Below are 69,958 nucleotides of genomic sequence, written 5' to 3' on the forward strand. Positions count from 1 at the left end.
TGTTCTGTATTTCTAAATAATTGAGTTTGAAGTGCTTTATTAAGTATAATTTTATCTAAATCTTACATGTGAAAACAAATCATTTTTCTTATATAAAATTAGGTCATATTTCTTGGCTCGGCCTGGGCCTCAAAATTCCCAAGATCGGCCCTGTCCAAACTTTCCCTCAACCTCCCTCTTGAATCCTAATTTCGCAGACCATCAAAAACCATGCCCACTCTTTACAACAGATCCATTAATTGCTCGCGCCGTTGCTAGTTGCCCAGCCATGAAACGGGCAGTTTCAGATTTGGTAGAGGAATCCTCTGGCGGGCAGCTACCTAATCCTTCATAAACCCTACGGTTTTGTTAGCTTCTACATTTCTAGTCCTTCCATGAACTTAACAGTTTTATGGAACAAGTAACCATTATTTACTCTCAAAGATGTAATATGTGTTTTAAGACACTTTCAACGACATCATAACATGCGAATATTTCACCCAAAAAAGATCATCTCTCTTAACCAAGTAGCAACGACAAACACTACAACACTTGCTACCTCGCTCGCTGGTCGTGAGGTGGACAGCTACAATGGTCGTAGGGTGTATTGAAGCAGCAACTGCGGCAGCAAGTGTTGCAGCGTTTATTGCTACAATTTGTTCCTTAACAAGTGTTCCACATTTAACAACCTCCCTAGAAGCTAACCTTGATAAGGGAAATCAAGGACAGACCATATACTCCAATACAGAAGTTGAAGAAATTCAACAAGAACTTCAGAAAACAAACTGCAAGGAAAGGAAATTCATAACTCCGTCCCCGTTTTCCTCCTCTCTTTGACCTAGAAACTTTCATGCACAGCAATACAGGAATATTGATCGAAACAGAAAAATGTATACAGATACCATCTCTATCTGTTGCTTGAGCAATAGACAGTTTGTTTCAAGTGAAATTTGTCCATGACAAAGTTGCATGATGCAAACAAGCAGAGAACACACACCGATAAGGCAATATTAACAGATCCGAATATTGTATGAATCCAATATCAAGCTACGACAAGCTAACCATAGATCAAGCAACACAAAGTCAACGTAATAGTTTTCTATAACAATGCTTCTTGGAGTTTTATTTGAGAATCCAAAATTTTCATCACATGAGTTAATCAGATACGAATATGCGAGATTGGCACCCTCAACTGAACCATTGAATAAAACTGTTCTGCAGACAAGCTCTCCAAATATTTGAACATACAAGAGAGCGACATAAACAAGGTTAGGAAAAAGAAAAACTGCAAAAACAGGTATATGCAACCTATTTCAACTCGAAAACGCTTTTTTAAGCAAGAATCTGCACTTGGGAGTTCTATTACAAAGACAAATACCTAAAAACACTACGGAGAGGGCACAAGAACAATAAAAAGCCGAAACAGAAGCTAATTATGAGTCAACTAGGTCACCCATATCTGTAACCAAGCGAAAATGAAGCCTTCGAAACTGGTCCAAACAAACCAACACTGCTTGCTCGCATAAATTAAAGATTTTTGAACACCTTAACCAACTATTACTAACAAGATAACAGCGATTAACGCAGGCAATGTGGATACAATCCACAAACAAAATACATGTATTGTGCAAGTACTTTGAAGTATCGAAACGAAACACCAATCTATCAACACCATCATATAACTCACAATCAGTAACTTAATCTTTGTCTTCCTTTCCATTCATCGAATAAATATCAACCATAAGTAATTCATAACTGCAAAATTCGAGCAAGCAAAAGATTTCGCATACGAAAGAAACTATATTCGGAACATAGCAACTCTGAAAACAAAAACAAAGGATCAAAATTGAATCCAACCCTAAACATAAAACCGAAAAGCAAACGAACTGACTAGCCTATTCGTGGTCGTTGTTGTTCTTCTTCCTCCTGTTCTTGCTGATCAAATGCTCCGGAACCGGCTGGAGGAGCTTCCGATCCTTCGTCTTTGCAATCTTCTTGATTGTCTTCGGGTTCGAAATCACCTGCAGCTTAGTCCCAGACCTCAAGATATTCTCCTTCTTCTTCTTCTCCCTCTCCTCCCTCTTCCTCCTCTTCTCCTCCTTGTTCTTCTTGATCTCGTCCTTCAGCTCCGTCATTCTCTCTCTGTAAGCCCTCTTTATCTCCTTCGCCTTCGCCCTTTCCTCGAACGTCGTTCCCTTTCGGCTAACATGCGCCGCCGACGCTCTCTGCTTCCTCGGCTGCTTCCACTTCCGGCCGGAGACTTTTCCCGCGATGACGCCGTCGTAGCTCGGCTTCCCGAAGCTGGGCTTGTCAGGATTGTCAGACGAGGGTACCGCCGACCGCTTCGCTGGAGGTGGATACGAGTCATCGATTTCCATTGCAGCGCCGCCAAAGACAGAGGCATCTTCGTCAGAGGCTTGGGGGTTTCTCTTGCGCTTGTTGGTTTTGCCACCGAAGCCTTCGTCTAGGCGGCGGAAATCGATTGTGCAGGCCATGGATGAAGGGACTTGTTTGCTTTACAGACCTAGGTCTTTTACTCGCCCACCACCACAAACACAGGATTGTGCTATTTATATGCAAATAGTAAGAATTAAAACATTTTATTTTATTACGGAATACTGCAATTACAAAAAGGTTTGTACTATCCACACAAACATTTTTTTACTTCTCACATATTTTTTATAAGTCCATGACCATATAAGAGCACAATAACATTTTAAACCTCTACGAATGGTGCCTTACCGTAATAACAGAAAGTAATTATGCATTTTAGTACAAGTTCAATTTTTATTAATTTTCTTTTTTCTTAACAATTTGCTGTCTAACCCATTAATGTTAACAATCCTCTAAAAGTATAAATTTTGAACCACTGGTATGACATTAATAGTTTGGTTCTTATCTTTAATCTCTAATATTAAAAAGTGACAAGTAAATTTTGATGTCTCAAAACTTTACGAAAAACAATTTGACTAAAAAGCCCCTCAAACAAAAAAACTTATAACTGACAGAAAGAATAGGATTATAATTGCTAAGGGTATTTTAGTAAATTTATATTAAAACTAACTATTTTAATTAACCAAAAAGATGATAATTATCCATTGTGTAGTTCTACAGTTGTAGATCTCCCTCACTCGTACCCCACGTCCCACTTTTTTTCTTCCTTTTTTTTTTTTTTTTTTTTCACCTTTTTCATGCCAAACCCCTTCCATAATATATAGTTTCTTGCAGGGTCTGGGAGGCAAAACAAAATGAAAAAAAAATTCAGATCACTGTAAAAGCCCTTGGCATTGGAGATTTCTTCCTTGGAAGTGAACGAAAAAAAATTCAAAACTGCCAAAGAAAAATCAAATATAATATCCAGTAACATTTTCGTGCATAAAAAACTGAAGGTATTTTTTTTATTTATTTTTTTATCACAAATAGTTTCTGAAATTGACCAAATTCATCATTTTAGTCTCTCACTTTCAAAATCAATCAATGTCTTTCCTAACATTCATTACCCCACATCAATTTGATCATTCTGTTAAGATTTTGTTAACTATTTTGTTAGTTTGTACGTGAGACTCACAAATCTAATGAAATTGTGACACGTGGATATAAAAAAGAAAGGTTTTATCACAAATGGTCCCAGATATTGATCCAACTCTTCATTTTGGTCCCTAAGTTTCAAAAATTGATAAATTTGGTCACTAACCTTCAATACTGTACGTCAATTTAATCTTTTCGTTAAAGTTTCGTCAATATTTTTTGTCCCACTAATCTAATCATATGGTACCTCATGGATTAACTATAAGAAACTATTTTCTTATGATTTAAAATTAAAAGTAATATAAGAAACTAAAAACCAAAACTAAAAGAAAAAAAGAAAGTCATTGTTGTCTTCACCACGGTATGCTCAAAAAGAAAAGGAAGGCACCATGATACCACTAAAGTACTTGACCTCCTGAACTCACCACTCGTTCTCTCTAATTGTTATAATCCTATCTTAAAAAAAAGTTTCTAATAGTTAATCCACATAGAGCCATATGATTGGATTAGTGGGACCATATCAGCACACAAACGAAAAATATTGATGATATTTTAACGGAATGACTAAATTGATGTGTGGTAGTGAAAGTCAGGGACCAAATTTATCGGTTTTTGAAACTCAATGACCAAAATGAGGAATTTGATCAATGTCAGGGACCATTTGCCATAAAAATTCTTATTTTGTGTAATCCATATGTTACCATTTCATTGGATTTGTGAGTCTCACATACAAATTAACAGAATAGTTTACGGAATCTTAACGGAATGACTAAATTGATGTGTGGCAGTGAATGTTAGGGACGACACTGATTGATTTTAAAAGTAAATGACCAAAATAATGAGTTTGATCAATCTCAATGACCATTTGTGATAAAAACCCAAAATTGAATAGTCAATCTCTCAGTATTTGCTTCCACTTTTTCCTTCTCTTTTGTCTTCTTTCACTTTTGATTCCTATCTCAATTTTTATTCTGTATTTTGATTTTAGATTTTGGGTTTGTTTCTAGCATTGCAAGGTATAGTTTAATCACTTCAAATATATACTGCTCTCTCATTATATTGCTTTTTGATTATATCTTCATCTTCTCCATAAACATTGTCTCGCCTCCAATATCTTCATCTTCTCCATAGACATCATTGGTTCCTCCTGTGTTATCTGGTATTCAGACAAGATTGAGAACTAACACCATAACCAGACAAGATTATATTGCAGTCATTGCAACTTTTCCAAAAGTTCAATCTTTAAATTTAATTGACGATAGTCATTTTTTAGGATTGTCAAAGAAGAATTTGATGCACTGCAAACTTATTCATCTGAGCCTTCTACATTCAAACAATCTTCTTATATTCCTTATTGGAAAATGGCCATGCGAGAAGAATTTGATGCACTACAAACTCAAGGTACTTGGGTTCTTATTCCTTCTCTTCTGATAAAAAAATGTTATTGATAGTAAATGGGTTTACAAAATCAAAAGAAATTATGATGATTCCATATCTAGATACAAAGCAAGGTTGGTTACTCAAGGATTTAGTCAAGAGAAAAGATTGGACTATATTGAAACCTTTAGTCCAGTAGTAAGACATACCATAATTAGGTTGGTTCTAGCTGTTACTGCCATCCATCATTGGGATTTACGACAGTTAGATGTTAAAAACCATTTCCTTCATAGAGAATTACAGGCAGAGGTTTACATGAAGCAGCATCATGGGTTTGTCAATTCTAGTTGTCCTTCTCATGTTTGCAAACTAGTTAAATCTATCTATGGCTTAAAACAAGCTTCCAGAGCTTAGAATGATAAGTTCACAACCTACTTGATAGCTTTTCTCTTTGATCCTAGTTTGTTTGTTAAAAATGAAGGTGTTCATGTGGTTATCTTACTATTGTATGTGGATGATATCATCGTCACTGGTTCAAACCCTACGATTATTCAATATGCCATTAATACTCTTAGTGCAGTGTTTGATCTCAAGGATATAGGCAAATTATCCTATTTTCTTGGTCTTCAAGTTTCTTATAAATCAAATGGTGACATATATGTGAATCTGTCCAAATATGTCAAAGATCTTATTCATAAGGCTGTCATGGATGACTGCAAACCTTGTTCAACTCCTTGCAAGCCTCATATCAAGTTCTTACAAACAGAGGTTATATTATTAAATGATCCCTATTTATTAGTAGTCTTGTAGGAGATTTACAATACCTCACTTTCACAAGACCAGATATGGCTTTTGCAATTAACATAGTATGCCAGTATATGAGTGCTCCAACTGATGTACATTTTGGAATAGTTAAAAGGATCTTGAGATTTTTACAAGGAACAATGTGGTTTGAATTTTATTGCAGCATCTCTATCTCTTACTGCATAGAGTGACTCAGATTGGTTAGCTGACTTGAACACCCAGAGATCTATTACTAGTTATGTGGTATTTTTTGGAGATAATCCAATTTGAGGGCAATCCAAGAAACAAGCATCTGTTTCTAGGAGCTCTACAGAAGCAAAATATAGGGCCTTAGCTCATGCCACAGCTGACATTTCTTAGATTCAATTGTTACTCGAAGATCTTCATGAAGTTTTGGTGTCCCCTCCACTTATTCATTGTGATAACCAATCTGTTATTGCTTTGAGCTTGAATCCTATTCAACATTCTCATATTAAGCATTTGGAAATTGATGTACATTTTGTTCGAGAACAAGTTCAAAAGGGTGATTTGGTGGTGCAGTATATATCAACGCAGGATCAGGTGGCAGATGTTCTTACTAAGAGCCTTCATGGTCCAGATTTTCTCAAGCATTGTTTCAATCTTAGACTCAGTTATCCTAGCTAAGATCCAGGGGGTATTGGCTATGTATATCATATCAGTATTTTCCACATCAGCTTAATAATAGCTATACCACATAAATAGTAATAACACATTAGTTGTGGCTTATGTCCTAAGCTACCTAGGTTGAATATTAGTGCACAAATACATTTTCCTTCTCATGTCTAAAGGATAAGTTTGATTGTAATAATTGTTTTCTCTAGTGAAATACATTTCAGCTTTCTGTGTGTTCTTGATTTCTTGGCTTTCTGCTTTGAGTGTTAATAGTATTAAACCAACTCTCTCTCTCTCTCTCTCTATCTCTCTCTCTCTCTCTCTCTCCCTCTATCGTAATAGTAAGATTTGAAAAAGTAATGGAAAAATATTTTACAAAAACACTCTCTCTTCTATACCTTGATCATCGGTCATCGCTAACTTGTAGCAAGGTCAAGGTTGTACTAGTAAGGAATTGGTATCTAACATAACAAGAGAGAGGGAGAGAGTTTAAAGAGCTTTGAGTCTTCAGACATTTAAGAGGGAGAAAGGGAGGGAAATAGGGATGAAGATAAAATTTGCAGGAAACGGCCTAAAATAGATCTTATTATTTGCATATAAATAGAAAAATCCTGAAAAGCCCAACTTCTGGAAACTAAGCGATGACGGCACTTTAGGGCCTAAAATAGAATGTTTTAATTCTTGTTATTTGCATATAAATAGAAAAATCCAATGTTCGTGGTGGCACATGAGTAAAGACCTAGGTCTGTAAAGTAAACAAGCCCTTTTATCCATGGCCTGCACAATCGATTTCCACCGCCTAGACTAAGTCTTCAACAGCAAACCTAAAGTGCAAGAGAAACCCCTAAGCCATTGATGAAGATGCCTCTGTCTTTGGCGGCGTTGCAATGGAAATCGACGACTTATATCCATATTCAGCAAAACGGTCAGCGGTACCTTTCTCTGACAATCCTGAGAAGCCCAGCTTTTGGAAACTAAGTAATGACTACATGATCGCGGGACAAGTCTCCAGCTAGAGATGGAAGTAACCAAGGAAGTAGAGGGCATCAGTTACACAAGTTAGCCGAAAGGGAACAACTTTCGAGGAGAGGGCAAAGGCGAAAGAGATAAAGAGGGCTTACAAAGCAAGAATGACGGAGCTGAAGGATGAAATAAAAAAGAACAACGAGAAGAAAAGGAGGAAGAAGGAGGAGAGGGAGAAGAAGAAGAAGGAGGAGAATATCTAGTAGTTATATAGTCACTATAAGAATAAGACAACTAATAAAGTCACTTCAAGAATTTTTGCTTGTAGTAAGGAGGGTTTTCGCCCTAAAACATAAGCAGGATCACAAGATAAAGAAGACATGGGTAGAGACAAGGATTGTCTCCCCTCCCATTTTTCATCATCTCCTACTTTCTCAGCCATTGATTGCATGCCAAGTTAGCGTAATGCTCCAGATTCTATCACGTCACCAACAACACTAAAGTATCTTTAAAGTAGTGTTATTCATACAGTAATTTTTACTTCTAACACACCCTTGTTAATTTCTATCCATTGATCTTCTTCAATTCATTCGATCCGAAGATCAAAAATAGACAGGAGTGTGCGAAAGGTAAAAGTGGGTGCATTACAAATACTTGGGCTTTCCAACTTTTGTAGGGAAGAATAAGAAATATACTTTTTCCTTTATTAAGGAGAATGTCACTCAAAGGTTACACAGTTGGAAGACCAAGTTGTTGAGTAGTGCTGGTGATAAGCTACTTATAAAGGTGGTTACCCAAGCATTCCCCGCGTATGCTATCTAGAGTTTTTTTGCTTCCCAAAATATTTTGTGAGGAACTTCAACAATTGATAACATGATTTTTGTGGAGCAGCAATGTTGAGGCACAGAAGATCCATTAGATGTATTGGGAGAAGATGAGTTAGCCAAAGTGTGAGGGGGCTTAGATTTTCGTGATTTATATGCATTTAATTTAGCGCTTCTTGCAAAACAGGGTTAGTGAATTCTACATAATCCAGACTCTTTGTTGGTAAAGTATTGAAAGCCAAATATTTTTCGGATGGTAATTTTTCAAATGCAATGGCCCTTCCTCATGCGTCATATGCATGGAAGAGTATTGTGCATGCAAGGAAGTGTTGGAACAAGGGTCAAGATTGGCCATTGGCAATGGGGAGAAAGTGCGAGTATAGAGGGATAAGTGGCTGCTAAAGCCTTCAACGTTTAAGGTTCTAACATCAGCCCCTCTAACCTTGGGAACTTGTTGGTAAGGGATTTGATAGATGTTGATTCTATGTGCTGGAAAGTTGAGGTGCTATAACACCTCCTTGCCGAAGTGGCTATACGGGGCTGTGGCAAGCCATCTGGAAGGCGTAAGTGCCACCTAAGGTGAAGAATTTGGGTTGGAGAGTGTGCATTGATAGTCTTCCAACAAGGGTGAATCTTCAAAAAAAAAAAAAAAAAAAAAAAAAAGGAATTCAACCAAAGGCGATTTTTCTTAGGTGTGATGCTCTCCATGAACTGCACAACACGTTCAACATGACTACAATTTCTTGGGCAGTGTGGTTTGCTGCTTCAGTAAGTTTGGGAACAGTGGTGCACTCGTTTAACCTTCTAAATGATTGGTTGTACTAGGTTTAGGAGAATAAAGGGGTGAATTTTAATGCCATTTTGATGTTGATCTAACTTGTTGTATGTGGTGCAAAGAACCTTGAGCTGCCTGCAAGAGTTTCAATTGGTTAATCAACAGCCTCGGCCTACATAGGAACCCAAACTGACACAGTGCGAAATGCTTATGCAAGATGGGTTAAACTAAACGTGGATGGGGCTGTTAAACTCAATGAGAGATGTGGTGATGCTGGGATTGATCCATGAGGAATGAGGGTTGTTCAGGGTAGCAGAGGTATGGAAGTTTCAGCGTGTGTTGTCTGTTAAGCAAGTGGAGTTGTTTGCCGTACGTGAAAGGGTGCTGCATGCGAGGTCATTAGGGATCACAAAAGTTACGATGGAAACAAATTCTATGGAGACAGTGGAAGCATGCAAAGTTGATAGTGCGGACCTCTTTAATCCTGAGTTTATTGCCAAGGATATTAAAGATGTGGTGTTTGAGTTTGTGGGATGGACGACATCGTATGTCCTGAAAGTTTGTAATGGTGTTGCTCATTTCCTTGCTAAGTCGAGTTTATATAGTAATGAGTCAATGGTGTGGTTTGAGGAACCCCTGATTTTGTTCAAAATGTTCTCAGCCAAGATTTGAATTCGTAAATGAGTTATTATCAATAAAATAATCGTTTCATTACAAACAAAAAAAAAAAAGCCCAATTTTCCGGCCTTTTTATGCCGCCCTTTGATGCGATATTTATACGCACACAAATTAAACCCTCTTTTTGTCGATTTGTAGTATAAGTATAAGTAGGGATCGTTCTGGACCGGGGATTAGGAGGGATTGCAAATCTCTTGGAAACTGACTCAAAAACGTAAAATAAAGTTTAAAACACTAAACTAGACTCAAAGAATGCAAAATTAAACTTTAAAACACTAAAACAAACCAAAAGACTCAAACAGTACCCAAAGCACTCGAAACTAAAAAAAACACTTTCTGGGCAGTTTTGAGCACCTTGAGTACTTTGGACGAATTTGGGAAACAAAATGAATCAAAATACTTATAAGCACAAGCTAAATGTATTTCTAACTAATCTAACACTTTAAAATAAATGGGGGATTGGTTTTGGATGAATTTAAACTAAATGCACAGATTCTAATTAAAACAGATTATAAAAACGAAATTGATAAAATAGAATGATGAAAAACTAGTTAGAGGGTTCCTTATCCACACATGAACATAAGCATATAATTTGACTCCCAGTTATGACTTCAACAAACGATGAATGACAATGCTCCAAGTTAATTAGGTCCGCTTAAATTAACCTTCAGATTTCCCTAGATTCATTGGATTGAATGGGATACGCATTACAACCAAATTATTCCTAATCAAAGTCTCTCACATGGAATACGCATGATAGAGACATTCAACAAAGATCACTAAGTTCAACGGAAATCATAAACATCGACTAGGCATTCATAACTATGGGATACGCATGTTAATCCAGCCTAGGGTTTACTAAACACAATCGTGACTAGCGATTTTTACTACTCATGAATATAAGTTCATAACGATTAGGTGAAATTCCCTTATATCCTAGCATCAAGTTTTAGGCATGCAAATTAAGTGTCGACCCTCAACCCACATACATAAACAAGTTCTTAATCAAAACAGGAAAGTAACCCACATCTAAAGTTCATGAATTCATAACTGGAGTAAATCAAATCATAACCAACATATGTCCATGGCTTCAAATTCGCTTCTAACTAAAAAGAAATTAGTTTCACATGTTTAACATAATTGAATAACAAGTTAAATTAAACATGAAAACAGAAACAAGAAAAGAAAGAACAAATGGATGGAATTGAATGGATGGAAAGTTAGCTACGGGGTTCATCTCCACATATGTTATACTTGCATAATAAAACGATTTCCAATTGCATTTCAACAAATCATTAATTCTCAACGCCCCGGGTCAATTAGGTCCGCTTAAATTAACCGTCAAGTTTTCCTTAAGTTAATGAATTGGATGGGTTAGCGCAACGCAATTCACAACATTCTCCAAAAGTCCTTTACGTGAAAAGCACAATAAAGATACAATCAAAAATCATTAAGCATCATGAAAACTTTAAGTGTTGACGAGGCATTCGTTACTATGGAATACGCATGAAACTTATGCCAAGAATTCATTTAACGCGATTGTTTATAAGCAACCTCCACTACTTGTGAATATAAGTTCGTAACTATTAGGTGAAACTCACTTATATTCTAGCGTCATATTCATGCATGAAAATTGAGTGTACACTCTCAATAAACATACATAAATAAGTTATCAATCAAACGGTTAAACAAATTGAACCACAACTTATGAAACGCAATTAGAAGTAATCAAATCAAAATGCAAGCATAAACATATATTTCGAATCACCCCCTAGCTAAAGGGGGTTTAGTTTATTATAACTTTGAAATCAAAGAAACACCTAAACATTCCAACAACTCAAACTTGAATTGTATGAACGTTTAGGCACTCTTCTCTTCCATTCCTCATACGTACAAACAAAGAGAATTGAATTTAAACATTGAAATCAAAGAAACACCTAAACATTCCAACAACTCAAACTTGAATTGTATGAACGTTTAGGCCCTCTTCTCTTCCTCTTTATTGTAGCATAAGGTCTAAGGATAGTTGGTTTGGGGGAATGGAAGTGTGGAATGGAGTGAGGAGTGATGGAAATGGAAAGATGGTTTTGGATTCTAAGGGGACTCACGGCAAAGAGAAGGAATGGAAGTGTTTGTGGTGTGTTGTGTATGAAATGAGATGATGCTTGAATGAATGAATGCAAGGGTATTTATAGGGGGAATGGGAGAATATGTGGGTGATTGTTTAAGAGTGAATGTGGTTGTTATGATTGAGAGTGCATGTGGATGAAATAATGATGGAAAAAGAGCTAGGTTGTTGGTGTGTGAATGCATGTGTTGAATTGGTGGTGCAATGATGAAAGAGTAAGTGCATGTGTGTGTGAATGGTGGTGCAATGATGAAAGAGTAAGTGCATGTGTGTGTGAATGGTGGTGTAATGATGAAAGAATAAGTGCATGTGTGTGTGAATGGTGTTTCTTGATGGTTTTGGGGTTGTGATGCATGTGAATGCATGTGGCTAAGGGTTGTTGATTGGGCTAGAGGTTTTGCATGGCTCAAAGGATTGTTTGATTAGGCTAGGCCCTTTGTTTTATGTCCAAAGTGCATACAAGGCTTTCAAATTCGTCCAACACTTTGGCTCCAAGCATATGCTATCCATTCCAAGCCCAATTTTGCTCCAAAATGCTCCAAAATGCATCTTTTTGCTTCCTTAGCCATATGAACCTAAAAACACACGAAAATGGCTTAAACTACTAAAACAACTATGAATTAACAACATAGATGCACGAAAACAAGCTAAGTAAGTCGCCTAAATATGCTCCTATCACCCTTCCTAATCCTATTTGCCTTTTAAGCTGCCTACCTTTGTTTCTGAAATGCTTTTTACACTTGCTCTGTGATATATTAGGTTATCTGGCTAAGATAAAAGTAAGAGTGCTTTTGCTGGGATATGAAATTTCATAAGCCTGGACTAGAGTACCAAGACGAACAAAGTGTACAACCGGTGTATAATTGAATTTGTTTGAGTCATCATTGTTGATATTGTTTGCTTATTAAGAATCAATCATTTTCAATCCTACTGCAATATTAAAATAATATGGTAGAGAAAAAAAAAACAACATTTCAAATTTTGTTTCTTTACAGAGGGTGTGGGTTTTAATCAACTAGTACTAAAACTTTTGTTATTCAAAATTGCTCTCAATTACTCTATAAGAACAAATAATGAGACACATTCAGCTAAAAAAGAGGACCTAACATGCATGTTATAAAAAGGAAAATACAAATCCAGTAGCAAAAACAAGCAAAAAAAAAAAAAAATACAAGAACTCAGACTTGGGAGGACCCAATGAAGATGCAGTGGTATAAAATGGCATAAGGATAGAGTTGCAAAAGTTTAGACAATCAAACTTCTTGTGATTGTGACCTAGAAATCAAATCGGCAAGAGGTGAAGTTTAGGAAAATAAGAGGGGACGGGAAAGGCAAGAAAATGGGCTTTAAAGGTATTTTAGTGTTGTTGGTGATGTAGTAGAATCTAGAGCATTAAATTAAAATGGCATGAAATCAATCATTGAGAAAGTAGGAGGGGATGGAAAATGGGGGAGGAAACCATCCTAGTCCACTTTCAAAACCTCTTCCCTTTTTTTCCTCTTTTTCTCGATCGTGCCCCTTTTTTTTTATTATTATTATGGTTCATACTTTGTCTCTCCTCTGATCCCAAATCCTTCCTTTCTACAACAGCTATCTCACCTAAACACAACTCGCGGCCGAAATCAGCACACACTAAACAATAATCATCCTTGTCCTCAACAACTCCACCATTCCTCCCTCGCCGCCAAACACCCCCTTTCCGTCATAAAAAACACATTAAGCATCCACGTCCTCCTTGACTACTATGACCCCCTAAAATTCCACAAAATCTCTGAAAGCTTCATCCTCACCACCATCTCTACCAGACCATCGGCCACGCCCCCAATAATCTCGGCATCGTCAACATCACCAATTTGTTCGACGTCGCGATTGGAGCCATTGGCGACAAAAACAAGGTTGGCCACACAACTAAACTCATGCTGACGTGAAATAAATTTCGAGCGCACACAAAAGTAGGAATAGGGCTGGAAATTTTTCCCGAAAATCCCAAACCAAACCAAAAAAATCTCGATCCCATACCAAAAAATTCTCAAATTGATAATACCGAAAATTTTGGGATCCTTTCTGATCCGATCTCAAACTTTTTGGCACGAAAATCAGGATTACATATTCAATGATTTAGGAATCCTGAACTGAACCGAAAAATATATATATTTATTTTGGTTGCAAGCATGTTGAATGTTGAATTTAAGTAGTTTGATAGTAGACTATATTAGAAAATTGAGAAAGGGCGCCTAGACTTTCTTAGGTGCCCACCTAAACCACCTAGGCACCCACCTAACTAGCCTAGACCCGCTTAGGTCAGATTCACTTAGACAGAAAATAAATAATTTTCATTTCACATTTTAATTTTTTCAGTAAATCATAACAGACTTGTTGAATACTTAGATGAACACACATTATATACTTGTTCCCCATATTTTCATTATGTTTCAATACTTTATAATATATATATTTATATATCATTTTTATTTTGCAGTTTATGATGAAATTATATATGTTTTAAGTATAAACAAATACTTATTTGTATGATATATGGTGGATTTATTTAAATCCGCCTAGGCCCCAGCTTGCTGCCCGATTAGCATCTAACGTCTTTTAGAACCTTGCCACCAACTGTGATACTCCTTTTATTCAGTTGAATAAATTGGAGATTAAATTAAATATCAAACCTTTGGTTCAACAGTATCTTTGAATCTCTATGTAATTTTCTTAATTTGGCCAAGAAGTTGGAAACTCATGAGTAGTTGTATATATAGGATCTTTCGGCCTGTGAGCCATCTGGTAAAACTATAAATAGCACTATATATTTTGGTATTGCTTCTTGTTGTTTTCTTCTTTCCATTTTGCTGAAAGTTCTTTATTATGTCATTATATTCATTCTATTTGCCAAAACAGAGTTACAAATTGTTTAACATACGTACATTTGTCTAACTTGTTTTCCAGCAGAATTGGAATGTCAGAGAAGGTTCTAATGATTCTACGTACTGCATGTATGTGTCTTCCTATTTCATCAAACCCAGTAGAGTCAATTTTTGGTCATTTATACATTTCATATTACAACATATGTATGTGTACGATCTCTTAAAAATGAGAGTAATTATACATACTAATGTAACCATTGGGATGAGGGTCTTAGTAATTATAAACTTCGTTTGTACAAGAGTGTACATAAGGTAGTACAATTGATGCATGTTTTGCGTTCTCATAGGCATTGCCTCTTATATATGTTGCAAAAGTACAGTAGCTTAATGATAGTTTACCGCAGTTCTTGTTATGTTTTTTCCCTTCTACCATACCATAACTCCCCAAGTACTGTTAACTATGTTTTATGTTCGTTTTGGGATGTTGTTAGAGTTTTGTATTCAAACTAATAAGATTAGATATGAAAAAAGTCTGTTTTATTTTTCTGCTTCTTAACGTAAACACATGGGTTCTAATTTCCATTTTTATTTAGTAAGCAGTAGATAAAAGACAACACAAATAATTAACTTGTATAGTGTGTCTCTATCTTCAATTATATAAAAAAGAAAGACGCGGTTTCACTACTTGACGAAAACAACCAATTTGTTTAAGGTATAATTTACTGAACAATTATGGAGACCAGAGAGAGAGAGAGAGAGAGAGAGAGAGAGAGAGAGGTGTGGCAATAGTAGAGAGAAAAGAGATGTGTAATTGTGAGGTGTGTTCTATTCCACCCCATTGTGCCTTTATTTATAGTAGTAGGGCAGGTTAATTCTTTACCCTTTAGGATTACAACATTTAATAGGAAATCTACTCCTAATAGGAATATAAGATACATTCTCATATCTACTAGGATTTACACAATCACATTCCTAATCTAATAGGACTGCAACACTCATCCTTGAGTGTGTAAATACTCAAGTAAATGGCGCATTAAGTCTTCAACGATGAAGTAAGTACAATTGATGAAGTCGTCAGCATACTAAGCGAATGCAAGTCTCGTATCAACGGAAGAATGCATAAAAAGTAAAACTCACAAAACCTCACTATGGTAAACCCTAAGGTGGGAGAAAAACCCATAGACTAAGTAGAAAAGTGAGAAGTTACATTAAGTCAAAACTATACGTCTTTTGGACGCAAGTAAAAGAGCTCACAAGGGTATGATCAGCCCAAGATGGGTGCCTCGTTAAAAACCTAGTTAGGTAGCAAAAACCCAGTGGGAAAAATGCTCCTAATCGTAGGGAAAAAGAGTACATTAAGATCAAGTGAGTATCCTTCTGGATACTCCCCCTGAGTTTGACATAACTTCCAAATGAGAACTACAAGCATTGCATATGATAGTTAGGCATACCAATTCCTCAGACAAGCTTTTGGAAGGCTGACTTAGGCAGTGATGTCGTGTAGAGGTCAGCAAGGTTGTCTGGGATCGGCTTGCATGACTTCAATCTCCTGATGTTTTACTGATGTAGATGTAGACGCAATATGTCTTGGCATTGACTTTGTTGATGTATCATGTATTGGTCGAGTGGATACATGCGGTATAGTCTTCATGGATCGTCATTGGGACTCAATGATAGATGAAAAACATAGCAAGTACTTCAAATATGCTCAACAAGAACTCCTAACCATGTCTCACTTGTGGCATAGTGAAATAAAGTGAGTCTTGGAACAATTAGAAGATTTCGCAACTAAGGTCATATTCTGGACTTTAAGATATTGCGATATCCCTAATGGTAAAGACATAACCATTTGGGGATTTTTCCTTGAATGGGTTTGATAAGTAATCTGCGTCAGCATAACAAACAAGGCAAGCATCATTTCAAAAATTAAACAAGCTAAATAGACTCAAAACACCCAAACTAAGTTAAATTGACTCAAAACAGGTCCTAGAAAATGATTTGGACGAAAATTAAACTAAAAAGACTCAAAATACTAAATTGGAGAGATTCTGATGAATTTAAACTAAACTAACACAAATAAGAACTAAGTGATGTATTTGGACAAATTTTAACTTAACTTGACTCAAAGCACTAATAGAAATAGACTTAAACAGGTTCTAACTAAATTCAAACACAAAATATTAAAGGGGGATTGGTTTTGACGAATTTAAAACTTAAACAAACAGATTGCAGACTAAATTGGTACGAAATTAAATGAATGAATGGATGAAAGGCTAGCTAGAGGGTTCATCTCCACACATGACACATATGCATACAAATTGATTTCCAGTTATTATTCCAATAAACCATGAATGACAATGTCCCAAATTAATCGTGAAAAGCACAAATTAACTTTCAGATTTTCCTAAATTCATTGAATTGGATCGACAATGCATCGGCAACCAAATTATTCTTCAATAATTCCCTACATGAACAACATAATAGAGATACAATCAAAGATCATTAAGCTTTGTGAAAATCATAAGCATTGACATGACATTCGTAACTATAAACTACATGATAATCCTGCCATGGATTACTTAACACAATCATGACTAGTGACTTCCACTACTTATAAATATAAGTTCATAACTATTAGGTGAAATTCCCTTATATTTTAGCATCAAATTCATGCATGCAAACTATGTAGGTCTCCTTAATCAACACATAAGAATAAGTTACCAATCAAACAGATAAGTAAATCGCATTCATGTTTTACGAAACAATAACTGGAGGAAATCAATTCATATCACATATATGTTCATGGTTTTGAATTCTCCTCTAGCCAAAAGGAGATTAGTTCCACATAATTGCATAAATTAACAATGAAATCAATATAATTGTAAAACTAAAACAAGGATAAAAGACACCCCAGAGATGCTCCAGCATTCCCAAAAACTTGGGCATAGGCACGGCATAAAGGGTTTTCCCTTCCTTTCTTCTCCTTGCTGCGGCACACCTTTGAAACTCCTTAAAAATCTCTCAATTGCTCTCTCCGTGTGTTCTGCAAATTATGGTGTGAATATATGGGATGTGGTGCTTGAATTATGTGGCAAAGACATGTATTTATAGGCTAGGGTTATGCACAATTTCTAAAGGGAAAAGGATTACACAATCCTTGGGGGAAAAGGTTAGGGTTTTATGGCAGATTTGTATTGGAAAAAGGATTAGTTACATGGCAGAAACCATGGAGAATAAGGAGAGGGTGCGGTAGATTCTTAGGGCTTCTAGAAAGGGGTTTTGTAACAAGTTTCTAGAATGACAATGGACAAGATATGTGGCACAAACTTAGGGCACGAAAATAGGGCTTCTAGGACCAGATATTTAGGTGATTTAATCTAAAATTAAGTCCTCTTTGCAGCTGGAATTAAGGTCGAATAAGATTAGGTTAGGATAAGATAAAATAAGGCTAGATAAGGTTTGGATAAGATAAGGTAGTTTGGATAATGTTTCATTCTTTATAGTTGATTCCTTATCTTCTTTGTCTTGAATTTGTTTCTCAAGATTTGTAGCACATTCCTAGCCTCTTTTGATCTTCAAATTCATCCATCCTCCTTGCTCGATATGCAAGCTATCCATTCCAACCCAAAATTGCTCTAAAATGCACGAAAATGCATTTTCTTACCTCTTTTGCCATTTAAACCTACAAACACACGAAAATAGCTTAAATCACTATATAAATAGAAACTAACTTACTAAATGCAAAGAAACAAGCTAACTAAGTCGCATAAATATGTCCCTATCAGTGGCATAGTGAAATAAGGTGAGTCTTGGAACGATTAGAAGATTTCGCAACTAAGGTTATATTGTGGACCTCCAAGATATTGCGATATCCTTAATGGTAAAGACATAACCATTTGGGGATTTTACCTTGAAAGGGTTTGATAAGTAACCTGTGTCAGCATAACAAATAAGGAAAACATCATTTCGAGGATCAGGGGGGTTAGATCCCCTGAGATACGTTGAGATTTGCCCTCGTAGTACCTTCAGGGTACGTCTTTAATACAATTTCAGTGGTTGTGTGTAGGCGCAGTGCTGCACCTTTACCAAGATCAATAGCGAATGAGATGTCCTGTCAAAATACAATGAGCTAAGTACAACGAAGTGCAAAGTTGATCTTTAGATATGGAATTTTAGATTCGATAACCTCTTCAAGGGTGTCATTTGCATATAACGTAACTTTAGATATGGAATATCAGATTCCATAACCTCTTCAAGGGTCTCATTTGCATATAACGTATGTACAATCAAAGGTATACTCAAAGGTGATACCTTCAGGGTGTAGTTCGACTGGTAGGCCAAAATACTGTCAAAACAATGCTTCAACTTCTGGTCAAGGCATAAACGAGTTTTCCCAAGATCCTTTATCACAAATTTCATCTTTAGGTACGAGGCAGTTTTCTCAAGCTCTTTTGGAGTCTTAGTGAGATTCATGTCAATGACATAAACTGTAGCTCTAGCAATTTGGAATAAACTTCATAGTTTAACATGCAAAGGCATAATTCATCCCTGACTGATCAAATAATCACTTAGATAGGTATGCCATATCTGTTGGATTGTAAGTGAACTCCTCAAACGAGTTAAGAGGGTGTTCTGTGGTTTCGAATTATTTGAACCAATCCATGTAATTCTTTGGGAACTTATATGTAAATCTCTGTATCTATATCCCCATGGAGAAATACTAACCACATTTCATAATGCCGTTATCAATCACAAGATGTTTTGAAAGAAACCTTGCACCTTAAGGCGTACATCATATCGCACTATTTCACTCATCTCATAAAACTTCCTTTCCCACTTGTAACACAATAGGGTTACCTTGGGCAGTGTAAGAACGACAGGTCCAAAACACACTTTGGTAAAGAATTTGACCTGGATTGTAACTTTAGTTGTCCAATAAGTTCTACATTGTCACTTAATCAACGGAACACAGTTTGATATCATTGTTTTTCATTTATGTCGGTAACTACCATATAAGTGAAAACATCATCGATGGTAATCTCATTTCAATTCCATTTAGCTCATCCAAACTAGTGTACTGCACCAAGAACTTCAAGTCTCAGGAGTTATTCGGATTAATCTCATGAGATAGAAATGATTTAAGACAACGATCAAGTATGGATTCATTGTTGTGTCATGTCTTCCTCTTTTAGGGAAGTGAATCCTACGAATCGAATGATCTGTCATGCTCCAGGCCAAGATAAATTGATTTACTATCTGCCGGTGTATCGGACCGTCTAACAAGGACGTCTAAACTATCCAACAAGGGCAGCACACCCTCCAGGGATGTTGACTCGACGTCCGTTAAGTACGTCTATCCTTGCAGACATGTTTGCAGCTGGTATATGATCTCGTCACTTTAGCTAGATCAAAGGAATGTATCTGGAGTAACATTTTGAAAGCTAGAATTTATCACACTTGCTTATCATACTTATGCGGTATGGGGATCGAGATGAGACATTGTGGGCAACGTCCAAGCAAATTCGCGTTGTTCTATATGAACGTTGACGTTCTTATCTCCCCCTAACAACGGGAAAACTGTCTCATTAAAGTGATAACCCACAAATGAGCAGTAAAGAGATCGAATGCAAGGGCTCGAAGAGAGCTAGTGTGAAGGAGAATCATAATCGACAAAGATTCGCATCCTTTTTTGAGGACCCATGTTGGTACGTTGCGGCAGCGTAACTTAGCACATGGAATGCTAACCCAAATGTGTAAATACGAAATTTGTCAAATTCGTACCCAGTAACCAACTGTAACATCATATAGGTTAGGTGGAAATAGGCCTCAAGGTGGACCAACATAACTACGTACAAGATTGCATAGCCCTAGGTAGAAACCAAAAACTTGGTACGTTTTCCAAAATCCGGGTGATCATTTAATTTGCGCTTTATGATCACTAGGCGAGGCTTTTTGAGGTGAACATGGGAATTCAATGTTCAATTATTAACCCAAACTACGTGTAATACTTTATTGAAAATCGTCAATATAACCTCTCTGGCATTATCCAGTCTCCCAGACTTTAAGGGATAAGTAGGGTGGTAAACCCTTAATCGGCCATGAGGTTTAGCAGTAATATGTGTGGACAAACATGTGACCAGTTTGTCGATTCATCAACCAAAACCATAAGTATTTATATGGTCCACATTTTGGTTGGATTAATCCACATATATTCCCTTGAATCCACTGTGAAAAGGGGTGATTTCGTATCTTTGCAAGAAATGATATAGAAAATCAATTTCCCTAATGAGCAGGCTTGTCAAAGTGTGCTTGTAGACATAAGATCCTTACTTCGAGTAAGAAGATGCATCGTAGTATCATTGTTCGACCTAAATGTCCCAAAGAGTCGTGCCAAATCAAGTAATATACTCAATCACCAGGCTTCAGGCTGGCCACATGTGGTGTGTTCCCAACTGGGAGACAACCCATTGGCCCCAAATCAAAGTTTCAGGCTTATTTTTGGAGGTGGTGCAAAGATATTCCACTCCATTTTCTTCAGTGGTTCATTTATGATCATTGTCATCTCGAATATCCTTAAAAACTCAACGACAAGGAGAATTTAAGGTCCCTTAAATGGTGATGCAGTACCATTCATACAACAAGAAGCGTGCTAATGCTCTTAATCAAGTTGGATAGACCTAAAGTCGTTGTTTGAGATGTGATTTAAGTGTAAAGTTAGTGTGCGAAGTATCGCATTCATCCAGACAACTAACTTTCCCACTTCCTACCTAAACACGTGTTTTATTAAATCGGTCACATGTATTAAGAAACATTATACAATTAACTCATATTCGAGGACAATATCAATAAGATTATCCACAAGTAAAACATACACCAAACTTGAATCCAAGAACATGGAAAAATGTCCACAAAGTAAATGGTTTACTAAGGGGATTCGGCCAACAAGGTCATCCATGTCAAAATTCTGCTCTTCCAACGATGTTTGGTGGAGCAAAATTAGTCTCATATATTGACTACTAGAATGCTACTCCTTAACAACATTGGTAGGGGCACGAACAGGTGCATAACCAATGATTTATTCCATCGATACAGAAGTAGATTCTGCAAGGTTAAGGTTTAGGAATACTATCCCTTATTCTTGAAGTTTTAGGTCTTAGGTGCTAAAGATCACGCTTTGAGCATGATGCCATACCTTGGCAGGTCTTGATTCTACCATATGTTTGTGGTAGTAATCAGATCTGAGAATTTGGTAAACTTCTACTTTCTACACTCCTGCTTTAGGGGCAAGTTAGAAACATGGAAGGACGAGAAAAGTATTCTCTAGTCAAAATTCAATCAAATTTATAAACTTCAGAATCGTACTCTTTCATAGACGTCATCATGGTGTGCTTAAGGCAATGTCTTTCATGATTAGACGGTCCGTCTAAGCAAGCCAAAGAGCCATGAAATCCTCATTCATGAGGTACTTCTATTGGTAATGCTTCGGGCATAAATCTTTGAATGAATATCATGGTGGAGGCTTATTCAACTCTTCCATGCCATTGTTGGCTATAATGGTTCCTCAACTTCTTAATAGTCAAGTGGAGATTCATGTCTTGTACCCCACATAAAGTGATTTCTATTAGAAACATCCAAATAAGGGAAATCGAACTTGTGACGGTTCGACAATCCATTGAATTGAAGAGAACAAGATTGTGATTGGTGCTTATGGGAATGAATCATACATATGCATCAAAGTTAGAACATTCGAGTTCTAAGACGTGGTTTTCATGAAAAACGTCGGGCTTTCATAGGTGTATTGTTTTATGAAAACTTCGAGTCTCAAGGGCGCTAAATTTGAAACTACTAGTTCAATTTAGTTTATGAATGTTTAGTTCATAAAAGAGAGGTTCATGCAAGAACACAGAATGAAATATGCTGATTTAAGTGTAGTGGATTTGAGGTTCTTCAGGAACTCAAGTGTGAGAGTTTCATTACTACAAAAGTATGTCAACGGTTCAAAGTATAAAAATAAATTATTGAATCGTTAATATCCTAAAGTGATCTTCAAGTCAATAATTTTGGATTCATTATCAAATTAATGGACTGCATGTCACTTTTAATTAATTCAATAGATCGGGATCATTTAGGGTCAATCGTAGAAGTAAAATAATAACATTCAGGTCTTATTAACTTCAAATGGCTTCATGCCAAGTGATAACGAAAACATAGATTAATGTTGCTTTAACCAAAAACATCTCAAAAATATTTGGGTATGGTTAAAATGTGGGGATACCAAAAAAAAATGGCATCGAGTATAAAAAACAAACCAAAAATAACTTTGGACCGTGTAAGGCTGCTGCAGGCAACCTTATAACAAGAAAAGCAAGTCTGCATACTTGATGTGATGTTACGAGCCGAAGAAAAATGGCGCAGGGGTTAGCAAGCCCAGCTTGTGCTAGCGCGGGCTGGTGCGCAACGAAGCCCAGTATGAGCTGGCTTCCGGGTTTGGGTTAGAGCGAGGCGAGCCCATCAGCTTAGGTTCTGCTGCGGGCAGGCCGTGACATGTGGTAAGGCCTAGCAAGCATCAGCCTTGCGAGAGTGGGCCATCGTGCAATGGTTAAAGTCCAGCAAGCAGCAGGCTTGCTTGCTTGGGTCAGGTCCAACATGGCTGCAGGCCTGCTAGAGGTAGGTTGAGGGCTGTAGGCCCGTGTAGAACCCTTCTTAGGCCAAAGCCTGGTTCTCATGCGCAAGCAACAAGCCCCAAAAAGGTTGTTGTCGTGGTGGTCCAGATGTCAAACAACATGGTCCCAAGGTTACACAACGCGGCTTTAGCCACAAAAATCCCATTTTTTTAATCCCATTTTTTTATACTCTAAGGTTTGAAAAAAAACTCCTAATTGCTTCTAATTTCTTTCGATTCTTTGACTCACAAATTCCACATATCATAATTGAGTATTGCATGAACAAATATATATATTGACAAAATATGAACACATATGCAATATATATAATTGAAGGGTAAATATAAATGCAATATTCGTCGACATGGGTATTTATATTTAATTAATTAATTAATTAATTAATATCTAATTTTAATTACCTTTTGTTAGTTGCTAATTTTAATTTATTTACATTTGTGACCATTATTAAATTTTGATGATTTTTTATAATTTATTTTTTAATTATTAAAATTTGAATCAAAACCACAAAATCTTCGATGGGGTTTTGATTTTTGAGAGGTATCTGAAATGCGGTTCTCTACCCGGCCTTCTGCGATTTGCTCCACCGTGGCAATAACTTTTGCGTTATCTTCCATGCGTAGAATCCACTCGATTTATTGTCTGAGTCCTGAGATGTCGTGATAATCTTCCAAGGTAATGACTTTTGTTCGTCTCGGTTGGTCTGAGTTTCAAATTTTCAGTTGGCTTGTTTGTTTTGGTTTCATTTGCTTCTCATGATATGAGCTTCAAATGAGATAATTCTAATTTTTACTTAAATGGGTTAATACTTTTATGCAGGCATTTCCTATGTTTTTGGGTGAGTCTTTATTGCCCAGTGCATTTAGTTTGGTTCAATTTTCATCTTCTTTCAGATTTCTGTACAATTTTTTTGAAGCTCAAATCATTCAAATTCAAATTTATGTACAAATTGATAAGTGTGGGTATTGACACCCAATTATAGTAAGCTTTCAGCTTCTTAAAAGGCAAAGCATCTTTCTTTTTTACTATCCAATTGCTTATTTTCACTAAATTTACAGTTTCTTCTATCCCTATATCTCTCCTCAGCTGCATCGATGACAAGAGGAAGTACAAAGGGATGCCTTTGGTTCCCACTTTTGGGGTTCCTTCCATGAGCAGGCACCCAAAAACTGGACTGGGGAGCACAAAAAATTGATTTTTTTTTCTTAATTTGATATAAAGTTTGGATTTTGAATTGCAGGTTGGATTTAACTGTTCATTTAATTTGATGGGTTTGGTTTAAATTGAGAGACTCTGCTTTCATAAATGGATAAAATATTGATTAAATTTTAATTAGGATATGCCGATGGCTGAAGTTACTGCTTCTGTTAATGCCGATGACAGAAATCGACCTGACTTCAGATTGAAACGATATGATTATTTTAGCAGTGGTGAGAATTGAGAACTCAGAACCAGTTTTTAGTCTTTTTGCTAATTGTTTTAATGTATACTAGCATATGGGCACTCACAAAGTGTGAGAAATTTTTTTATTTTTGTTTTTGAAATAGAAGGAGAGAGGAAGACAGGGATAGAGAATGTGGGAGTGGGAAGTTTTTTTTTTATCTTTTTTATTTTTTATTTTATTTTTTTTTAATTAGACATATGTTAGGATTACATGTAGGTGATGTTTTGAAAAAAAATAGCAAAATTTGGTTGTGTGAAATTACATCTCTGCCCCATATTGCTTATTCATATTTTGTTTTAATTAGAGGGTTAAACTGGTAATTTCATAAGATTTTGGTTGGGAATGAGTGTTTTATTATTTAGTAGACATGAGATAGGGTTTCTGCTTTCTAGGGTCCTTTTGTTTTTTTTTAGACTGCTCAATTTGGTATTGTCAAATAGTATATGGATTTCCATGTTCATTGTGTCAACATGTTGTGGTAGTTTAATTGGATGCGATATAAGTGAGGTGTTCACATGAAACCAAGCACAAGGAGGTGTCCTCGGTTTCTCGGGATAAAGTCATAGTTTGATTTATGCTATAAGTGATGAATCTTTTTACTTTAGAATTTTGATTTAGGAGATTCGACCTGGGTCACACTCAATTCCTATTGAAGGGCAAAATGATGTTGGTGATTGTGAAAAAGGGATTGTTTCCGAGAAGCGAAGTATGAATTGACATATACGATATGTTGGCTGATAATAGCTTACTGTTTTAAATTATACATTACGTTTCCTTTTGAATCAGATTTCTTGATAACCTATCTAATTTTTCTTTTCCCAGAGATATTTTCAACATGTGATGAAGCAACAAGACTACGATGCATCGTGAAGTACAGAGTTCACTTCTCCTATTAAAGTTACCCCATTGTTCAGATCCTTGGCAGCAGGAATTCCCTGCCCAAAATTTTCTAAAAGTGTAAGTTGTCTCAAAAGTTCAACTCTGTTAAACAATAAGCTATTAGTTTAATGGTTGCCAATGGAGGAAACTTGATGTCATTTTCAACTTTCCTCATCTAGGCCATTACTCTTGACTATGCGAAAACGACTTTGAGCTTATTCTGTAAGTTTTTTGTGTGTTGAGAGCAATGTATTAAAAGCGTGAGGCGTGGGCGAGGCGTCCGAGGCGAAGCCTAGCCTAGGCGTGAGGCGAAGCCTTACAGGATTTAATTTTCTTTTATATATATGTTTTATATATTATACATATAATTGTATAAAAAAATAATACTATGTAAAATAAACATCCATTCTCAATTTTTCATTCAAATCCATAGTCATTCAAAAGATAATATCATTTAAATTCATCATTCAAAGGTAATATCACCCAAATTCATCATTCAAAAAGTAATACAAACAAAGAAAACAATCATTCATCCAAATCATCTTCATATAAATCAAAATACAAACAAGGATATAAATCATTCATCTAAATCCTCTTCATCTAAATAAAAGGCAACATCATCCTCTTCATTGCCAACTCTAGATGAACTTGTCGGGTATCTCATCATTTCATCAAAAGAATCTTCCGAATCATATTCCACATTTCTTCTAGTTCTACTTGAGGATTCTTCATTACCCCGTTTTCTTTTGTATGTAATAGGACCCCGAGGTTGAGTAGGCTCACAAGGACAAGCAGGAGGAGTAGGTTCACGAGGAGGAGGAGGAGGAGGAGGAGGAGAAGACTCTCTAGGCTCTCGAATGTATGAGCCACCTTCATAAACCGGGGTTGGCACATTCCTTACGGCCTCAACATTATACAATAACTCATCCTCAAGCCGTGTAGGATCTTCGGGAAGAACGGGATCTTCTATCTCTGTTATCCATTCATCATCGGAGGCAATTTCTTCCACAACAATAGGATCATACTTCTCCATCCTTTTCTTACTTCTTTGTTGTAAAGCCAAATTGTACTTGACATAGGCTAAAGCATTAAGCCTTTTGTATTCAAGCCTATTCCTTCGTTTTGTATGAATCTACAAATAAATCAATTCTATTATTCAAGTCTAAACATTTTAAGCAAAAATGACACTTAAGATACTAATAATATATTTACTTACCATTGAAAATGTGCTCCAATTCCTCTCACATCCCGATGCACTACAAGTAAGGCTTAGAACTCGGATAGCAAATTTCGTTAACTTGGGTGTTTTATGCCCAAAGCGCTCCCACCAAGCCGCTAAAAAAACAATATTAATAAGGTAAGTAATTTAAAGGTTAATGATAAAAAGATATTAACAATTAACTAATTAAATCTTACTTGGTGTTCGCTTTTTCCTAGTTTGTATAGCCATAGAATCCGCAAATGGACCACGCTTATTAGTAAATAAATCCAATTGAACATCGGCCTCTTCACGTTCTTTCCCTTTCCCAAGCATCCTATCCATGCAAGCAAACAACCCATTTCGCACTTCATCAGTATCTAAGAAATTATCCTCATATCGAAATTGTGGGTTTAAGTAATAGCCCGCCGCATGTAGTGGTTGATGAAGTTGATCGTCCCATCTACGATCTATCTTTCTCCAAATAGGCATATATTTTTTCTCCACTTTGTTAAGATTACTTGCAATTTTCTCTTTTGCGGCATCCATCAACTCATATATAAAACCCATGGGGGGTCTCTCCTCTGAATCAACCTCTCTCAAAACACAAACAAGAGGAAGAATGCCCTTAATGCAAAAGGAAACTCGACCCCAAAACTCACGATCATATAACACATGATGCTTAGCCAACTTTGCTTCACGGGATTTTGCATAGGTACTTTCCGACCATTCTTGAGAGGTAAACAAAGCAACAAGATTTTCCTTTTGCTTTTGTAAGCCTTGTAGTGTAAGGAAAGAAGTGGCAAACCTAGTGACCGCCGGACGAAGAATTTCCGAATTGTTAGTGTACTTTCTCATCAAAGCTAGTACCCATTGATGCCCATATAGATACTTTGAAATACACCTAGCACGTTTGAGTGTGTCATCAAACCATGTCATCTTAGAAATATGTTCTAGCATCAAATCAATGCAATGAGCCGCACATGGAGTCCACCACACCTTCTCTTTCCTCTCCATAAGTTTTGCCCCGGCATTCTTGTAGTTCGAAGCATTGTCAGATATAACTTGAACCACATTCTCCTCCCCAATTTCTTGAATAACGTCATCCAAATAGCCATACAACAAATCTCCATTCTTAATAGAGGCCGATGCATCAACCGATTTCAAGAACCAAGTACCTTGAGAGCTATTGACAAGAAAGTTGATTAAACATCTACTTTTGCCATCCAACCATCCATCCGACATAATAGTGCATCCATATCTCTTCCAAGCCTTTTGATGTTCTTTCATCATACTTTGTACATCATCAACTTCTTCTTTGAGCATCCAAGTTCTATATTCATGGCTTGTAGGAGCATCAAAGCCGGGACCAAAATTGGACACCAATTTCATTGCATTAACATAATATTCATTGTTTGCCGCATTGAATGGAATGGCACTAGTGTAGAACCATCGGGCCAATGCTCGGGATGCTTGTCTTCTTTCCTCTTTTTTGAAAGGTGTATTCAACGTGGTTTGACGAGCTTCCGATGTAACATACCTATCAAGTGGTCCCCTTGACCTAGGTGGTAGAAAAGAATCGGTTTGTTGTGAATGTGTGGCACTCGCACTCCCACTCCCACTACTTACATATGTTGTCCTTGTTGTGCCCATATCGACACTTGCACTTTCTTCTTCACCACCACGACACAACTCATGACTAGCTTTCCTCTTTTCTTTCGTTCCCATAACATTAGCAAAACATTCTTCCTTCACATTGGGTGGGACTTTTTTACAACTTATCATTCCTCCCGAACTTACACCACCCAAGTGATGTTTGAATCTAGAAATTGAACCCGTGCATTTGTGGTTACAAAAAACACAATAGAAGTGCTTAGTGACAGGATCCAAATCTTTTGTCCATTGCCAAGCAAAATCTTTCTTAGAAGAAGAAGCCATATTCTTCAATACCCTAAGCAATAAACAATAGATGCATGCATACAATTAATGAACCAACAATTTATTAATTAATTTATATACCAACAATTTCTAACAATTTATTAATTAATTTATATACCCCTTTAGTGCCAATTTCTAACAATTTATTAATTAATTTATATAACCCTTTAGTGCCAATTTCTAACAATTTCTAACAATTTATTAATTAATTTATATACCCTTTTAGTGCCAATTTCTAATTTTCTAACAATTTCTAACAATTTAATAATTTATCTAAGTGCCAATTTATGGCACACGGACACAATTTATGGCAACAATTTATGGCAGCCAGGAGCATTAAATTTATGGTATAATTGCACAACAGTTTATGGTATAAATTATAATACTATAATTGCATAATTGCAAAACAGGTTATGGTTTAATTGCAAAACATCCAAATAAAACCGTGGGCTATAGCCTTATTCCCCTGTTTTCTATTTCTACTCTGCGTCTTTCTCTCTGTCTCACTCTGTCTCTCTCTCGCAGAAATCATCCTTCCCCAGAAAATGTAAAACCTTCCCCAGAACCAGAAAACTAAATCCTTCCTCAGAAAACGAAATCCTTCCCCAGAAAATGCAAAACCTTCCCTAGAAAACTAAATCCCTAATTTCAAAAACCCTAACCTTTGGGATTTTGCTGACGGCGCTGGGGCTGGGCTGATGGTGCTGAGGTGATGGCGGCGTGGCGACTGGACCGGTGTTCTGAGCCTCTGGGCTTCTGGCGCGCTGGAGAAGAAGACGCAACAAGGCAGAAGGCAAAAGGTAGAGGCAGGAAAAATGGGATCGAATTCGAAGGTATGGTAGAAGACTGAAAATCCTTACCCAAACGACGTCGTTTTGGGTTTGGATGGTTTTAAAAATAAAAAATAAAAAATAAAAAAAATGGTCTGACAAGGCGTCCAGACGCCTTGAGGCGCACCTCCGCCGCCTCGGCGTCTCTGGCGAAGCATTTCGCCTACTCCAGCAAAATTGAGGCGTTTGCCTCTCCGCCCAGCCTCAAGGGCGCCCTAGGTGCGCCCCGAGGCGAGTTCTTTAAAACATTGGTTGAGAGTGAAGAGTGCACTATTCACAAAGGCAAACAAGGGACATCATCTATGTGACAACCCGTCCTAAATTAATATATATCTTATCCTCGAAAGCGTTGAAAATGACAATTTTGCCCTTGAAGCGATGTGATGTGAATGTACAAGTGGGCTAAGGAAATGGACCAATTACTTCACCTCCTACTTTCTTGGATCCAATTAAAATTGTAGGGTTGTTTTTGGACCAAATGGTTAGCCTAAACTTGCAGCCCAATAGGATTTGAGACAATTTCAAATTGCCCGATTCTATGAGACACACACTCTCACACACGTGCCTTTTCCCCGTTTCTCTCTTCCTTTCTCAAACTCTCTTCACGTCCGTACAACCAAACCCCTAACCTTAAAACATCATCACGCACTCACAAATTGACTGTAAGGATAACATTATCGTGATTCCCTTGAGTTTGCAAGTTGAGCTATATCGTTGGTTGGAGGAGAGGATTTGTGGAACTCAAGATACCGAGCTTCGGTGAGGAGTGTGAATTTCTTCAACATGATTGCGAAGGTTTTAGTTAGTTTTGAGACCTAAGAAGGTATTTTTCTAACTTCTCTAGTACGTTGGAATAATTTTAAAGTAGTTTTGACGTCGAGATACTCGAATTTACCAAGTTGCAGGTTTACACGGACGGTCGAAAGTTTTTCCAACCATATTCTGTTGATTTTAGAACCTTTGAAAGGTAAGATCATGTTCTACTCATTCAGAGCTTCAATTTGATATAAATTTCATGAAATTTGGTTGAAAAACGAAGAAGATATTGAAGTTTTACAATTTTCAGTTTTTGGTGACGCAGCTGTGGCCAACGCCGAATTCCGGCGAACCATCGGAGAAGGAAGGAGAATATTCCATCAATTTTGATGGAATATACTAACGACGTTGGGTAAAAGTTAATTGTATATGCTACTATTTAACGAAATATTTCCTAACGGCGTTAAATATTTCGTTTGTGTGCCAGGCACGTGCCTGCGCATGGCAGACGCGTGGGTCATTGGAAAATTATTCTAAAAATATGGGGATGCTCGTGGTGTTAAGTAGGCCACGATGGTATATTCAAACACCCCAATTGAGCAACGTATGAGAAGTTATTACACGATCTTGGTTATGTGCTTAAAATTAATGTTAAAATAGTTGTTTCACATATAGGTGCGACGTTTTCGGAGGACGAGCGTAGCCAGGCGAGACATAGGGGTTACGATCCTGCTACGTACCAGTGAGTGGGCGTTTGGTTTTCTATATATATACGTATATATGCTTTACATTTTCCCAAAATTGTGTTAAATGGATTTACGTTTTTAAATGTCATGTCAATTACATTACATGTTAGTATATGCATTAGTATACATATGCATAATATTAGTTGATGCTGCGAAGGCCCAGGTAAGTTTCAAGTGAGTATATCATGATGATAGTGATTACAGTGGGTATGGTTATGATCAGTTGTATTTAATGCTCATTACCTTGCACCCTGGTGTTAATGCTCCGCCCGTGGCCAGAGCCTAGCCTTCATGTGATCGTTCACCTCCCACACCGCACGCTCAGCTTGGATCCAAGTCAGGTGTCAGCTTGTTATACAGACCACATTAGGTGGTTCTGACTCGTAGATGACATGCGATTCAGTGCACAGCCCTTACGTGACCATTGCACTTAAGCGTACTTATTTACACCTAGTCTGTCGTACATACCACATTAGGTGGTTCCGATTCGTGTGCAGGTTTAGTGCCGTACATATCACATTAGGTGACGCTGGCTAGACTGATGAGCAATAGGTTCAGCTGTACAAGTCACATTAGGTGATTCCGGCTGGCATATCACTTTTGCATTGATTTATATCACCTGACTTACATAATTACTGCTGAGTTAGTGACATGGCATATACCTGATTTTTGTTACTCTCAAGCTTGATTTCTATAAATACGTATGTATTACTATTTTCTAGGAAATTATACGAGTTTTACGGTGAGGGGTTATTACTTTTGGAAAGAGAAATGGTTTTTAAAAGCTTTGTTTTTGCCCACTCACATTTTCTGTTTTGCGCCCCTCTAGGTTCTAGTTAGACGTTCGTGTTGGTGGCTCACGAGGACTCTACAACGGTTCTGACATACTCCAAGTAATGTAGGGTTTTCTTTCATATCCTGTATAATTAGAATTTAGCCTGCCGGACTGCACTTAGGTTATCTATGCTCCAAGGATGTGTATTTGTGCTTTAAACATCTTCACTCGCACTTCTATACTTACCTAGTGTAAATTAATTAGTTTTGATTTTTAATTACTCACACTTTTGTATTTTTATCACTTCTGCATTGCGCTCATGGCTACGTCACTCTCACGTGACGGCCAGCATGCCTCGAGTTAGGTCGGGATGTGTCAATCTACTTTGCATGGAAAGAAGAGGTTACTTTGGTTGTGATTACTTTTTTGATTTGGTTAAATTCGAAGTTGGTTGGCTTGCGTCTAATTTAGTTGTTTGCTTGCACAAGTTGAAGTATTTATTAATGCTAGTGACTGAGATCAACCCAAGTTCATGTGAAAACGATATCATAATTTTTGTTATGGTGAGAATTGAGAACTTTGAACCTTTTTTTATTTTATTTTTTTATCTTTTCGGTTTTTGAAATTAAGAAATTGAATTACTTATCTATACCTTTTTTGTGATCATTCACTGAGAATTTGTTAATTGCTTTAATATATATGAGGTAGGATTTCTATATTCTAAGCTCCATTTCTCACCTTCAGAGATTGATTTATTTCATATTGTCAAATAGTTTATGAATTTTCATATTAAGTGTGTCAATATGTTGTCACAGGAATTTAATTAGATGTGATAGGTTGATGTGTTTATACCTTTGAAACATAATTTTTCGCACAATTTCTACTCTGGCAGCAATGCGCCGTAGCAACACGCGGACAAAACTTTCTAGTCAATTCTAATTTCCAATTTTTTTTTTTTTTTTGGTAAGCAGTTAATAAAAGACAACACAAATAATTAACTTGTATAGTGTGTCTCTGTCTTAATTATATAAAAAGGCGAGGCGTTTTCATTTGCTTGACTAAAACGACCAATTATATTTATTTGTAATTTTTCCAGGAAGTAGATGGGAATGAACCAATTAATTAAAGAGAACTTTAACGAAAAGTTCCAGGTACTGTTCACTTTAACGAAAAATCATATTTTTACACTAAAAAATCAATCATGGTACTATTCACTTTACCCTTTATTTTATCTTTATCGTTAAAACTCAATTTTTTCAAACTCTTTTCATTAGTTTTCTTTTAATTAAAGCCTTAAATATTTCCCCTGCAAGGACAGAGCAATCCTTTTGTTTGCTGCTAATCTATCATAAACCATGCTATCGGATTACGTCTGTTTATCAATCAATCAAATTGAAGAATGCGGAATTAGAAGGAGATACACATCAAGGACAATATTCAGGACACATGCATGTTGTACTATTCTTCCTTCGATTAAGATTTTTTTCACTGGATTTTTCCTATCAAGGTTTTAGCGAGGCAACATAAGTATAATTAACACTTTATCAATAATTCAAGAAAAGTTGCACTCTCTTTCCTTCACTACGGTTTTTTCCCACTGGATTTTGCATAGCAAGGTTTAACGAGATAAGTGATGTTGATATATGGGCATTCAAGAGGTAGTGTTGTAAAAGTTATGGGAATCGAATGCCACATGGTTTAGTTAAAAGTGAAAAGGTAAGAAGGACTAAAAATTGTGGTATTGTCATATTTTGTTATTATTGGATAGCATGTTATCAACTTGTATGGCATGGTTTTCAAAATGCCTTAATTTCCCTTGTAGACTTCCACACGTAAATGGCTCTATATAAGGCGCATGTAGTGTATGATCTAACAACACAAAAGATCAAGAGTGAAACAAAATTTTCCCTCAATATCTCTCTCCTCTCTTTACTTGCATCATTTGTATAATACCTTATACTTGTTCCACTTCTATCTCTGACAAAGGTTATCTCTTTCTCACTTTTACCTATTTATAACACTGTTTGATTTTTTTTTTTTTGTTTTTTAATGTAAACTTATTGGTTCTAATATATATATATATATATTTTAAGGGTAAGCAGTAGATAAAAGACAACACAAATAATTAACTTGTATATTGTGTCTCTGTCTTCAATTATATAAAAAACAACGCGTTTTCATGTGCTTGACTAAAACGACCAATTATATTTGGTTGTAGATTTTCCAGGAAGTAGATAAGAAACAAATTGGAATGACCCAATTAATTAAAGCATTAAATATTTCCCCTGCAAGGACAAAGAGCAATCCCTTTGTTTGTTCATCGATCGTAAACCATGGCTCTTGTGATAGCAGCTCAAGGAACATCCTCTGATTCCAACACTCGTCGGGGTTACCGTTATGATGTTTTCTTGAGTTTCAGAGGCGCAGACACTCGCAGGACTTTTACTGACCACCTCTACACAGCCTTGAACAACGCAGGATTTCTCACGTTCCGAGATGACGACGAACTTGAGAGAGGAGAAGATATCAAGCCAGGACTACAGAAAGCAATCCGACTGTCACGAACATCTGTTGTCGTGTTTTCGAAATATTACGCATCATCCAAATGGTGCCTTGATGAGCTTGTCATGATCCTTGAACGCAAGAGGACTACCTCGGACCATTTAGTATTACCAGTCTTCTACGATGTCGATCCATCCCATGTGAGGAAGCAGACGGGAAGCATTGGAAAAGCATTTGCTAGACACGAGAAAACTCAGTTGCCGAATACGGTGAGGCGATGGAGTAAGGCTCTTGCAGAGGTTGCAGATCTAGCAGGGATGGTCTTACCAAATGAAGCTGATAGGTAACTTTCATTTTCTCTCTTTTATCTTTCTAGTGTCAATATTGGAAGGGTAATTTGTTTTGCCTTCTTTTTTCACATGAACAATTTGTTCTGATCTCTAAACCCCATGTTTCCTCAAGTTGTCGAGTTCGAATTTCCTCCTCTCAGCTTAAATTAGTTTGGTTATCTAGACTTGACATACGTGTATACTATACTTCTTTTACAAAAAAGGCAAATAATTACTTTCATAATTTCGTTTTCCCTTGTTTTATGATGTCACCAAAGTTTCATTTTAATTTTTAACCTAACCAAATATGCCATCAAATAATGTATAAGTTTAGCTTCCCTCCAGTTGTTCGTACCTATATAACTTTCTTAGGTACACAGCACGTTTGATTTATATTTTATTTTGTTTGCAAATTATTAGGTACGAGTCAAAGTTTATCACAAAAATTGTTAAGGTGATTGGTGACGAGCTAATTCGCATACCCTTGAGTGTTCAATCCAACTTGATTGGAATCCAATCTCGACTCAAACACATCAATTTATGGTTACAAGATGGATCAACTGATGTTGGTATAGTTGTTGTGTATGGGATGTCTGGAATAGGGAAGACAACCATTGCTAAATATGTTTACAATTCAAATTTCACAAGTTTTGAAGGAAGCAGCTTTGTTGAAAATATCAGAGAAACGGCAAATCAACCGAATGGGTTAGTTCAAATACAAATGCAACTTCTTTATGATATTTTGAAGGGGAAAAAGGAGAAAGTACACAACGTTAGTGAAGGAATAAGTAAGATTGAAAGAGCCATAAGCTCTAGAAGAGTTCTTCTTGTTCTTGATGATGTAGACCATATGGACCAACTAGATGCAGTACTACGGATGAAAGATCAGTTTTATCCCGGAAGCAAAATAATCATAACAACAAGGCGTGAAAGGTTGCTAAAGGCACATCAAGTTACTCAGGTCCACGAAGTTGAAACTTTGGATTACGATGAATCATTGGAGCTCTTAAGCTGGCATGCATTTGGCCAGGACCATCCCCGTGAAGGTTACATGGAATATTCAAAAGAGCTAGTGCAACATAGTGGAGGACTTCCATTAGCTCTTCAAGTTTTGGGTTCTTCTCGGTCAGGTGAGAGTATGGATGTGTGGAAAAGTGCATTGGAGAAGCTAAAAGTTATTCCTAATGACGAAATCATGAAGAAACTGAGAATAAGCTATGACAGTTTACAAGATGACCATGACCGGAAATTATTCCTCCACATTGCTTGTTTCCTAATAGGAAGGGACAAAAACTACATTGTTAGAATACTAGATGGATGTGATTTCTATACAACCGTTGGCATTCAAAATCTCATTGATAGATGCTTGGTGAAAATTGATAAAGACAACAACGTGAACATGCACGATCTGATTCGTGATATGGGAAGAGATATAGTTCGCCTAGAATCAGAAGAGCCTAGAAAACGTAGTAGACTATGGCGTTGTAAGGATTCTTTCAAAGTATTGAGAGAAAAGAATGTAAGAAACATTTCTTTTATGTCTTTATATGTTTTTCTCTTCTTGTGAAAAATATCCATACTAATGTTGTTCCACTTTTTTGTCCTTAGGGTACACAAACAATCCAAGGTCTTGTTCTGGACATGCATGGGCATCCTGCAAACAGTCTAATAAACACAAATGAGACAATCTTTGAAACCAATGCATTTGAAAGGATACACAAATTACAACTACTCCATCTTAGACGTGTACGGCTGGAGGGATGTTATGCAGATTTCCCTACAGGATTAAGATGGTTGTGTTGGTTTGAATTTCCTTTGGATTCTATACCCATTGATTTTCCTTTGGAGTGTCTAATTGTTATTGAAATGCAATATAGTAGCCTGAGAGAAGTCTACAAAGGAACAAAAGTATGTTACTCTGTGCATCTCAATTCCTTTTCCTTCTTTTGCTTTTTAAGTTTTGATTCGTTGACTACTTGCATATGTTATAATTAACTCCCACAAATTTTATTTCTCGTTTTTCTTTATTTTAATTTTTTTCTTGCAATTTCTTCCATCATTGAAGATCCTTGATGTGAGCCATTCTCATGGCCTTAGTCAAACCATGGATTTCTCATACTGCCCCAATCTAGAGGAATTGATTCTTGTAGATTGTGGAAGCCTGCTTGATGTTCATGAATCCATTGGAAACCTAGAGAGACTTGTGCACTTGAATCTGAAGGATTGCAAGAACCTTAGGATGCTTCCAAAGAACATGTGCATGCTAAAATCACTTGAGACTCTCATTTTATCTGGGTGCTCAAATCTTGATGAGACGATAAAGAACATGGAATCTTTAAAAATGCTCAAAACAGATGGAATTCCAAGAAGTGAATTGTGGCCTGGAAGAAGATCAAGTATCTTGACTTATTTGCCATGTTTTTTAGTAGATTTAAGACTTTGTAGCTGCAATCTTTCTGATGATGCCTTTACTATGGATTTAAGTAATCTATCCACAATACAACGCCTAGATTTAGATGATAATCCAATTTGTAGCCTACCTGTTTTCGTCAAGGGTTTGACGAAGCTCAGGTTTCTCTCTTTTAATGACTGTAAGAGGCTCAAATCACTTGTGGGGTTGCCAAAAATGATGTTCATGTATGTAGATGGTTGCATATCACTACAACAAATAACCTATCAATCCTATGGGTTGAGAGCGTTGACCTACCAGGTCATGCATACAGGGACTTGATCAACATGGTATATACAGCACATTTTTTGCGGGGAATGAGGCTCCGAGCCGGTTCAGCTATAAAAGTACAAATTCCTCAATATCTTTTATTGTGCCTTTTCTTTCAAGTCACAAAATTCGAGGTTTGAACATCTTTGCTATTATTGCAAACGATAGATTGATATATACGCCTGAGCCAGTAATGAGTATTGAAGTGAGTAACAAGAGCAAGGGTATGAAATGGATCTATGGTCCACGATTCTACTGTCACTGTTCTCCAGAAGACATAACATGGTTGAGCCATTGGAAAATGGACAATCAAACAATAATATTAGAATGTGGAGATGAAGTGGTTGTTTCCGTAACGACGATGGAACGTAGAGAGTCTTTTCGGGTAAAGGACAATCAAACAATAATAGTAGAATGTGAAGATGTGACGAAACGTGGAAAGTCTTTTCGGGTAAAGGAGTTTGGGGTTGAGCTTGTGCAAGAGCACCAAGACAAGATGAGTACCCAACACAACACCACTCCAGATCCTAATGATCCATTTGTCATCGGTGGAGATTTGTCACCGCTGGAACACATATCAGGAACATACCGCTTTTGCTGGTTCAGAGAAGCAGAAATGAAAAATGTTGATTTCTGTAGGCCGAAATGGTTGAATACCCTCATCATGGACTCAGGTAAATTATGCTCCATTAAAGCACTTAGGGGTCTGCCCGTATTCATTTCATTCAAGTTTTCTCAAAATTTTCTGTTATTTGTATGTTTTTCAGACAAAGAAGAAGAGCAACAGAACGATCTTGATCACAAAATTGCAGCAGCGAGTGCTAGAGGCAATAACTGCCATCTGGGATGATGGAGGGGGCTAGTCACTGCTGCCGTCTTCTTTCTCACGCTAACTCTAATCGTTCCGCCCTCCATCTCTCAAAAAGAGAAGCGACAGTAGTCCGAAAGCCCTCAACGAGTTTTTTATTTTACTAGATATAGACATCTCTGCATTATCACCTTGTCTTCAAGATGTTTTCTGCCTTCAAACACAAGACTTCGATTCATAGCTAAGCCCCTTGCTATCAGATATCAAGTTCAAATGTCTTCAGCGTCATCAAATATTGTGTACATTATGGCTTTAGCGTTACAAAAAATTTCTCCCTGCCACTGATTGCTTACAACCTCATGCAACGGAAAATACACTGGCAGTAGGTATCTTTAGCAACACTGGCAAGAATCAATTCTTTGAATTTTGGGGAGAAGATTTCAGCACGGGGGAAAAGCAAGAACATCCGCTTTGCTTGTAAGTGTCAAAGTTATAGATCTTAATTGTCATTTGCAACAAAATTGTGTAAATTACATAAATATCAGTACAACAAATATTAGCCTTGCCTACACTACGGAAGTTGGGTTTTGCTTCTTCAACCCGAACAAATTATTAAGGTCAGGAAGCATCGGAGGAATGGCCATTGTCTCTGGAGCCATGAAATTTACTATTTCTCGTGAACTTTGTACCTGCAAAAGCATAATACAATAAGCCTTCAACAATGTGGCCTAGTTTGCTCAACAGATGCTCCAAGGTATTCCAAAACAAAATCATAGCAGTTTCACATAGGGAACCGAAGAATCTATTGATACCTTATCTCGCGACTCTTAGAGGCCCTTCTGTCAACAATCTTCCTCTTCTTCGTATGCAACTTTTTCAAAGAATAAAAGGCTGTCTCTGAGGATAATCAAATAGTGCAAAATCAAAATCAACAACAATATGCTGACAATAAAGGTATTGATTGTTAGCAGGAATAACTACGATAGCACTTTCCATTTTTAAAGTTACAAAAACTTGAATAACAGATATTCAGGATCGCCTAGGTTCCAAGCCGACTATAACGAAGACAATAGATGCAGATACAGATCCAAAACAGAAAATGAACAAGGATATCCGGCATCACTTGGGAATATAAAATCTTATACAAATTTAAAAGCCACAATTTTTAAATGCAATCTGATTGTGTTTTGATTTACCGGAACGCTTATAGATTTGGATAAACCGTATCACATTCAAATGCAATCATGTATTATGTATATGATGCTCTAATAGTTTTACCACAAGATGCTGGGTCAATTGTCTCAAAAAATTCTTTCAATAACTGCTGGTAAAACTCAAGAGTCATCCAAAAGTTCAGGGTCACCATCAGCTTGTGCACCAGCTTCAGATTGTGTCTCCTATCAGAGTGAAAGAATAATAAAGAAAACTTTTAATTAAAAGATACAATCAAAGCTACAGATGATGAGTATTAAAATAATCACAGGTCGCATGATTCATTCTTATAGCAAAGGAACAAATTCATCAAATAAAATTGGGGCCATGCCAAATAAAAATTGAAGTAAACACCACAAACGATGCAAAAAATTGTTCAAATATGGTATCAAATTAACAAAATGCATCCTTCCTCAAACAAAGAATTTGTACCTCGCTTGAGAATTAAAATAGCACATAGGAAATTGTAGAATCCATGGTCACCTGTCTTCCTCTGCCATTTGTTGATTGATTTGTCTCTGAAAGTAGCTATTCTACGAGATACAACGTGACAGTTTTAGTTAGACCAAGTAACCCACATGGAAATGCATACAATAATGAGAAGTTGAACAACATAGTAGAACAAATTTCTAGAAATCATACAAGAGAAGTTGACGGAGCATGACTACAAGTATAAGAATTTTTATACCAGTTGTGCCTCATTTTTTTTTTTACTGTAGCCCGACTTGTTTGGGCTGGGATGGAGCTCATTTTGTTGGTTTTGGTAGATTGAATCACCTAATCACTCTTGCAATTGGAAGGGGTGAAGTTGCTCTTAGGGGTGATGCTATCCATACACCTATTTTTACCCTCACACACTCTTTTCCCTTTCTGGCTGTCGGATCGAATGAATTGAAGAGGGTCAATGAACAGAAGTTAACAAGACTGTACAGTATAAAAGGTAAAAAGTGATGTGTATATAGCATTACCCTTATGTTACACAAAGAAGTTCAATATAGTACAGTACTAGAAAAACTGTCCACGCTCTGCTGTGGGTTTTGAAACCGTAATCCACAACAGCTATGAATCACTTCCACAGAAAAATACAAAATCTGGAAAACACAATTGCATTCTCAAATACATCAATTTGGATAATGCACACCTAGCAATGAATTGATACTCAAAAGCCAGCAGCAACACAATTGCATTCTCAAATACATCAATTAGGATAATGCACATTTTGCTTCGGTAAATCCCACAAAACTGCAAATCAACACAGCTATCTTTAAAATAATTCAAAAGGGCGGATTTTAAAGACAAAACGAATATGATCATTGTGTCTTATTAATTACCTAAAATTCAAAAGGTTACATTCATTAGTATGAAAAGGCTAATTACATTTCATTAAACTAAATTTTGTATAGAATATGGGGAATAAAGAACTTGTATTGTTTACATGGAAATAGAGTAACAAAGAACACCATTCACAAGGATCACTACTCATTTTATTACATAGTTTCCTCCAACTGCAGTTGTTGAAATTGTAGAAAATCTTCGCAGCAACCAATACAACCGAGGCAGCACGATGAGGCAACAATGTATTCAACCAAACCACGAAGGCATGAAAATTGGGTCAACCATGAAATGATCCAACCAAAATCAAAGCAAGCATGTATCAGTTGTATGACGGTCAGACTAATTACTCTTATTCATTCCATGGGAGCAAAAGGCAACATCAAAAAAGTAATATTCATCACTTCACGGTAAAATCAAAGAAGCAATCGTCAAGCAAGAATGAAAAATCTCACTTCATAGGCTGAATTATTTTGAAATTTTCGTACTCCGAATTATATACACAATTCAATAATAAGGAAAAAATTCAAACTTTCTCATCTTGTATTAATCCGTAGTTAAACAACCAAACAAAGCATAAAATTGATAGACGGCCAAAAGGAATTATATAAGCAATTGCATACAAAAGTTCCACTTACAGAGAATTGAGAAAAAATGGAAAAAAAAAAAAAGAGCATAACCAAAACCATCGACTTCTCGAAAACAAAATATAGCGAAAACCCAGTACCTTATTCATGCACAAAACCACCCCCAGAGAACAATCAAAATTACAAATTTCCACTGGAAAATATATATACACGCATATATACTGGATTCTGAAAGTGATGAGAGGAATATACCTTTGGGGCGTCGATGCCATAAGGGTGAGTAAGGGATCTGATATGTTTGAGAGCTGTAATTTTTTAGCAATTCGGGCGAAAACGTTGAAGAACTTCAGAGTGAGAGACACAGAGAGGGTGGAGTGAGTCAGTCTGGACTAAATTTAAAGGTTCAGAATCACTTGATTTGATAGTTTGGTGAAAAACATCATCTCGTTGTTCAACCAAACTCAACACTAAAGAAACCATTTTTTAATTTGAGTAAGAGCCTACAGCAGACTTAACTTCACAGGATTTCGTACCCATAGTTCTCTCAATTTGACCGAAAGGACGGCATGATTTCAAAGGAAAAATCAGGTCCCTTTTTCTGTCTATGGCATCTCTATTTTCTCACAGCCCCACCCCCTTACGAGCAGGGTTAATTACACTAACATCCTTGAAGTTTATCGTATTTTCATAAAATTTTCATACGTTTCAAACATATCACTAACATCCCTTAAAATACGGGTTTGTTGAGGAACTTATCACCGACGGGGTACTTTTTGTTTAAACTTTGTAAAATTTGTGTTCTAATTGGTATGTATACAATTGATTTAATTGCTTGTATGAAACATAACATATTATTAGTGTCATCACATACTAGCGTGGAAGGATTTTATTGGAATGTTTGAGATTAGGATAAGGGATAGAATTGCCTTTTGTATGGGTGAGTTCGACTCTAGTAGAGACCAGCAAGGGTGACAAAAGTGAAATTATAGGAATAATATGAAGTAGTGGGGACTCTTCTTGTGAAAAATATCCATGCTAATGTTGTTCCACTTTTCTGTCCTTAGGGTACACAAACAATCCAAGGTCTTGTTCTGCACATGCATGGACATCCTGCAAATAGTCCAAAAAACACAAATGAGACAATCTTTGAAACCAATGCAATTGAAAGGATACACAAATTACAACTACTCCATCTTAGACGTGTACGGCTGGAGGGATGTTATACAAATTTCCCTACAGGATTAAGATGGTTGTGTTGGCTTGAATTTCCTTTGGATTCTATACCCATTGATTTTCCCTTGGAGTGTCTAATTGTTCTTGAAATGCAATATAGTAGCATGAGAGAAGTCTACAAAGGAACAAAAGTATGTTACTCTGTGCATCTCAGTTCCTTTTCCTTCTTTTGCTTTTTAAAGTTTTGATTCGTTGACTAATTGCATATGTTAACTCCCAAAAATTTTATCTCTTTTTTTTTATTTTAATTTTTTTCTTGCAGTCTCTTCCATCATTGAAGATCCTTGATGTGAGCCATTCTCATGGCCTTAGTCAAACCATGGACTTCTCATACTGCCCCAATCTAGAGGAATTGATTCTTGTAGATTGTGGAAGCCTGCTTGATGTTCATGAATCCATTGGAAACCTAGACAGACTTGTGTACTTGAATCTGAAGGATTGCAATAACCTTAGGATGCTTCCAAAGAACATGTGCATGCTAAAATCACTTGAGACTCTCATTTTATCTGGGTGCTCAAATCTTGATGAGACGATGAAGAAGACGGAATCTTTAAAAATGCTCGAAACAGATGGAATTCCAAGAAGTGAATTATGGCCTGGAAGAAATTCAAGTATCTTGACTTATTTGCCATGTTCTTTAGTAGAGTTAGGACTTCGTAGCTGCAATCTTTCTGATGATGCCTTTGCTACAGATTTAAGTAATCTATCCTCACTGCAAATACTAGATTTAGATGATAAACCAATTTTCTAGCCTACCTGTTTTCATCAAAGGTTTGACGAAGCTCTGGTTACTCTCTTTTAATCACTGTAAGAGGCTCGAATCACTTGTGGGGTTGCCGAAAGCTGAAGTCGTTGCTCTAGTTGGTTGCATATCACTAAAACAAATAACCTATCAATCCTATGGGTTGAGAGGGTTGACCTATGAGGGTGAGAACCACAATGTAAATGAGTGCGAGTACTATGACAAGTTAGAACAAATTGAAAGAGTTGACGTGGAAATGAGGAGACATTTCAGCTTGCACAATTTTAAAGATGTTGATTGGGTTTGGAGTCCCGTTCAGGTGCCTCTCTCTCTCTCTCTCTCTCTCTCTCTCTCTTATCTGAAAGAGTTGACTAATATAGTCATTTCCGTATCATGCCTACAGGGACTTGATGGACATGGTATATACAGCACATTTTTTACTGGGAATGAGGTTCCTGGCCGGTTCAGCTATAAAAGTACAAAGTCCTCAATATCTTTTATTGTGCCTTGTCCTTCAAGTCACAAAATTCGGGGCTTGAATATCTTTGCTACCTACGCAAACAAGACCCTCAATTGGACTTATTCACCTCATACATTTATGAGTATTGAAGTGAGCAACAAGAGCAAGGGTATGAAGTGGATCTATGGCCCACGATTCTACGGTAGCCATTTTAGAGAGGTAGGAGATGATCGGACATGGTTGAGCCATTGGAAAATGGACGGCGAAACAATAATATTAGAATGTGGAGATGAAGTGGTTGTTTCCATAATGACGAGTAAACCTGATGAATTTATTCGGGTAAAGGAGCTCGGGGTTGAGCTTGTGGAAGAGCACCAAGACAAGATGAGTACCCAACACAACACCACTCCAGATCCTAATGATCCATTTGTCATCGGCGGAGATTTGTCACCGCTGGAGCATATATGAGGAACGTACAACTTTTGCTGGTTCAGTGAAGCAGAAATGAAAAATGTTGATTTCTGTAGGCCGAAATGGTTGAATCCCCGCATCATGGACTCAGGTAAATTATGATCCATTAAAGCACTTGGGGGTCTGCTCGTATTCATTTCATTTTTCCCTAAATTTTCTCTTTTTTGTATGTCTTTCAGGCAAAGAAGAAGAGCAACAAAATGATCCCGATCACAAAATTGCAGCGGCGAGGGCTGGAGGCAACGACCGCCATCTGGGAGGATGGAAGGGGCTCGTCAATGCTGCCGTCTTCTTTCTCACGTTCACTCTAATCGTTCGGCCCCTTCCATCTCTCGAAAAAAGAAGCGACACTAGTCCAAAAGCCCTCCATGAGTTTTTTTATTTGACTAGATACAGACATCTCTGCATTATCACCTTGTCTTCAAGGCGTTTTATGCCTTCATACACAAGACTTGGGATTCATAGCTAAGTCATGTTAACTGCTTGAGATATAAAGCCCCTTGCTATTAGATATCATGTTCAAATGTCTTCAGCATCATCAAATATTGTGTACATTATGGCTTTACCGTTACGAAATTTTTCTTCCCTGCCACTGATTGCTTACAACCTCATGCACTTTGTCAAAAGTTACACATCTTAATTGTCATTTGCAACAAAACTGTGTAAATTACATAAATATCAGTACAACAGAGTTTAGCCTTTCCTACACTAGGGAAGCTGGTTTTTGCTTCTTCAACCCAAACAAATTATTGAGGTCAGGAAGCATCGGAGGAACGGCCATGGTCTCCGGGGCCATGAAATTTACTATCTTCTCGTGAACATTGTACCTGCAAAAGCATAATACAATAAGCCTTCAACAACGTGCCCTAGTTTGCTCAACAGATGCTCCAACGCATTCCAAAACAAAATCATAGCAGTTTCACATAGGGAACCGAAGAATCTATTGACACCTTATCTTGCGACTCTTAGAGGCTCTTCTGTCAACAATCTTCCTCTTCTTTGTATGCAACTTTTTCAAAGAATAAAAGGCTGTCTCTGAGGATAATCAAATAGTGCAAAATCAGAATCAATAACAATATGCTGACAATATACGTCTTAATTGTTAGCAGGAATAACTTCGATAGTGCGTTCCATTTGTAAAGTTACAAAAGCTTGAATAATAGATATCCAGGATCTCCTAGGTTCCAAGCCCACTATAACGAAGACAACAGATGCAGATACAGATCCTAAACAAAAAATTAACAAGGATATCCAGCACCGCTTGGGCATATAAAATCATAAACAATTTCAAAAGCCACAATTTTTAAATGCAATCTGATTGTGTGTTTTGATTTACCAGAACTCTTATAGATTTGGAAAAACGGTATATCACATTCAAATGCAATCATGTATTACATATGAGATGCACTAATAATTTTACCAGAAGATGCTGGGTCAATTGTCTCAAAAAATTCTTTCAGTAACTGCTGGTAAAACTCAGAGTCATCCAAAAGTTCAGGGTCACCGTCAGCTTGTGCACCAGCTTCAGATTGTGTCTCCTATCAGAGTGAAGGAATAATAAAGAAATTTTTTAATTAAAAGATACAATCAAAGCTACAGATGATGAGTACTAAAATAATCACAGGTGGCATGATTCATTCTTATATAACAAAGGAATAAATTCATCAAATAGAATAGGGGCCATCCAAAATGAAAATTGAAGTAAACACCACAAACGACGCAAAATATTGTTCAAATATGGTATCAAATTAACAGAATGCATCCTTCCTCAAACAATGAATTTGTACTTCGTTTGAGAATTAAAATAGCACTTAGGAAACTGTAAAATCCATGGGACATTTAAGTGCAACAAATTTATAGATGAGCCTCAGATTTGAATAGAATTCTAGTTAACCAATTATATGCAGAACAGTAGGATTACCTCCCCCTTTGCAGTATGTTTCTCCTCAGGAACCTGCACATCCATTTAAAAATTAAGAAGAAATCTCTTTTGAGAATGGACAAGAAGCTTGGGAAGTGTAAAATTTTCAATTTTTTCAATTTAGATGTAAGAGTTAATATCTTACAGCGCCAAATACAGAAACTGCTGATTTCCTCATCTGCATCTGCCTAACCATTCTGCTTGGATCTCTCATATAAGAAGCAACTTGTTCACTAATATTCTGCAATTGGAAAGGATAAATGAATTCATGTTGAATATCTCGCAAGGGATGGCACAAGCATGCAGTTTGCTTTTAATTGTAGGGCCAGACCTGATTAAAAGCATGCAGTTTGCTTTTAATAGCAGCAGCACCTGTGGTCACCTCTGTCTTCCTCTGCCATTTGTTGATGGATTTGTCTCTGAAAGTAGCTATTCTACAAGATAAAACATGACAGGTTTAGTTAGACCAAGTAACCCACATGGAAATTCATACAATGATGAAAAGTTGAACAACATAGTAGAACAAATTTCTAGAAATCATGCAAGAGAAGTTGACGGAGCATGACTACAAGAAGAAGATTTTTTATACCATAACTGCCCTACATCTCAAAGTAAACACATAACAAACAAATTTACTTTAGTGCCTAATGGAATTTCAATGTCAGAAAACTATCAAAGCTATTAAACAGTTGAGACAAAATAACATAACAGGCTGATGTATTAACTGATAAAAACTATATATTGAAGTATAACAAAAGTTGGATATTATGGTATTGAAATACAGCAATAATAGTAAGGTACTTGAATCTACCATTACGAGAATTTTAAACAATAAAAATTCCACATTTCCTTTTGCCGCTCCATATGGAGCAAAGAAATATGGCATGAAGAAGAAAAAAAAATATTTCAGTTTTATACAAGTATTGATAGACTTCAACACAAGAGCATATGTAGTTAGTAGAACATAATTCTTCTCAGAATATCTAAAGTACGATCTGAGTACCTCGACAGCAACTGAGAAATCCGTGACCAATCCTCATCACCATCACCGTCAATGTTCTTAGATGACTCTGACTTCTTAGATTGTCCAGATTTACCTTCAGAACAGGATATTTATTAGGAGAAGCACCACATGAACATATGCAGTATGAAACTAATGAAAATGCAAACAGTACAAACTAGGACACCAAAGTAGCCCAAAAGCCAAATGTTTTCCTTTTTTTTTTTTTTTTGCTTAATCAGGCTAAGGTTTATACAAGATCAAGCAGGAAAGATTTGTCCTGGGGCAGATTTCAAATCTGGCTTCATCTTGGCTATGCTCAGATCAACAAAGCAAGACCCAACTGATTTAGCTTCTATGCCGACATTATGCTTTTGACCACTGGAACATATACCTAAACCCCATTGATATTTCCTTGAATGCTGTATACAAAATCGCAGTGTCTAATTTTTGTTGAACACAACAATATTTCTGACCGATCAAACTACTCTGAAGTTCCAACCTATTGTGTGTAAACCATCACCTGTTGGGACTGCCTTGATCTCAATTAGAACTAAGCACAAACTTTATTACAATTCAACTGACCCAAAGTTGATGTGCGAAGATTTAGGTTAACAATTGAGCCGGTCCAAGCTCAAGCTCGATGCTTTGTACTTTGGGATGAGCTTGGGCAAGGCTCAGCTTAATCCATTCCTCTTGATAGACACTCTTACTCTCTTAATAATAACTCAGTACCAGCATATCAAACCTTACACATACTGGCAATTCTTATCACGCCGATAGCAAATGCACAACAATAATAGAGAGCCAATTGTATTACAAAATAAATATAATCGTATGATAAATGTAGTTTGCACATACTATCTGTTGCTTGAACGATGGACGGGTTCTTCTCAAGTAAAGCCTGTAACAAGAAAAAAATGGCATGATGTGATAAATTTTAGCATATACAAATGTCAATATTAACAAATCGTAATAATTTATTTATATTACCACAAGGTATGAAGCTAAACCACAGACCAAGTAGTATTATAGGTAGACAACTTTTTACAATAGCCATACCTCTTGTAGTTCCGCTAGTGAATCCAAAGTTTGCTTTGATGAGTCAACTAGATCAGAATATGCTGTACTGACACCCTGATGTGAATCACAGAATAAAGACCTAACTGGCTCCTGCAGACAACCTCTTGGGTAACATACTATCTTAACATGTCAAAAAGCTACAAAAAGAAAAAAAAGGAGGGGGACGCATAAGCAACCTGTGGTAATCTATTTGAATTTGAGAATGCTTTCTGAAGCAAGAATCTGAACTCAAGAGCTTTGTCCCAGAGAGCCTTCGAGAAAATGAAAAGAAAAAAAAAGCATAAAAAATGGGTAAAATAAACATCGACCAGACAATAATCAGCTACATAAATATTTTTTGTCAACTTTAAGGCGAGGCATAAAAAGAAGCTCTAATCAAGGAGCAATATGGATATTACAAGAGCTATTATCTTGAACAACGCACCTTTTGGTTCTTCACTGCTTGACCTTTAAGAAGATCTTCGTCCTTATGACGCTTTAGATTCTTTAAAATATCTCTGCATGGGAAGAGGGAATAAACGATGAATAAAATTAACTTCATACGTCCGCCTATACCTATGTATAGATGTATGTTCCTTCTTATTATCTCGAACTCAATAATTGCAGAGGTATGTATAACTCCATTTTATCCTTTCATAATAACTAAATTAAATAGAAACTGAAACTTAGAGGTGAGCTACCATGAAATGGCACTATTATTGAATAACTTCTGTAACCTAATATCAAATTTCCTCACCAACCTCCGACTGCAATGCATATTATCTCCTACATTCATATTATTTAGTTCTACATCGTCAGTCTAATTAAGCATCACAAGTTTATAATAAAAAATAAAAGGATGGTGAACAGAAATCTCTTACTGCTCCTGATAACGAAGATTCATGTATTCTTTCTCGAGTTCTTCCATCTCGGCATCTTTATTATCGTTTTTCTCATCACCATTTTCCTCTTCCCCATCTTCTCGTCCATCTTCTTCCTCATTTTCTGATTCTTCTTCCTCCTCCTCACCGTCGTGCTCATCATCATCCTCTTCCTGCTCCATCTACATCACAAATAATCAATTAACAACACAATCACCAAAACAAAACCAGATAACTACCGAAACTGAACAACAGAATTACAAATTAAACTAACATTCAGCTCATCGCTGTCGAAATCACTATCGTCCTCAAACTCACTGTCACTGTGACGAGCCTTCCTCCCCATTGTGACGCCTGACCCCTAGAAATTCAAACACCCAAATGTTTATACAATTTACTTCCACAAAGATTTTAGCTTTGGTGTGACATACAACTTCAGTTCAAATATTCAAACTTCATCAATCTCGAATTCTAGAATTGATGAAATTTCCTTGTTTTATTTGAAGCGAAACAAATGATATGTGCACAGAAATATATATATATATATATATAGAGAGAGAGAGAGAGAGAGAGAGAGAGAGAGAAACCCTAACCTTTTGAAGATGAAAGGAGGAGGACGGCGAGGGTTAGAGAGGCAGAGACAAGTCTGAGAGAGAAACCCTAACCTTCTGAAGCTGAAAGAAGAAGGACGGTGAGGGTTAGAGAGAAAGAGACAAGTCTGAGAAGAGAGAGAGAGAGAGAGAGAAACCCTAACCTTCTGAAGCTGAAAGAAGAAGGACGGCGAGGGTTAGAGAGAAAGAGAAAAGTATGAGAAGAGAGAGAGAGAGAGAGAGAGAGAGAGAGAGAGAGAGACCCCAACCTTCTGAAGCTGAAAGAAGATGGAAGACAGCGAGGGTTGGAGAGTGGCGGAGACAAGTCTGAGAAATAGCTACAGGGTTTGGGTTTGGGGGTTTAAGCATTGATATGGAATTTACCGGGTTGGAATTACCCGATTTTAAAACCCAAACCCGGCTGCTGAAATGCGCTTCGTGGGCCAGTTAGATCAATATTAGACTGAGTCAGGTCCGTCACATTTGATTTGTACTTTATTGCACACTTGACAAGGGCGACTTATATACTATCATAATCTAGTAGTAAATCTCTTGATTTAGTAATATTATGTTTGGATAAGGGAAATAAACTTGGAATTTTGATAAAAATCAGAATTTATAAATTGACATGCACCAATTTCCTTATTTGGATTCATAAATATAGAAATTTAGATTTTCCGTGTGGAAAAAAAAATTGGAAATTTGAGATCTCCAATTCCCAAGTTCAAATTCCATGTAAATAGGTGTCATTTCTCGATTTCTATAATTGAGAGTTTAAAAATAACAAATTCTGTATTCAATTTCATTGTTCTTTTAGGTTAACCAAACAAGAAAATTTACATATTCTAGAAAATAAAATCTCATCATTTCAATTTCCGTCATTTTTAAATTCCTTAATAATCTTAAATTTCTTCATCCAAACACAACGTAAGTGTTAGATTTTATATTCGATTCATGTAAATGGCTAATTCAATACTAAATTACGATATTTGACTCATTGTGTGACTAATCCAAATCCAACACCTCTTAAAATATAATAGAGACTTACCTAAAATACTTAAGGGCATGTTTGGTATTCTACTTGAATTCAACCTTTTAAACTCAAAAACAATTTTCAAGTTTTAGGCCTTAAAAACTTGTCTGGTAGGGCTATTTTCAAAAACTGAACTCAAGACTAACTCAAAAATATAATCTATTATCTAAAAACATAAAAAGTGAGTTTTTAGACTTTTTAAATTTAAATTCACTCATTTCTTCTCTCCCTCCTCCCCTCACTCCAAATCTATCTATCTCTTTTTTGTTATTTCTCTCTCCTTTTTTTTTTACCTTTTTCGTCTCTTCTCCAATCGCTCTCTTCATTCTCTTGGTTATTTCTCTCACTCATCTTCCTTTCTATCTCGTCTGATCCTCTCTTCTTTCTCTTTACTTCAATCATCTCTTACTTTCTTTCATCTTCTCTCATCTTTCTCCCTCTCTTTTTAGATCTCTTTATCTAGTTTAAGTCGTAAGATTTAAAATTTTTAAATCGCAAACCAATCAAGTTTTTAAGTCTTAAAGAAAATTGTTTTCAAGAAATGTCCTTAAGAAATGTTTTGAGAAATGATATAAAATTTCAAATATGATACCAAACAGGGCCTAAAATAGTGATGATAGATTGGCAGATGTAACCCAAGCCAATTTTATAACCGTTTCCCTCTAATCTCTCCCATCTCCTCCAATCCCTCAATTATGGCCATATGTCTTTTGTTTGTGGATTTTTGGAATGCAATTAACCTAGCACCCTTGTTTTTTTATTAATCGTTCTCGCATTCAAAACAAAACACCACAATTTTCATAAAGTGAGCACATGTAGGGCTATAATATGCTCGAAACAATTTGAATCGGCTTTTTATTTTTTTACTCATCTAAGCTTGATTTTCAATGTAGTGAATTGAACTCGAACAAAATAATAGACTCGTTAATGAAATAAGTCGATATAGAGCTTTGCTATGTTCAGCTCATAAAGCTAGTGAACTGCTCGTATCTTTTTATCAGATAGCTCAAATTTGGTTCAAGCTCGACTTGTTCATTAAAGCTTGGCTCATAAGTGTATCTTATCTCTATTACAAAATCCAACGATTCTCTTATCTAAAAAATATTCAAATAATTATTCATACCTTATCCCGATGATTGATATTAGACCCAATGGAATGTGGGGTACTAGGATTGATTAGAGCAACTCCACCCTACTAAGTCAATTAATGTTTGGGCTATTGAGTAAAGGCAATTACAGCTTTGAACAATAACTGCCCGTGTGCATTTGCACTTCTAAAATATTTAAAAAAAAAATTAATAAGAAGATAAATATATGTTTAATTTTGAATAAGATTTTTAACTGATTTCTTCACGTGTTATGATTCTGTAATTTGTAATTTTTTTTATAATTTTTAATATTTATTTTTTACCTAATTAATATGAACCTTTTAATACATTCGTTTTTGTAATCCAACAACCCATAAGAGCACTTCCACCGTGTGCTCCAGCCTGAGGGACAGGTGCAGGAACAAGGCCAAAGAGCCCGAGTGATGAACTTCAGCGTGTGCTGGCAAGCAAGCCCGAGCAGGCCCGAGCGAGAGGCCAAGCAGGAATCGACAGCCCGAGAGCCTGAGGGCTGTGTGACGTGTGGCTGATGTGCGGCATCGGTGCATGTGCCGACCTTGCATATCCCCGTCCTCCTTCCCCTCATTTGACCTGGATCTACACACTCAAACCCTCAATTCGAACGAAAAACATCAACTATGCAGAATCAATTTCAAAAAATTAAATTAAACTAAAATTTCCAATAAAACTGCGGTTCTAAAACCACCGCATATAGGATCAAATTCGATCGGCAGCAAATAAATCAAACCAGAAATTAAAAAAAAAAAAAAAAAAATCATCGGATTGAACTCACTATTCGGGATTCATGGCTGGGACTTAGAATGAGTCGTGAAAAATTAGGGAGAAATTCTAGTCCCGGCAAGCAATTGCCGCTATGTGTAGAGAGAAGGGAAGTGGAAGAGGAAGGGAAAGGAATGAAAGCAGAGAAGAAGAGAGGAAGATAAAGATTGGGGAAGAAGGAGAAACCGAGGAGGGAGGGAATGAAATCAGAGAAGATGAGAGATGATGATGGTGGAATGAGGGAAAAACATAAATGAGAGGAAGAAGGGAAAGAGAGATAGAAAGAAAAGAGAGAGAGAGAGAGAGAGAGAGAGAGAGGAAAAAGAACCGGTCAAACAAATGTAAATGAGGGGAAGAAGGGAAAGATAAATAGAAATAAAAGAGAAAGAGAGAGAGAGAGAGAGAGAGAGAGAAAGAGAGGAAGAAGAACCGATCAAACAAAAAAAAAGGAAAGGGTGATGGGATGTTTGATGGATTGGATGAGAAAAAAATTAATATTTTATTATCCATTGCCAGAGCTATTCAAGTGCAACGGTGGAGATGCAAAAGGCGATTACTGTTCATTAAGGGCAATTACTGTTCACTGCGTGGATTAAACAGTGTATTGCCTGGGGGAAGGGTTCCCACGCTGGAATTGCTCTAAAGTGCCACATTGGCCACAACAGCTAATAAATATTTCTTTTTTTTTTAATTTTTTTGTTGAAAAATTTGGACTGTAGGATAGAAATCTTGTGCAAATCAAATGGTTGAAGGCCCCCCAGCACTATAGGGTTGGTCAGTCCACTTGCGCTCACGCATGTGTTAAGCCCACACACCTAACCCAAAATAATAATAACGTGGGTGCCATCACACTCCCTAAAACGCTAGATTGGGCAATTTTGGCCCAAGTGAGTAGTCGTGCCTCCGTATTTTTATTGTAGCCCGACTTGTTTGGGTTGAGATGGAGCTCATTTTGTTGGTTTTGATAGATTGAATCACCCAATCCTTCTTGCAATTGGAAAGGGTGAAGTTGCTCTCATGGATGATGCTATCCACAAACCTATTTTTACCGCTCACACACTATTTTTAATTTCTGGTCGTCGGATCAAATAAATTGAAGAAAGTCAAGGAACAAAAGTTAACAAGATTATACAGTATAAAAGATAAAACAAAATAATGTGTAAATAGCACTACCTTTAATTATATGTTACATAAGTAGTTGAATATAGTACAGTTTAAATGTCTTAGCTCCAACATGAAAATTTTTGAAATCCAACACTACCACACGTGCTTGACCACCTAACCTATCATTTTTAACACCTCAACTTTAGGTCTTCTAACAAACTCACACCTCAACTTTAGGTCTTCTAATATCATACATTAACTTATGAATTTGTTACAATTTCATACCTCTGTCTATTTTTCTGTTAAAATTTTTGTTAAATGCTGACATGGTAAATATGAGACCATCTCTTTGCCCAACTAAAACTCCACGCTCTCTTTATTATTTTTTAAAAAAATTCAAAATTCAAAACCAAAAAAATTTAAATTAAAAAAAAATTTACCTTGAACTTGGCCCCTAGGCGAAAACACCACCACTCTCTCAAGAACCTTAATCCCTAAATTTGATAGGAGCATATTTATGCGACTTAGTTAGCTTGTTTTCTTGCATTTACATAGTTATTTTCTACTTATTATAGTGTTTTAAGCTATTTTCGTGTGTTTGTAGGTCCTAATGGCAAAGTTACCAAGAAAGTGCATTTTGGAGCCATTTGGAGCAGTTTTGGGCATGGAATGGATAACTTGCATGTGGAGCAAGGTGGATGGACGAATTTGAAGTCAAGAGAGGCTAGGAATGTGATTAACATCTGGAAGAATTAAATTGAAGACTTGGAAGATAAGGAATTAGCTACAAAGAAGGAACATTATCCAAATTACCTTATCTTATCCAAACCTTATCCAACCTTATCTTATCTTATCATATCCTAATCTTTTCCTACCTTAATTCCAGCTGCAAAGATGACTCATTTTCACATTAAATCACCTAAATATCAGGTTCTCGAAGCCCTATTTTCGTACCCTAAGTTTATGCCACATGTAACCCTTCTAGAAGTTCTAAAATCTACCATAAAGACTATTCCTTGTCCTCTCTGGAATCTGATTGAAAGTGACCTTGTTCTTTGGTGATTTGGAGTCCTAATTCCTCTCATTTTCAGCCCAATTTCGTTCCTTTCCTTCACCCTATAAATATATGATGTCGCACCCATCATTAAGCACCACCCTCTACCACAAATTCACACCACACCTGGAGCCGTGCTTGCCATTCAAAACGTTGGATTGTTGGAGCGTTTCTAGGTGTATTCTATTCTTTGTTTTCAATGTTTAAATTTAATTATCTTTGCTTTGCGAACATGAGGAACTAAATTCATTTTAGTTAGAGATGAATTCAAAGCCATGAACACATATGTGATATGAATTGATTTCCTCCAGTTATTGTTTCGTAAAACATGAATGCGATTTACTTAGTTCGTACAGTACTTTTGTGTTTACGAGCCAAAGTTTTAACACAAGAAAGTCGAAGTATATATTTTATTCGATACAAACTCTTTTTTCTTGAGGATCCACTGTAATAATGAGAAAGATTTCTGCATATATGCACAAATCGGTCGATAATATCAAAATCCGACGAATCTGCCCAGGTGGACTTACTAATAGGATGCCCTAATGCGTTACAAAATTTCACTTTAGCCAATGATCCAATCAAAGGAATAATTGGAACTAATGTATCAAGCTTCTTCATAGCATTATCCATTATAAATGAGTGACTCTTTCTATCTTTAGTTTAGGTTCGTTACGGCAGTTGTTAGTTCCGTCTCTTTATCAGTTAATTCGGTAAACGTACAATCTTTTTTTTTTTTTTTTGTATTATTATTTTTATTTATTATTTTATAAAAAAATTTATGAATATAATTAATGTAATGCATCATTGACTTCAATACGGAATTCCCGGAATTGGTTCAACTTTTTTTCCGAACAAGAAATAGGAAAATTGGAATGAAAAACGTCCATTGTCTAATGGATAGGACAGAGGTCTTCTAAACCTTTGGTATAGGTTCAAATCCTATACGACAGACAGCGCTGCCTACATGCGAATTAGCTTCCAAGGTCGAGCAATCTCAATTTCACTACAGGATTTGCGAATGAATGCTGGGCTGGGCCACCTCGAATGGCGTGAAGCTAGGATGTCATTTCAGCCTTTAGCTCTTCACCAGAGCTACTGCTTTGATTGATGCAAATGATGTTTTGGATGCTTCCTTGGTACGATGCTTCGTCATATCACAAATAGCTTTCGGTTTCAACGGTTTTAAAGTCTAGCTCTTTCACTCTAGTTGTTTTTACACCACATGATAGTGAGTGAATTAGATATACAGACTCAGTCCGGTCATACCAGGTCAGCTCAAGGCATAGCATAATTGCGTAGGCCGAAAGGCTCGACTAGAAGGAATCGGCGGAGAAGTTTTGTGTTATATATGGTAATCTTTCTAATAGCCGACACGGTCATATTTGTGAAAAAAGAGAAATGACAAGTTTATAATATTATCCCTCTTACATTAGTTGATACTTCAAAGCGGTTAGGGCGTTTAAAGAGCGCGACTCTACCGCTTAGTTAAAAAGGTCCATTTGATTCAATTCATGAATTAGCCCACTATGAGTTTACTGCATTTGCATTTATAAATATATTAAATTATAGATTTTTTATGATAATTATTTATATAATAAATAATAATATAGTATATCATTGATTGATAACTTATTCTTGTATGTTGATTAAGAAGACCTACTTAATTTGCATGCATGAATTTGATGCTAGAATATAAGGGAGTTTCACGTAATAGTTATTCACTTATATTCACAAGTTGTTTAGAGTCTTTACAATCTGCTTGTTTTTACCTTAATTTCATCCAAAATCCAATCCCCCTTTACTTGGTTGTGTCTTTTAGTTAGAATATGTCCAAATTTATGTTTTTAAGTGTTTTGAGTCATTTAAGTTTAGTTTTGTATTTTTAAGTCAATTTAGAGTAGATTAGCATCCATTCTAATCCCTGGCCTAGAACAATCCCTACTTTCATATACTACAATCATAGGGTTTTAATTTGAGTGTTAGAATATTTCACATCAAATTTTGGCGCCGTTGCCGGGGAATTGCTAATCCCTCTGTTTGCTTGTTTATTTTTCTTTTGATATTTGATTTAGTTTTATTTCTTTGATTTCAGGTACTAGAGAAGCAAGACATGACAATTGCTAATCTTCAAGCTCAGATAGCGAATATTAATTCTCAGTTGTCACAGTATGCCGAAGGGTCCACAATGCAAAGTGTCCCTACATTTAGTGCTTCTTATAAGCAAGAATATCAAGCAAATCAATGTCCACAAAGAGGTTGGGAGAATGTGACCTGGGGTTATCAAGATTATAATCAATCAGGGAACAATTTGATTTCCAACATGTACAATTCAGATTGGAGTGATCATTCAAACTCTATGTGGTGGGAATCTCAACAAGTTCAACACAAAGGATATTGGCAGCCATATGAGGAGTTCTATTCGAGACCTGCGCAGCCACCACAACCTCATATACAGTATGCCCAACCAAACTCAGGTTCATCAATAGATTGTGATCAAATTCTTGATGAATTAATTTCTTTGGCGCAGGGCTCACAAAATCAAGCCAATGAGGCTCAACAAGGAGAATATTGGCAGTCATATGAGGAGTTCTATACAATGCCTATGCAGCCACCACAGCCTCCCCCACAGCAATCCCAACCAAATTTAGGTTCGTCATTGGATTATGATAAAATTCTTCCAATACTAACTTATTTGGCACAGGAATTACAAAATCAAGCCCAAGCGATGAGCGAATTGAAGAATCAAATGGGAAAGATCGTGGAATTCATAGGGCAAATGCAAGAACAAAGTGAACTATCCGACTCAACTGTTGAAATTGTTGAAGCTATCACCTTGGGAAATGGCATGGAGGTTGGAAATGAACCCAAGACGTCCAAACCAAGCCAAAATATGGATGAATAGCTATTGCTCGATGAAGAAGAGGATAACAAGGCCATGGCAAGGGAAGAACCACCCTTGCCGCAGCCCCATATACCCTCTATGTCGTACACTACAACCAAGGTAAGCCCAAATTCAATTCGTCTTGACCCCATTCCCCCAAATGTCCCTATTCCTTGCAGGATCATGCAATCCAAGGAAGAAGAGGGTGAGAAAGGCATCTTCGAAACCTTTCCAAAGAATCAAGTGCAAGAAGTGGCTGGGGAATGTCTAAAATTCATCAAAGAAGATATACTTGAGACAACAATTCCCAAAAAAGTTGGATTTTATGACACAGGACAAGTCATAACTCTCAAAACACCAAATCTAGCTGAATTTTATAGTCCTACAACTTTCGAAGGGGTGTTTATTGTTGAGTTCATTTCGAAGCACACAGGTAAGCCACATCCCCGAATTTCAATTTTGTTTTATACTAATATGTTGTTAATGATTCAGGCACCCACTCTAGAATTTAAACCATTGCCGGATCATTTCAAGTATCACTTCCCATTCAAAGATCAATTCCTTGCCATGGGACCTAGTGGAGCTTAAAAGGAGGCATCGTCCAACTGGAAGACGTTAAAGCAAGCGCTTCTTGAAGGCAACCCATGCATTCAAATAAAGAAGACCTAGGAATCTCCAACACTCCACAACCAGATTTGCATTCCTAAACCCTATTCTTTATTACTTTTACTTTGTCATAATTGTCATGTTTGTTAGTTGTGTTGTTTGATTGTTTGCGTGTGAGTCTTTGTTTGAAACATTGAAGACAATGTTTGGTTTAAGTATGTAGGGGGGGGGGGGTAAACAAAGTGTTTTTCATGAAAATTCGTTGGATATTATCACCTATCACTTCTAAAGTTGTTACTCACTATTTTGAAGTGTTTTTAGTGTGTTTTGAAGTGTTTTTATGTGTCTTAAACAGAAAATCCGAAAATTGAAAAAATAAAATAAAAAAATAGTGTTTGAAAAACCCAAAAAGAGTTGTTTTTAGAGTTGTTTTTGTTTTTATGTTTGTTTGTGTCTTAGGATACCTTCCAACACAATGATGAGGATTTGGTTTTCAATTGCATGACTGTTAAAGAAAGTTGCAAACATGGATGGAAGTTTGATATGCTCTTTGGTTTATGCTTAGTTGTAGTTGTCGTTTACAAATTCACATGTAATCACAAAAAGGAAAAAAATCAGTTTTTATAACATGCTTGAAGGAAGAAACTCAAACTAACACTACAACCCTGAGAGACTTGAGCCTTAACTTTGTTTGGAGAGTTATTAATCTTGATGTTTTTGTTTTCTAAAGTCGTTGCATGATCTCATTATTCTTTGCTTGGTTGCTACTTAGAATGCGTTTTCATCATTATAGTTCCAAATACTAGAACTCATGCCCATTTCATTCAAAGCATGATATTGATTGCATAACATATAACAAGATGAAGTTGTTTAGTTAAAACCAAAGCCAAAAAGCCTTACCCTTTGCATATGTATTGTAGGTTTAACCCCTTTGAGCCTTATTTAGCCTATTTTCTTTGTTAGCCACATTATCCTTACCTAGCGTAGAATAGGACTATCCGTATCCTTATTCTTAAAGGATAGTAAAGCATGACTTAGAGGGAATTCCTTTTGATCTAAAAATTGCAGAAAAACAAGTGTGGGGGAAGGATTTTCGTGGAAATCTAGGAGGATGTATGATTTATGTGCCAAAGAAAAAGAATAGGGCACGGAAAAAAAAACGTGAAAAAGAAAAAAAGAAGAAGAAAAAGTTGAAGAAAAGAAAGAAAAAAAAGTTGAAAATAAGTGAGAATGAACTCACAAGTATTGGTTGTTGAAGAAAAGGTCCAAAAGTTTGAATCTGGCCCTAAGTGTTGTGTGAATCTCCCTTGGGTGTTTAAAGTTGGGTTCTGCATTCAAAAGTGAATTCTAAGTGTTTATTTCATTACTTTGCTTACTATTGCTTTAAGAACTTTTGTTTATCCTTACCTTTCTTTGTTAGCCAATACCTTAGCCCCGTCTCTTAGACTTCGATCTTGATTGTTATGTGTTTCAATATGTGGAGTTTAAAATTGGTTTGAGCATATGGTATCCTTGGTTCTCGTGTCTAAGTAATGACATTCCATTCATGAGATCATATACATGTTAATAATTCCAGAAAGTGCCTTCTTTGATTATACATATGTGAGTGCTAGTCTACATGTTTACATCAATCTTTTCACATATACCTAGTGTAAGGAGTGTAGTCAGAAAATCTGTGTGAAAATAGAGAGTATATCCGGTGAAGAATTGAGGGAATTCTCTAAGGCATGTTACTACATTCAAAATGTTGTTTTAATTGATTAAATGCGAGCTAGCAAGTGGTGACTACTGTTAAGTGTATGCTCAAGAGTAAGGATAGCTAAAATCTATGTGAGTAGTAATTTTTAACATGTCATGTTGCATTGGAAATCCCTGAGGTAAATGTTGGAAGGTCTAGGTTATGTTTTGTTTGTTTTGTTTTGCTCGGGGACTAGCAAAAGCTAAGTGTGGGGGAATTTGATAGGAGCATATTTATGCGACTTAGTTAGCTTGTTTTCTTGCATTTACATAGTTAGTTTTTACTTATTATAGTGTTTTAAGCTATTTTCGTGTGTTTGTAGGTCCTAATGGCAAAGTTACCAAGAAAGTGCATTTTGGAGCCATTTGGAGTAGTTTTGGGCATGAAATGGATAACTTGCATATGGAGCAAGGTGGATGGACGAATTTGAAGTCAAGAGAGGCTAGGAATGTGATTAACATCTCGAAGAATTAAATTGAAGACTTGGAAGATAAGGAATTAGCTACAAAGAAGAAACATTATCCAAATTACCTTATCTTATCCAAACCTTATCCAACCTTATCTTATCTTATCATATCATAATCTTTTCCTACCTTAATTATAGCTGCAAAGAGGACTCATTTTCACATTAAATCACCTAAATATCAGGTTCTAGAAGCCCTATTTTCGTACCCTAAGTTTTTGCCACATGTAACCCTTCTAGAAGTTCTAGAATCTGCCACAAGGACCATTCCTTGTCCTCCCTGGAATCTGATTGAAAGTGACCTTGTTCTTTGGTGATTTGGAGTCCTAATTCCTCTCCTTTTCAACCCAATTTCGTGCCTTTCCTTCACCCTATAAATATATGATGCCGCACCCATCATTAAGCACCACCCTCTACCACAAATTCACACCACACCATCCACCACACCTGGAGCCGTGCTTGCCATTCAAAACGTTGGATTGTTGGAGTGTTTCTAGGTGTATTCTATTCTTTGTTTTCAATGTTTAATTTAATTATCTTTGCTTTGCGAACATGAGGAACTAAATTCGTTTTAGTTAGAGGTGAATTCAAAGCCATGAACGTATGTGATATGAATTAATTTCCTCCAATTATTGTTTCGTAAAACATGAATGCGATTTACTTATCTGTTTGATTGATAACTTATTCTTGTATGTTGATTAAGGAGGCCTACTTAGTTTGCATGCATGAATTTGATGCTAGAATATAAGGGAGATTCACGTAATAGTTATTCACTTATATTCACAAGTAGTGGAAGTCACTAGTCATGATTGTGTTAAGTGAATCCTTGGCAGGAGTCTCATGCGTTTCATAGTGATGAATGTCTTGTCAATGCTTATGATTTTCACAAAACTTAATGACCTTTAATATGTATCTTTATTATGCGTTTCATATAGAGAACTTGAGAAAGATAATTTGATTGTAATGCGTATTCATTCAATTCAATGAAGTAAGGAAAATCTGATGGTTGGTTGTGCGATGCAATTAACTTGAGGCGTTCTCATTCATGGTTTAAAGGAATAATAACTGGAAATAGATTTGTATGCATATGTGTCATGTGTGGAGATGAACCCTCTAGCTAGCCGTTCACCCATATTTCACCCAATTTCGTCCAAGTTGTTTAGAGTCTTTACAATCTGCTTGTTTTTACCTTAATTTCGTCCAAAATCCAATCCCCCTTTACTTGGTTATGTCTTTTAGTTAGAATATGTCCAAATATTATGTTTTTAAGTGTTTTGAGTCATATAAGTCTAGTTAAGTGTTTTTAAGTTTAGTTTTGTGTTTTTAAGTTAGTTTAGAGTAGATTAGCATTCCTTCTAATCCCCGGCCTAGAACGATCCCTACTTTCATATACTACAATCATAGAGTTTTAATTTGAGTGTTAGAATATTTCATGTCACAAATTCAAGAAAAAAGCTCATCCGCTGCTCCAAATCTCCATCCTTACTTCCCCCAAACAAAATTTGTTGCCTCAACCCTTTCCAACCTCATCGGTGTGCCGCTGAAACCTTTATACCCATTCATATCGTCAATGACTCCTTGAAATTCACGACAGCTCTTCCACCGAGTTCGGCCGAGTCATGGACTGAGTTCACTGGCGATTCCGACGACGACGATGACAACGACGGCTCCAAAAAATGTAGGAATGACCGAAAGGTCGACGTCAACAAGCACGTCAGTTTTGTCTCCAGCGGAATTGTCATTCCCAACTAAGAGTTCGACAACAATTCAAAGCCTTGGCTCAGGTTTAGATTTAAAAATAAATAAATAAATCGAATTCAGAACCGTTGGGGGCGAAGAGGACGACGACGACGAACAAAGTTTTTTACCGATGGCGTTTGGGAAGTCGAGGAGGTTCTAAAGACAAATTGGAAGACTAGGGACATACGCGAGACTGTGGCGGCCGGGATGGGGTCTGGATGCCTTCAGGGCATTGGAATAAAGGCGTTTAAGAACATGGGCCCTGCCAACAATTAAAATTTTTAATTTTTGGTCATTTCATCAAAATCAACCCCAAATATAAACTTTTAAATTAAGATTTTTTTTAAAGTTAATTTTAATTGTTAAACAAAAAATTAATTATTTATGAATAATTAATTAATTTTTTATTCCAATTGGCAAATGAGTGGGCCATGTTCCTGTTACGTTATCATATAATAGCCAAATTGACAAAAAAGTTAACATTATGGTTCAACTCATAATTGAGGTAGTTTTATGTAATTTACTCAAGTATTTTATATACAAGAGAAATAGAACTGAAAATTTAAGCAGCAATTTAATTTTGATTTGAGCACATGCAACCGCATCTACACATTGGTGTCTTGTAGAAGCTTGCTCCTTGCATTTTCATGGTTCCAATCAATATTTTTAGATTAAATAACTACTCTGTCTTAATCATTTTATATAAGGGAGCTTTAATGGAAAAGTTTCACACAACAAATTTGCAATGAAAAACACATTAATGAATGATTTTTAATGAAAATTTTGAAGAAACATTCGTCGTTTTTATGAAAAAATAATTGTTGATGTCAATTTTAACTTAATTGTGATACTAATACTACGTCTAATCTTTAACTTGTTAAAATATTGTTACTGCCTTTTGTTCTTGTAACTAAAAAAGTTCATTAAGTGTGTTTAGATAAATAACAAATTTGAGGCCATTTTCATTAGTTGATCTTTATGTAAATGATGTTAAATGAAAAGAGAACATGGAAATGAAAAAGAGGTTTTTTTTATCAGACATAAACTTCATCTATAAAATGTTAGAAAAGATAAACATTAAAACAAGTTACAACTAGGTCAAGTGGACATAGAAATCCAAGCAAAACATATGATGACCCAATTAAAATCAGTCCATTGCCGCAAGTCATTACCGCCACATCCACCATGGACGTCGCCATTCTATCGCTCGGGTCATCTAATTTTCTGTCAGCACCAACAAAACACAATCACCCCAAAACAAAAACACAAATACAAAGAGCCCCATTTGAAGGGGGGAAAAACAACTACTCCCCATTTCACAATATTAAAGATCACAACCAATACATAAAATTGTATCTAAGAAAACTCAGTCGGCAAAAAAGTCAACCAACACCAGCAATCATATCCACCCGAAGACCTTTAAAGGAAAAATTTTGATGCCAACAAAGCAAATAAACAAAACACCATCAGTACTGTAGAAGGGGGCGGCGCAGAAACCTAAACCACCAATGTGGTTTTGCACACCTTCATCCGAGTGAAATTAGAAAACTTTTCGACACAATTTACTGATCATCTCCACATCAATATGAATTTTACAACAGTTTCCCTCCAATCTCTCCCATCTCCTCCAATCCCTCCCATCTCCTCCAATCCCTCAACTATACCCATATGTCTTTTGTTTGTGTATTTGGAATGAAATTGACCTAGCACCCTTGTTTCGTGTTAGTCGTTCTCACATTCAAAACAAAGCAAGGCAATTTTCATAAAGTGAGCACCACATGTGGAGCTTCAAATATGCTCGAAAATTCGAATTTGGTTTATTTTTTGCTCATTTAAGCTCGATTTTTAAGTGAAATGACTTGAGGTCAAACAAAATAATAGACTCGTTAATAAAATAAGTTTATATGGAGCTTTGGTATTATCAGCTCATAAACTTGTGAACAACTCATATCTTTTAATGAGATAGCACCAATATAGTTCAAACTTAACTTGTTTGTTAAAGTTTGGCTCATAAGTGTACCTTATCTCTACTACAAATCCTACAATACTCCTCTTTGAAAAATATTCAAATAATTATTTATACCTTTATCCCCATGATTGATATTAAACTCAATGGAACGGGGTACTTTGATTGATTAGAGCAACTTCCTCCCACTAAGACGGATTATTGAGTAAAGGCAATTATTGCCTTAGAGAACAGTAACTGCCTGAGTGCATCTCTAACCTAAAATATTAAAAAAATAATAATAATAAGAAGATAAATTTATGTTTAATTTTGAATAAGGTTTTTAAACAATCGGTCACGTTTCATGATTGTGTAATTTCTAATTTTTCATAACTATTTGTATTTATTTTTTACCTAACTAATAAGAATCGTTGGATTACATTTCTTGTGATCCAACCACCAATATTGTGCCACATGGGCCACAATGGCTATTAAGCTTTTTTTTTTTTCTTTTTTTTTTTTTTCAAATTTCTTCCTTCTTTTTTTAGTTCTTTTTGACAATACAATAGAAATCTTGTGCAAATCGAACAGTTGAGGGGTGAGTGCACGTACAGTGTAGACCTTAACACTACAAGGTTGGTTGGTCCACTCGCATCACGCGACTGGTGTAAAAAAAAAAAAATAATAATAATGTAGGTTACGTCAGACTCCTTCAGGCACTGGATTGGGCAATTTTGGCCCGAGTGAGTAATCGGGCCTCCTTCTTTTTACTGTACCTCGACTTGTTTAGGCTGGGGTGGAGCTCATTTTTTTTTGTTTTGGTAGACTGAATAATCCAAACCCCTTTGCAATTGGGATGGCTGTAGTTGCTCTTATGGGTGGTGCTATCCACAGATCTATTTTTATCGTCACACACTCTTTTCAATTTCTGACCATCGGTCGAATGAACTGAAGAAGGTCAATGAGCAAAAATTAACAAGACTATACCATATCAAAGGTATAAAATGATGTGTAAGTAACACTACCCGTAATTATATGTTAGATAAGGAGTTGAATGTAGCATAGTATTAGTGTCTTAGCTCCAACATGAAAATTCTTGAAACTCAACACTACCGCACGTGCATGACCACCCAACCTATCATGAAAGTGTTTTATATACAAGTGAAATAAAGCTGAAAATTTAAGCAGCAATTTAATTTTGATTTGAGCACATGCAAGCGCATATGCACACGTGTGTCTTGCAAATAACTACTCATTGTCTTAATCATTTTATATAAGGAGCACTTTTGCTCACCGTTCCAAACTTTAGTGTATGCTCACCTTACACTAATTATCTAGCATATGTCATTTCGCTTAACCTTGGTCAATTATTTTCAAAATTGAAAAGGTAACATTTAATGTGAAAATTAACTAAGGCTAGTTAAAAGGACACATGACAAATGATTAGATGTACGGTGATCAGCATAACCATAGTTATGGTGGTGAGCAAAAATGCACCTGTTTATATAAGGGAATTTTAATGGAAAAAGTTTCTTGCAGCAAATTTTCAACAAAAAACACATTATTGAATGATTTGTAATGAAAATTTTGAAGAAACAATGTCATTTTTATGAAGAAATAAATCTAATGTCAACTTTAACTTAATTATGATACTGATACTGCGTCTAATGTCACATCCCAGCCCGGGCCCCCACCACATCTAGAGCTCAACTCCACCGTAGCACGATATTATCCGTTTTGGGCCCCCGACCACGCCTTCACAGTTTTGTTTCTGGGAACTCACACGAGAACTTCCTAGTGGGTCACCCATCCTGGGATTGCTCTCGTGCGCTACTCGCTTAACTTTGGAGTTCCGATGGAACCCGAAGTCAGTGAGCTCCCAAAACGCCTCGTGCTAGATAGAAATGAGAATATACTTATAAGGCTTATAGGACCCACTTTCCTTGGCGATGTGGGATGTTATACTTCCGGCCAGGGATTGGCTTTGATACCAAATTGTCACATCCCGGCCCGGGCCCCCACTACATCCCGGGCTCGACTCCACCATACCATAATATTGTCCGCTTTGGGCCCCGACCACACCCTCACGGTTTTGTTTCTGGGAACTCACACGAGAACTTCCCAGTGGGTCACCCATTCTGGGATTGCTCTCATGCGCTACTCGCTTAACTTCAGAGTTTCGATGGAACCCGAAGCCAGTGAGCTCCCAAAAGATCTCATGCTAGGTAGAGATAGGAATATACATATAAGGCTTATAGGATCCACTCCCCTCGACGATGTGGGATGTTACATCTAAAATCTTTAACTTATTACAATACTGTTACCGCCTTTTGTTCTTGAAATTAAAAAAAGTTCATTAAGTGTTTTTAGTTAAATAAAATAACTTGAGTCCATTTTCATTAGTTATTCTTTATGTAAATGATGTTAAAAGAAAAAAGAAAATAAAAAAGGAAAAGAGGTATTTTTGTCAAACATAAACTTCATTTATAAAAGAAAATGTTACAAGAGATAAACATAAAACTAAGTTGCAACTAAGCCAAGTGGACATAAAAGCCCAAGCTAAACACATGATAACCCAGTTAGATTCAGTTCATTTACACAAGTCATTACCACCACATCCACCATGGACCTCGCCATTTCGTCACTCAGTTCATCTAATTTTCCGTCAGCACCAACAAAATACAAAACCCCAGAACAAAAATCCCAATTGAAAAACAAAAATAATCCCTAATTCACAACATCACTAATCACAAACAATAAATAAAATTGTATCTAAAAAGCTCAGTTGACGAAAAAAAAATCAACCTACACCAACAACCATATCTACCACTTGAGGATCAGCAAAGGAAAAATTTTGATACCCACAAAGCAAATAGATAAAACACCATCAAAATCATAGAAGGAGGTTGTACAGAGATCCAAACCACCAAAATGGTTTAAGTCACGACTCGCTCAAAATGTCCTTGTGCAAATTGATGTTTAAGACTCGAATGAATGAGGCTTTCCTAACATAATACTTTAATATAATTCTTTTTGGCAAACGAGTGAAATTAGAAGACTTTTTGACTCAATTTACTAAGCATCTCCACATCAATACAAATTTAAGAGTTTAGGTTTCTGTTTTTCTAATATATTCAACCCCCATATATATTTACATTATGTAGACTCCTAGATTTATTAAAACAATTAAAATATTTCAAAATCCCAATTGAATGCACCCTCCTAAAACTGAAGATATCTCTGCTATAATTGAAAAGATAAGTGTTAATAAACCAAAAGCTAATTCTTTCATAAAGAGATCCTTTAACGTGTAGCACAAACATTAACAGAGGAAAAATGTTTAAAAACTTTACGTGCATAACTAAGCCTCGTCTTGAACAACCACCAAGTTTTAGCCCACTAGGTGGTGTCGATTGTATGATCATAGAATGCCATTGCACTCGATTTTGCACCAAGTCTTCTGTTAGCTCAAAGTACTCCATTTCTTTTCTTAAAGTCTTTATCCAAATCTTCCTAAGTTTTCTTCTACCCCTTTTGCCCTTAACTTCCGTCTCAGAGTCGCATCTTCTAATATGAGCATATGTAGGTCTTCCACGTGTCCAAACTACGTTAACTGATTTTCTCTCATTTTATCTTCAATTGCAGTCACTCCTACTTTACCTCGAACATCATCATTCTTAATCTTATCTTTTCTTGTGTGCCCATATATCCAACGAGGCATTCACATCTCGGCTACACTCATTTTTTGCACTTGTTGCTTTTTGACTACACAACATTCCATGCCATAAAGTATTACTGGTCTTATTGTCGTCTTATAACTAAGCTCCGTCTAGTACACATGATGTGATATTCCGAACATTGTTATTAATAGAGTATGAATAAAATAAAGAGAAATTCTAAGGAGACTCTCTATGGACTATTTGATACCTCATAGTTCAACATTAATTTTCACTCCTACATTATAAAGCATTGTGCCAACAATACAAAATGACAAAGAATCCATTCAAAGTTTCACTTTTGAGAGTCACCTTAACATTTCTCTAAAATAAAAAGGTGTGTATAGATTCAGCTTGCACATGTCAGTCATGCGATGATTATCAACATTTAGGAAGTGTTTGTTTCTAGTCACTAGGTCTCATTAGACTAAACTGAACTAACAATTAGTCCAATCCTATGTTTTTTGTTTGCATAGACTAATTTTAGTGGGACTAGGTTTCACTTGTCGAGATTGGAGGCCTCACTAAACAGTCTTAGCAAGACCCCATGAAATTCGAAACCCATAGGATTGCTAAGGTCGTCTCTCTCTTGCTTTCTCATCCTCGTCCTTGCCTTGCGAAGCTCCTCAACGTCGTCGTCGTCTTTCTAGCGTCCTCAACCATTTTCGACAACGACGACAATCACATACAATAAATCAGAAACGCCTATCTCTCAACATACCTCCCATTCACCATCTAGCAACCACCAAAACCCCATAAATCCCCAAATTAGACAATCATTCGAATTCTCACTCAATCCCTATCAACCCTTAACCGAATGGATGAGCCCCAATGTTCAGACGGAATAACCTCTGCCTATTCCTTCTCCGATGGAGTATCTGAATCTGCAATTGGAGAAAAACTTATTTGCATCTAAACCAGAGTAGGAAGGAGAAAGATAAGAGAGAGGGTTGTTAGGCTCGAATCGATGATCGGATAGGCAAAAATAGATTGCAGTTTGGATTTATAAGTTGAAAATTATAAGGAAAAAGGCTTGGAGGAGGAGAGGAGAGTAGCAACTCTCATTTGCTGCTGATGCTTCTAATTTCCAACGAAGAAGAGAGTCTGCTTGAATTTGTTGTAAAATTTAGGATTTGATTGTCGGTTAGTGATGTTGGTGTATCTTCATTATCATGCTCTATTTTGTTGCTAAATTTGAAGACCCACTTCTAGTTTTTTGTTCATGGGTTTTCTGTAGCTCTGTGAAGAAGCAATGTGGAGAAGGTAATGGCTTTTACATTCCATTTGTAATTTTCAGCAATTTCAGATTTTGGGTTTTGCTTCAAAGGTTGAATCTTTCTAGTGGGATAGTTTTTACAGAACCACATTCGTCTGATTTACTGCTTTGAGCTGTGTAGTATGAAATTGGTGAAATAATTTTTGTTGTTCTTTGAGAATGAGAATCTGGTTCTTTGAAGCTCTTCAAAGTTCAAAGATTTTGCCTATTTTTTTTAGGAAAAAAGTTGTATTGTGATGAACATTTGGGGGTTCTTGATGCATGTTTGATTCCAATTGTGGTTGCACAATGTTCGAAAATTAGTTGAGTTTCTATCCTCCTTTTTAGTCGGTTCTACATCAACGTTTCACTAAGTTAGTCCAACTTAGTCTATTATAAACCGGTCCAATTTAGTTCCTAAAACTAATCTAGTCCGAGATAGTTAAGTGCAACAAACGCATCCTTAGAAATTGATGCTTTAATTTGTCTGCATATTTCCACAAGTTGATTATTGAGGGTCAGAGGCTTAGTTAAGGCTATCTCCAACCGAGGGCTGGCCAAATGGCTCGTTTTAGCCCTCTGGCTCTCCAAGATATTAATATTTTAATGAATAGTACATGTTCATATTTGCCTCTGTCTCCAACCGAGGGCCAAAGGGCCATAGGACTCATTTTAGCCCTGTCACAAAAAAAAACCATCTCTAACCAAGGGCAAAAGGGTCATAAGGTCAAACATAATTTATTATTTAAAAACTACAACTTAAATGGTGTAGGAATGATGAAAATTTTGTGAAGAATGGTGAATGAATTGTTTAGGTATCTATAGGAAAAAAATTAAAATTTTTAAGAATTTTAAAAAAAAAAAATTGGCCCAAAAAACAAAAAA

The 69,958-nt window shown here is 36.4% G+C and overlaps 4 protein-coding genes, 2 long non-coding RNA genes and 2 pseudogenes across 18 annotated transcripts; 4 read left to right on the forward strand and 4 right to left on the reverse strand.

Moving 5' to 3' along the window:
- Positions 1-1,672: 1,672 nt before the first annotated feature.
- On the reverse strand, positions 1,673-2,539 carry LOC148698513 (uncharacterized). Its single transcript, XM_088683927.1, has one exon. It carries the CDS (start codon positions 2,472-2,474, stop codon positions 1,875-1,877), a length of 600 nt encoding a protein of 199 aa, XP_088540053.1. The 5' UTR covers positions 2,475-2,539; the 3' UTR covers positions 1,673-1,874.
- Positions 2,540-23,605: 21,066 nt separating this feature from the next.
- Positions 23,606-25,751, forward strand: LOC148698514 (uncharacterized). Its single transcript, XR_015955646.1, has 2 exons — positions 23,606-25,384; positions 25,501-25,751. It is a non-coding gene; the product is annotated as an uncharacterized LOC148698514 (long non-coding RNA).
- Positions 25,752-26,132: 381 nt separating this feature from the next.
- On the reverse strand, positions 26,133-28,787 carry LOC148698515 (uncharacterized). Its single transcript, XM_088683935.1, has 3 exons — positions 26,974-28,787; positions 26,774-26,892; positions 26,133-26,689 (listed from the first exon to the last, which is right to left on the reverse strand). Exons 1-3 carry the CDS (start codon positions 28,691-28,693, stop codon positions 26,135-26,137), a joined length of 2,394 nt encoding a protein of 797 aa, XP_088540061.1. The 5' UTR covers positions 28,694-28,787; the 3' UTR covers positions 26,133-26,134.
- A 4,116-nt stretch (positions 28,788-32,903) lies between these two features.
- LOC148698516 (disease resistance protein RPV1-like) lies at positions 32,904-36,214 on the forward strand (annotated as a pseudogene). Its single transcript, XR_015955648.1, has 3 exons — positions 32,904-32,951; positions 34,019-34,645; positions 35,052-36,214. The product of XR_015955648.1 is annotated as a disease resistance protein RPV1-like (transcript).
- A 392-nt stretch (positions 36,215-36,606) lies between these two features.
- Positions 36,607-38,899, forward strand: LOC148698517 (disease resistance protein RML1B-like; the record flags this gene model as incomplete). The annotated part of the gene is made up of 2 exons (XM_088683984.1): positions 36,607-38,024; positions 38,118-38,899. A coding segment is annotated over one exon (756 nt), but the record flags the coding sequence as incomplete, so codon positions are not given.
- Positions 38,612-41,989, reverse strand: LOC148698518 (uncharacterized). 7 transcript variants are annotated; one of them, XR_015955655.1, is made up of 6 exons: positions 41,542-41,949; positions 40,339-40,461; positions 39,854-39,903; positions 39,437-39,555; positions 38,971-39,055; positions 38,612-38,847 (listed from the first exon to the last, which is right to left on the reverse strand). It is a non-coding gene; the product is annotated as an uncharacterized LOC148698518 (long non-coding RNA). The 7 variants fall into 7 exon arrangements; XR_015955652.1 differs by having other exon boundaries at positions 39,803-39,903; positions 41,542-41,945; XR_015955651.1 differs by lacking the exon at positions 40,339-40,461 and having other exon boundaries at positions 39,803-39,898; positions 41,542-41,989.
- Positions 41,990-44,675: 2,686 nt separating this feature from the next.
- LOC148698519 (uncharacterized) lies at positions 44,676-50,018 on the reverse strand. 6 transcript variants are annotated; one of them, XM_088683961.1, is made up of 15 exons: positions 49,940-50,018; positions 49,814-49,845; positions 49,334-49,420; positions 49,060-49,241; positions 48,624-48,696; positions 48,376-48,450; positions 48,179-48,289; positions 47,978-48,020; positions 47,120-47,213; positions 46,448-46,550; positions 46,262-46,357; positions 46,117-46,149; positions 45,616-45,733; positions 45,146-45,230; positions 44,676-45,022 (listed from the first exon to the last, which is right to left on the reverse strand). In XM_088683961.1, the coding sequence occupies exons 1-15, from the start codon at positions 50,016-50,018 to the stop codon at positions 44,899-44,901; spliced, it is 1,335 nt and encodes a 444-aa protein (XP_088540087.1). In that variant the 3' UTR covers positions 44,676-44,898. The 6 variants fall into 6 exon arrangements, with proteins under 6 accessions (XP_088540087.1, XP_088540078.1, XP_088540081.1 ...); XM_088683952.1 differs by lacking the exon at positions 49,814-49,845 and adding an exon at positions 49,653-49,733 and having other exon boundaries at positions 49,919-49,979; XM_088683955.1 differs by lacking the exon at positions 49,940-50,018 and adding an exon at positions 49,653-49,733 and having other exon boundaries at positions 49,814-49,876.
- Positions 50,019-56,836: 6,818 nt separating this feature from the next.
- On the forward strand, positions 56,837-58,198 carry LOC148698520 (uncharacterized; annotated as a pseudogene).
- Positions 58,199-69,958: the final 11,760 nt, after the last annotated feature.

This window comes from Pyrus communis, chromosome 2, assembly GCF_041283825.1.
Source record: "Pyrus communis isolate YQ-2024b chromosome 2, ASM4128382v1, whole genome shotgun sequence".
Lineage (NCBI taxonomy): Eukaryota > Viridiplantae > Streptophyta > Magnoliopsida > Rosales > Rosaceae > Pyrus > Pyrus communis.

What these genes read in the sequence shown, in the direction of transcription:
- LOC148698519 (XM_088683961.1), bottom strand. Translation starts at nt 50,018, where the DNA reads ATGCTTAAACCCCCAAACCCAAACCCTGTAGCTATTTCTCAGACTTGT. An exon ending in CACTAGCGGAACTACAAGAG is followed by an intron (nt 48,021 to 48,178) that starts GTATGGCTATTG and finishes TTCTTGTTACAG; the next exon opens with GCTTTACTTGAGAAGAACCC. An exon ending in ATTTCTCAGTTGCTGTCGAG is followed by an intron (nt 46,551 to 47,119) that starts GTACTCAGATCG and finishes TTTATCTTGTAG; the next exon opens with AATAGCTACTTTCAGAGACA.
- LOC148698515 (XM_088683935.1), bottom strand. Translation starts at nt 28,693, where the DNA reads ATGGCTTCTTCTTCTAAGAAAGATTTTGCTTGGCAATGGACAAAAGAT. An exon ending in TAGGAAAAAGCGAACACCAA is followed by an intron (nt 26,893 to 26,973) that starts GTAAGATTTAAT and finishes TTGTTTTTTTAG; the next exon opens with CGGCTTGGTGGGAGCGCTTT. An exon ending in ATTGGAGCACATTTTCAATG is followed by an intron (nt 26,690 to 26,773) that starts GTAAGTAAATAT and finishes ATTTATTTGTAG; the next exon opens with ATTCATACAAAACGAAGGAA.
- LOC148698513 (XM_088683927.1), bottom strand. Translation starts at nt 2,474, where the DNA reads ATGGCCTGCACAATCGATTTCCGCCGCCTAGACGAAGGCTTCGGTGGC.